The 63,755-nt window shown below is 39.8% G+C and overlaps 5 protein-coding genes across 12 annotated transcripts in view; 2 read left to right on the forward strand and 3 right to left on the reverse strand.

The window, feature by feature from the left end:
* Nucleotides 1-6,785, reverse strand: part of znf292a (zinc finger protein 292a) — a 13,745-nt gene extending 6,960 nt beyond the window's left edge. The window contains exons 1-6 of the mRNA XM_040042051.1: nucleotides 6,596-6,785; nucleotides 4,706-4,860; nucleotides 1,448-1,526; nucleotides 983-1,118; nucleotides 619-821; nucleotides 166-302 (exon numbers count right to left, since the gene is read on the reverse strand). Coding sequence (XP_039897985.1) covers nucleotides 166-302; nucleotides 619-821; nucleotides 983-1,118; nucleotides 1,448-1,526; nucleotides 4,706-4,860; nucleotides 6,596-6,745 — 860 coding nt within the window. The 5' untranslated portion in view covers nucleotides 6,746-6,785. The remainder of the gene's footprint in view (nucleotides 1-165; nucleotides 303-618; nucleotides 822-982; nucleotides 1,119-1,447; nucleotides 1,527-4,705; nucleotides 4,861-6,595) is intronic.
* Nucleotides 6,786-8,272: 1,487 nt separating this feature from the next.
* Nucleotides 8,273-9,657, reverse strand: cga (glycoprotein hormones, alpha polypeptide). The gene is made up of 4 exons (XM_040042518.1): nucleotides 9,637-9,657; nucleotides 9,436-9,547; nucleotides 9,017-9,201; nucleotides 8,273-8,592 (listed from the first exon to the last, which is right to left on the reverse strand). Exons 1-4 carry the CDS (start codon nucleotides 9,637-9,639, stop codon nucleotides 8,518-8,520), a joined length of 375 nt encoding a protein of 124 aa, XP_039898452.1. The 5' UTR covers nucleotides 9,640-9,657; the 3' UTR covers nucleotides 8,273-8,517.
* A 10,266-nt stretch (nucleotides 9,658-19,923) lies between these two features.
* LOC120739727 (heterogeneous nuclear ribonucleoprotein Q) lies at nucleotides 19,924-28,694 on the forward strand. Of its 3 annotated transcripts, none has more exons than XM_040041601.1 (12): nucleotides 19,924-20,061; nucleotides 21,838-21,994; nucleotides 22,955-23,073; nucleotides 23,341-23,448; nucleotides 23,609-23,722; nucleotides 24,004-24,180; nucleotides 24,432-24,567; nucleotides 24,950-25,155; nucleotides 25,295-25,444; nucleotides 25,547-25,668; nucleotides 25,810-26,132; nucleotides 26,594-28,694. In XM_040041601.1, exons 2-12 carry the CDS (start codon nucleotides 21,850-21,852, stop codon nucleotides 26,620-26,622), a joined length of 1,629 nt encoding a protein of 542 aa, XP_039897535.1. In that variant the 5' UTR covers nucleotides 19,924-20,061; nucleotides 21,838-21,849; the 3' UTR covers nucleotides 26,623-28,694. The 3 variants fall into 3 exon arrangements, with proteins under 3 accessions (XP_039897535.1, XP_039897536.1, XP_039897537.1); XM_040041602.1 differs by having other exon boundaries at nucleotides 26,597-28,694; XM_040041603.1 differs by lacking the exon at nucleotides 21,838-21,994 and having other exon boundaries at nucleotides 19,925-20,061.
* Nucleotides 28,695-29,065: 371 nt separating this feature from the next.
* LOC120739725 (sorting nexin-14-like) lies at nucleotides 29,066-46,536 on the forward strand. Of its 6 annotated transcripts, none has more exons than XM_040041594.1 (31): nucleotides 29,067-29,867; nucleotides 30,062-30,232; nucleotides 30,338-30,458; nucleotides 30,654-30,727; nucleotides 31,099-31,177; nucleotides 31,276-31,319; nucleotides 31,405-31,492; nucleotides 31,580-31,664; nucleotides 31,744-31,900; nucleotides 32,085-32,160; nucleotides 32,379-32,423; nucleotides 32,987-33,067; nucleotides 33,293-33,407; nucleotides 33,599-33,754; nucleotides 33,874-33,998; nucleotides 34,609-34,667; nucleotides 35,094-35,120; nucleotides 35,886-36,032; nucleotides 36,700-36,832; nucleotides 37,753-37,939; nucleotides 38,073-38,156; nucleotides 38,438-38,538; nucleotides 40,172-40,283; nucleotides 40,497-40,537; nucleotides 40,688-40,807; nucleotides 42,849-42,972; nucleotides 43,757-43,921; nucleotides 44,632-44,727; nucleotides 44,856-44,947; nucleotides 45,273-45,329; nucleotides 46,279-46,536. In XM_040041594.1, exons 2-31 carry the CDS (start codon nucleotides 30,096-30,098, stop codon nucleotides 46,315-46,317), a joined length of 2,967 nt encoding a protein of 988 aa, XP_039897528.1. In that variant the 5' UTR covers nucleotides 29,067-29,867; nucleotides 30,062-30,095; the 3' UTR covers nucleotides 46,318-46,536. The 6 variants fall into 6 exon arrangements, with proteins under 6 accessions (XP_039897533.1, XP_039897528.1, XP_039897527.1 ...); XM_040041593.1 differs by having other exon boundaries at nucleotides 29,068-29,867; nucleotides 46,276-46,536; XM_040041595.1 differs by lacking the exon at nucleotides 35,094-35,120 and having other exon boundaries at nucleotides 29,069-29,867; nucleotides 46,276-46,536.
* A 120-nt stretch (nucleotides 46,537-46,656) lies between these two features.
* Nucleotides 46,657-56,227, reverse strand: LOC120739726 (snake venom 5'-nucleotidase-like). Its single transcript, XM_040041600.1, has 9 exons — nucleotides 55,781-56,227; nucleotides 55,377-55,596; nucleotides 54,907-55,095; nucleotides 54,529-54,726; nucleotides 52,749-52,903; nucleotides 52,449-52,557; nucleotides 52,196-52,345; nucleotides 51,318-51,518; nucleotides 46,657-48,086 (listed from the first exon to the last, which is right to left on the reverse strand). The coding sequence occupies exons 1-9, from the start codon at nucleotides 56,156-56,158 to the stop codon at nucleotides 47,929-47,931; spliced, it is 1,758 nt and encodes a 585-aa protein (XP_039897534.1). The 5' UTR covers nucleotides 56,159-56,227; the 3' UTR covers nucleotides 46,657-47,928.
* Between the last annotated feature and the right edge of the window lie 7,528 nt (nucleotides 56,228-63,755).

Consider the following 63,755-nt stretch of genomic DNA (forward strand, 5'->3'; position numbering starts at 1 on the left):
TTTATTCACATTTGGCCAATCTATAAGCTGCATCTATAATAATGATTAACGATAAAAAAGAATTGCACTTACGATATAAAGCATGCATGTTTAGCCTACTGCTGTTCCATGACTGTGCAACTCTTTTGTTCTTTGCAAATGTCTGAAACATATAGCAACTCTTACCAGGCACAGTAAACATCTCCTTGGAGAAGCTGTCTTTTGAGAAAGGAAGTACACATGCAGAGAGCTCCTTTCTCATCTCCCTCAGACTCCAGGTTGCAGATCATTTCAAGGGCATCCTTACAGTCTATTGATGCAATCTATTAGAGAAAACAGATCAAATAAAAAATCAGTTCAAATGAAATCCAGTTGCAGTATCAGTCAATTTCAGATATCAGGAAACTTCTAAACAAACAAAGGGTCAATTTGATTGATTCAACTTCAGTACAGTTTAAGAAAGGCACAGTCCGTTTGTCCGTTTCAAAAAAGCATCTAACAACAAATGTGGTTTTAATAACAATACCATATTACGAGGGCTCTAAAACATTTAAGTGGCCACAAATCCTGCTGAAATATTATTTTTAATCAAGTAAAATAGTTTATTTTAAAATAATGTTTAAAATAATGTTTTCATACCTCTTCCATTAGCTGTTCCTGACTTTTTGTCATACAAATGCAAAGCAAATAGGTCTGTTTGAAGTTCCCTTTTCCTTCATATCCCGGATACTCTGAGCACATCTTTGCAAGGACAGCTGCTTTATTAATACTGTCCACTTTGATAAGATGTTTTATCCGCATGTTGAGAAGCATGGGACCTTCGAGCTCAAGAAATTCATGGACTGAGGAGGAGAAAGAAGAAAGTTGAGAAACTGGTCATGAGAGAGAATTCAGTCAGAAAGTTTACTATTATACACAGCGAGAGTTATTTCCTAGAATTACAGCTGTAAAAGTCAGTGCGGTGCGTTGGCAAGCCTAGACGTAAAAAAAAAAGAAGACTAACCTTGCTCAGTTTGAGGAATTTGATTGGACAGGATGCTGCTTAATGTGGTGTTGGCCCAGACGCCGTCCTGCTGTGCCAGTACTGAGAGCAGGCAGAGCTGTGTGCTCCCACTTTCTTGCAAAAGGCCGTGTGCCAACTGTAACAGAAGACGCACAACTATGTAATGATTACATTGCTAAAACTTCAGTCAGTCAGTCGTGCTTTAAAATTTCATTTTTCATTTCACTCATGCCTGAAATATTTGCAATGGCGATGTTACGATAGTCAATTATTGAAGTGATATATGTATTCTTTACACAGAATAAATCCTCAGTGCAGTATTTTACCACATATCATTTTAAATATCCTATATGTAAGCTAAACCAAATGTTTTCTAATAACTAAGTAACTTCTCATTGCTTATCACTGAAACGATAAGAAAAAATGATAAGAAAAGTATCTACAAGTAGCTCTGCAGATACTGACCTTCATGGAGGACTGGAACTCCTCCCATAAGGCACCAGGGACATGCTGGGGCAATAAGAGCAGCAGCTCTGCACAGCTCCTGTGAATCCAACACAGCAATTTGTTAAAGCCAGATTTAGGTCAAGGATGTGCACACAATCCGTAAAATGGGGATAACCATACAAGAATAGCTTTTTGCAGGGTGTGAGTGTAAAGTCAGTTTGGCATTTTGCAAATATAAAGCTGAGGAACATTTTTAATTTTACTGCGCAGTTGCTTGTCCAAAGAAACATATTAATACCATTCATACACTCATGTTGTTCATATTAACAAAATGTTGCAACTAAAGGAACAAAGGAGTTCCTGTGGTAGTTGTATTTAAACCTTGGAGTGCAAAGACGGTGACCAGATGAGAAGTAGCTCTGGAAAGAGCATATAAGATGGGTAGAGAGTGCATTGCTCTGCTTAACATCTAGAATATATATATCTGTGTGTGCACGCGTGGTGTTATTTTTGTTATTTTACTTCCCTACTGCATCATGCATGATACAAAATCAGCGACAGAATGCAAATTAATCTGGCTGATTTCTCCTCTCTCTTAACCTTTTAAAACTGGTCGGAGCAGGTACGCTCCGTTTTGCGTAACTATTTTTAAATCCCTGTAGAACCGGAACCACGTAAGCTAGCACAATAATTTTTTTTGCATATCAAACCGGAGGCGTTGTACTTACATCTTATGCCACCAGCTTGCCCTAGGTCATGGTTTCCTTCCACATATAGCTTTGCAAAAATTGCATAAAAAGCACTTGCAGCATCAAAAACATAATATTCCAGAAACACGCTTTGCCGATCCGATTACCTGTTCAAAACACTTCCTACATTGGAATAGACTCTCAGCACGAACTATCGCATGTCCACCATTACTTGCCCGAAACTGTAAGTGACGTCATTTTCATGGAAAATGTAGGGGTTTTTTTGTTTTTTGTTTTTTTTTACCTTCGGGGCCATATAAGCCTATACTGGTGTTTTTAAAAGTCATGTTTGACTTTATGCTTTTCTGAATAGTTTCTGAGATGCTTAGAACTCAAATTGCACTGCTGGAAATAGTTTTTTTTGATGCACATGCTGGTTTGTTTTTGCAAATTTGGATTATAATATTTATTTTTGCTGCAGTATATAGAAATTGGTGTATCTCAAAAATAAAACTATGAAGACACTCAAAATAAATTTCCTGTTGTTGGAAACTATTTTCTGGAACTTTTTTGTATTTACAGTTTTGAGGGATAAACCTCTGAAATTTCTCTAACTACAAATATATGTAAAAAAAACAAAAAACATTTTTGTTGTAGTTTATTGCACTTTTTTGAAATTTATGTAGTTACTATGCACTTAATGCATACATATTATTACAATTTGGGCTATAATGGTTGTATTGATGTATAGCAACTTGAAATGCTCCCAAAAATGGCACTACAACATGTAAACGTGTAAAGATAAGCTCTGGCGGACTTGGTTCTATGGTAGGTCTTAAAGAGTTAAATTGCGGTACAATTTATATAAACTCATCTGACTCACGGGTGTGTATATTGAGTTTTAAAACATTTGCTGCAGTTCATTTTTTTGTTTAGCTCCATATCATCAACTCAAACTATTTTTTTCATTATTAGAGACAATAGTGAATTGCATTTTTGTAATGTCCTTTATGGGCATAATATATGGTCCAATTTTGATATATTTCCATTCTGATACCAGTGTTTGTTTTTATTTGCTAACATTTCAGTTATCTAGATGTTTCCTGCTGTCATACAGTATTATCCCATCTTATTTGAGATGCCACTTGTAAACACTGGTGTCTAGTCACTTTTGGGTTTGTTGGAAGGGTAATTGTGAAATCATTGTTGTTTAGAGAAACCAAAATGTATTATCTCTTATTGTGAGAGTAGTTGGAGATCACTTTAGGGTGAATTATATACTAATTCACCTAAAATAAGGTAGGACCAAGACAGATTCAGTGAATGCATGATAAAACATCAGTATATCCAACCATCCTGTGAATGGAATACTTTTTCTGCACCTTTCCACACAGGTAAAATGCATATCCCACAACTGCCTATTACCAATAATTAGGCACTGATCATTACTTGAGAAACATGACTAATCGGGTCACTGTCAAGTGAGTTAGTGGCCGCCCACTTTGTGGTCAAAAAGCATTTACAATTACAATAAAGGTGGTAATAGGCCTTTATAGTATACTGCTGAATGTCCTGATCCCTGTGCAAATTCATCAGTGCAGTTGAGTTTAGCTGTGAGCAAAATCGAGGTCTAAGTCACGATATGTCCTAACCTCAACCCTTTGCTGCTTGCCTGCAACAGCCATTGCAGGCCTATATCCCAAATAGCTATTGAGATGATGAAAATATAACACTAAATGTGATTCAGAATATCTTTTCTTTTATATTTATTATTTTACGTACTTTAATGGTATCATTACCACATCATAGAATATCTAAAAAGCTTCTGTGTTATTCATAGTAAGATGTGTTCACAACATAGACGACATAGGCATGGTTATTTTGCTGGCTTCAATCTATTTTTATGGTGTGGGACTTATATGCATCAGACTGTCAATAAAATCCTGTAAAGCTGTACTGTTAGGATTAAAAACTGGTGTATAGTTTGAAATCCAAACTTTAGACACAAGTTGAAACGGGGGCTTTGTCTTGCTGCTTGATCATCGTAAATCGGTAGCGTGATTTCGACACATCGGTACGTCTGTTCACTCCAGAGGCATAATGATGTGTTCTGGATTATTCAAACACATCTTATGAGTAAGAACTAATGTAACGTCTTGGTGTTGATAACTATTGTCTCTGACTTCATTTTGCGTACATGTTGCATCCTCCTCTGTAAATCATCCCAAATCTGTGGCTCCCTGAGAGATCCTCTCCACTTCCACTCTGCATTACAGCCTCAAGGACTTTGTTTTCATAAGAGCACACCCTGCAAATAGCTAAGTGGCTCCTGTAGACTGTTTATAGAGTATTTGAAAACTTTTCATGCAAGTTTCCTCTGAGATTTGGGTGTGTTTTGTTTATTTTTACTGTCACATATTATTCCTCTTTCCAAATGCCCAAAGGGATTAAATTCTCTCTTAAAACAAACCAGTAGAACTAGAACTACTCATCACCACTTTAATCTTTGGACTTAATGCACTCTTGTGTTTATGTTATTAATATCTATCACACATTTGCACTGACACTAAATTCATTTTCTACTCACAGTGACAACTTTTCAAGTAGGAGTGGCACGTTTTCACATTCGGAGGAGAGACAGGAGGCAGCCTTAGCAAAGCAGAGGATGGCCACGGTGTAAACCTCCAGCAAGGGCAGTGGATCTTCATCCGTTTTCCAACGACTGGCATGTTCCACCAAGACCTTAGAAAAGAAAACAAAGACTTCAGTTAAAATAGGGCACTGAATGACAACTTACAAGTGTTACATTTTAGCTTCTGTGCACAAACAGTCAAAAAGTTATGCGGAATATTATCTGTTTTAGGCTTCTCGACTTTAAAGATTTGCTGCTTTTCTACATTTTTATGTCAATCTGAAACTCTCGGGGTGATGGATATAATAACCACAGTATAAATTTTTAACTTCCTGCTTTTGTGTCTCCTCTTCACTGAAAGACTATCTAATAAAGATGAAAAAGCCAGAGAAATGTGGCTTTACTGGTAAAGAAATATGTTGGGAACCCAGTAAGAACGTTGAGACAAAATGTGCTCATTCCTCTTTACGGGAACCGCTTTCAATGATGTAAAACTTGCTGCTATCAGTGTAAATTAAGCTTCAGATTTGTGATTATCGCTTACATTTAAGAGACAGCTACCTTTAATAAGACAAAAAGCCATGCCATCACGACAATCAATATTAAATGTTATGTTTAATGCCATGACATACTTATTACACATTTAAGTTAAGGAGTAGTATCCTAAGCCATTAAAAATAATCTAGTGTGTGCAAAAAAAAAGTATTTTTTTTATCCTTTTTTATACAACTCAGCAAATCTAAAACCTAAATTTAATCCATAAAACTTTATTTCTTTAACACACCGCTCGCATAAAAACGCTTATCATGCTCAGTGAGTGTATTATCCCCGCAGCTACACGCTTTTAAATACATTCCTGTCCCGACTAAAAGTGCATTCAGTCCCAGACTCTCCCTTTTTTCCCTCTCACATAACTTTTAAGTTGAATGAATTCTTCAGAGCCGGTTAGAGATGCACTGGGGCAAATTTAAAATCTCACACCAATTTGGTGCCATGAAAATAATCTACGTTGTGTCGCAGGGAAATGGAGAAATCGCATAACGTGCATCTATGTGGTCATGGCTAATTAATGAGACGGATACTGGAGTCGGTGACCACTAGAACACTTTCTCCTTCAAATCACTGCTCAGCCAGCTGCAGGCTAATCGGTTGCTTTTACAATGACATCAGTTGAACGTCTCGTGTTGGCACAGGTAACAGCGTTGTAATAAACATATGCGCTGATGTGGTTAGCTGGATTAATTAGTGCAAAAGGCCCGGGCTAGCACACTGGGGGGAAAAATCACTGCCCTTTCCGTACAAAAAAAAAAAAAAACAGCTTCACAAAAAGTAACCTAAATACACACCAAGCTAAAATCCCCACAAGCATGGGTGCAGTCTTGCAGCGCTTACACTGTTTTTTATTACCTTTAACAAGTATAAATAGCGGTGCACATGAATGCAACCGCTCAGGAAAATCTCGCTAACACAGCTATCCGTTTTTGCACAGCATGACCACTGCACAGACAGGGGGACCCTGCATACCAGCTAGCAACATTCATTTGCTATTAGCTATCTGGCCTGGAAAATACGTGTAATTAATGCAGCGCGGGCACGCGATGGCGTGGCTTCTCGCCGCGTGGATGGTCAGACTTTGCAAATAAGTGCATGCCGCATACGAACATCACTGGTAAAACTGGGGGAAAACACTGAGGAGTTTTTTTCCCCATCTTGAAATGCCAGGGAGCTAGCTAGGCTGCTAACCCCTTAGCTACATTGTTATAGCAAACGTAGACGCGCATCCTCGGCCAGGAAACCAGAGGGGCTGCAGGCAGCCCGGGATGAGCAGCAGGATAACGAGCTAACCTGGCAAAACTCCTGGCAGAAATGCAAGGAGGCTTCCAACGGGGGCTGAGAACTTTCTTTCAAAGCTGTGGTCAACGCTTGGAACCGCTCTCGGAGCTCCTCGATAGCTTTCCGTGTATCATATTCCTTCTCTGTCTCCCCCTCCGCCATCTTCACAACAATCACGACCGCGTACGCACAGATGTTACGCTGACAGACTTGCACACGCACGCGCACGCAGGGGGAGGGGAGCGTGTACTGTTATAAGCTCAACATAACCCCGATGTCAACAAAGCATCCACAACCTTACGCATAAAATCACACTGTGCACACGAGCTGTGGGTCACATATATGCTGACGCGGTAACCACAGAGTGATTGATGTGGGTTACCATCAACACTGCATAGTAGGGTACAAGACATAAAAAGATACCGCAGGCAGGCTGTGACATCGAGGCGTGAACCAGCCATCTCCTAAAATAACACAAATCTGTGTGCAAAATGATTTTAGTCTACTCCCAGTGTCCCCACGCAAACCTTATGTATCTTCCAGGTATGAATCCTGAGAATGTGCCCCTGGGTCTGCTGCAGAAAAAGGCCTGATTCAGTGTCGCATGCTCAGAGTCACTCCAGCAGGCCAGATGTTAGAGGTAAATCAGATTAATACTCGGGGTACATCTGTGCAGCCCGAGGGAAAAAAGGATACCAGGGTATATTTCATAAATCTACAATTCATGTTACACCAAATGAGCATTTGAATTCAAATTGAACTCTTCTACCTGCACCCATGCTCAGAGCAGCACATCAGAATAAACCTTTCTAACATTAACGAACAGACTCGGTGCTCTAGTTTGTTACCTGGACCAGCAGGAAACATGTTACTCAGTGGTTATCAAGCTGGAGCCAGTTCAGCCAACTAGGAGACCAAGATGAAGAGAAGCTAAAGTGGATGCGTATGTTTTTTTTCTTTTATAATAAATAAAGAAGAAAGAGATTTCTGATGCTACTGAGCAGATGATACACACCTTTATTTCTGGGAAATTCAGCATGAATTCTTTTTTTATTGGTGAAAAAGTGTTGGGTGTGGGATGAGGGGCTTTGAATGAGGGGCAAGCCAGAAAAGAAAAATACAAAAACCACTGATGTAACTGTAACATGTTAACCTAAGCAAAGAATGAAGTGTTTTCATTATGTTTGTGTTTTATCATAATGCCATAAAACATTTGAAAAAATATATCAGATAGGTGATATGTTAGAAAACCCTTCACATTAAAGGTTTTTCATTTCTCTCAACAAACGTTAAAGATGAAGTTACGCTACATCACCACCCATCCTAATAGCTCTCTTTAAATGAACGTTTAGTATTAAAAATGACATCTTTATTAGGTGTCTGAGCTCATCCAAGTGTCATCAAACTGAAGTGGTTAAATCATCACTCTAATGACTTCTATCTTTCCTACGCTAACTTAAAATTCAGCTATATTTCTATAATTTATTTGCCATTAAAGCACATTTTGGCTGTTAGTTCCTGAAAATGTTCTATTCTGTCGGCTTACTGACATTAGAGTGTCTCAGCCAGAAAGTCAGTTCTCACTTTTTAGTGAGGTGCAGTTTGTGTAAGAATGCACCTTTCTCCAAAGAAACACTCGTGAAAACCTCCTTGTAACAAATCATTCTGCATGGATTTAAAAATAAGACTCATTCCTTAATCCAAGCTCTTGTTGCACATTTTAATCGTTTTTCAAATCCACAATTTTTCAAATACAAATAAGGCAAAAAAAAAAAAGTAGGTTAAAGAAACATCACAGCCACAGACTTACTGTGAAATATATTCTGGAAACACAAACACATGCATTTTAAAACAGAGTAAAGCGTGTGCGTATTAAAAGAAACACAACATGTTGCCAAGCCGAAGGATGCAGAGTGGTCCCCAGTCCCCATCTGTCATATCTTATGAAAGTAACAGGTGCTGCAATGGCAGTCTGTGTGGTTTCTCACCGAAATGCCAGCTATCGGGATCTGCAAAAGGAACAGATGATTAAGGAGGGGGGAAAAGGGTGAATATTAACACAAAAATGGCATAACACTAAACCGTTCTGTCATGCTATTTTGCTCTATAGTCTGTAGTAGTGTTTTAAACTGAAATAAAAACCATATGAGAAGCTTATGTGCATTTTTTTTCCAATAATAATAATAATAATAATAATAATAACCCTTTAAAAGTTATATAAGATCCCCTAAAATAAAAAGAAATGAATAACACAATCATTCACTCAGAAAAAGTGCTTACATGTAATACACATCCTAACTATTCGATAGCATCCAACTCCAAGATCTGTTTTGCTAAAATCTTACTGACACCAACATAAATTAGGCTAAAAAGTCACAAATTCATAGAAAAGTTAAATATCTGCCTGACATTGTCATGTGTTTGTGCCTCTACCTCGTGGCTGTGCCTTGCGACGCAGCACGTCGCCTCTGAGGTGATGTTTTTTGGGATATTCATTGTCTTCATGGCTCTGAGAGGTGTCGGGTACGCTCTGGAGAAGCAGCAGCCCATGCACTGGTAAACCGGACGTTCCCTTGAGAAAAGATTGTTCTTTCTCAACGTGCATTCTTCACAGCCCACTAGAGAGGGTGGTTTAGAAAAGGGAACCATTGCTAAAAAACCCAAACTGCACGGTTTGCAATACTGTGCCAGCATTTGAACACTGAGATTAAAAACACAATCTCTGTGATAAGAAATTTAGAACAGAACATTGTGACTTTCATAAGACTCAGATCATTTACATTTAATTTCAAGTCCAATTATAAAACACTGGATGAACTTAAAATAGTATTTACATCATAAACAATTCTTACTGTTTGATAAGTCAATGTTGGGATAGGAATCAGCTATGTAAAGAAGAAAAGACAACAGCAGAAGGGACAGTCCAGGTGACTTCAGTGAGCCCATGGCGGTTGTAGCAATTATCTAAAAATATAGAAACAAATACAGAGAAAGTGGTAAATGCAAATAAAGAACTATAAAGTTAAAGCATAAGTATAGAGACAGAGTATTACCATGTTGAGAGAAAGTGTCCCCTTCACTGTGCCTCTGTACAGAACTTACTTGCAGTGAGAACTTCTAGTCTAATCCATCCCATTATATAGCCCACACATTTTCCTAGCAATTTCCTGGATTAAGTGAAGCTTACCAACCTTATCAATGATCTCTGTGACCCAGTGGAAACTCAAAACATACTTCATTATCATCCTTCCATTCTGACGATGGTGGTTACATTTAATCCCCGGATTTTTGTTACTAGGTAACTGAGGGGTGAGCAAAAAGGGGGAAATTAATTAGAGATTTATCTTAGGCATTTCGGTTTAGTGGACAAAGGTCATTTTTAAGGCTAATGTGCATAAAACTGTTTTCGTGACTTTTCAGAATTCTGAGGTGTGTAAAAAGGGCCGATGCTGAAATACACAATTTGTTAAAGTGATGTCATCAAACTAAATGTTGCTGCCTTTTCTTAACCGCTCTCGGTTCCACGGGGACTAACACAAATAGATGCAAACGTCTAAGAACAGCAGCTGAGAACAACAAAAGACCTGCTCCGGTGGTCTCTGATTTACCTTTCTTTGAGTCACGATTTTGCTTTTACATTGAACGAGTCAATGGTTTTGTTTGCGGTGATAAAAAAAAATCCACATGTGTGGATGTTTAACTGTAAAACAGGATGTTTTTCATTTTGCATCAAGTGCTCTCATTATGGGTACTTGTTTACTGCTAGAGTTTAAAGTCATTTGACTCACTAAATGTAACTCCAAAATACTAAGTCAAAAATGGTTGCACAAACAGTCATCACTAAGACCCGCGTCAGATGTTATCAGTCCATGCAGTGGGTGTTATTAGCAGAAATCAGTCCTATTTGATGCCATTAATTTAATACTTTGGCACTAGTTAGAACTTATTCCATCTCTTCAAGTATGATCTCACATGAAAAATTCATACTGGATTCTGTATTACTGACAAGAAAGCATCTGGTTAGCTTATAACATTACATCAATACTGTATGTACCTTTTTTAGAGCATATATAGAGCTGTTAAAAACTCGTTGTCCCCTCACACTCACAAGATCATCAAAGAAATGTTGACATTAGACAAAGACCATTCATTTACCCTAATACACGATATTATGTTTTAAAGACTGCATTTTGTATTTAGGTTATCTTTGACTAATATTCAGATTTGTAAAAATGTATCCGATGTTCAGAAACATGTTAGCGTGAGAAATATACAAAGAAAAAAGAAAGAAAGCAGGAAATACTTTTTTCACAGCACTTTGACTCATTTTAACACTGTGGCTTTCTGTAAAAACTGAGATGTAAGATGTGAAATAGTTCAGTCGAGCATTTTTGTCTTCCTCTTTTCACCTTATGCTGTGTTAAACTAACTCCAATACATCTTATTTCACGGGCAGACATCAATTTTCATGTACATTTTCAGCAGTTCTAAGAATAATGCACGTCTTCCTCTGTAAAACTCACTCACTTCCTATTGTGAACTTTTAAACAGGCAATACAGAAATAAACCTAAAAAGATTTCATCTGTTTCTCAGTAGAGAAACATTTTTTTTTTTAAAGAAAGGATTAGAATTAATTTAGATAAAAGAAGCTATGAATTAATGAGCTGGTGTTTGATGGTTGTTAGGGGGGATCCATGTGTCCACCTCTAACATCTAAAATGTCAAGGATGAATATGAATGTATTTTGGATTTTGGTTGTGTGTTTACATAAGAACCCATCCCTCGTGTCCTTGGTTGTGCTGGTGATAAATCCTTGGCTTAAGTGTAGAAGACAAGATGTTCAGTGGCCCGAAATGTTAAGAGGTTATTTTTTTTGCCATATGCCAGATCAGTCGTTGTAGCATGAAATGTAACTGCGTTATAAATCTAACATTCATAATAAAGTAATTATGCTAAAAAGTATTTGACTGTGTGCTGTTGCTTTGCGTAGCTGGAAGGCAAATCCAATTTCAATCAAATCAAAATATAATGGCCACATTCGCGCTGCTATCTCAGAAGGCCTTTCATTGAAATTGTTAATTTTAACCATAAAAAAAGAATAATACTACATCTCTTTGACTGCTTTTATTCATTTATTTATTTATTTTTTACCCTTTCATGCTTTTTTCTGGGTTTCTTACGTAACACCATATTTGGGCTATTTGCAGCAGTGTCTAAAATAACTGCTTCAAATCATCACTGATGAGTGAGTTCGTGTAATGAAGCCGAGCTGAATAAGTATGTCAAAGGAAGTGGAGATGTTATGAGATGTTTACAGTAACTGACAGTTCAGAGGAAGGGTGCTGCATATTAAAGGGATTTAACTGAAAGTTCACTGAAAACAACAGTCAGTGATAGAAACACTCATCTTTCTCACTAATCTGTTTCACAGTCTTCTGCTTTTTATACTCAAGTATTATGTTACATTTCTGCAGATTCACTTGAAAGCCTCAAACTACTACCTTGTCCACAATCATCTCATTCCACTGTCAAAATGAGGACAAGGATCAAAAGTTGTAGTATACATAGTTACTAGGGGTGCAACGATACACAAAATTCACGGTTCGGTTCGGTTCGATACTTTGGTGTCACGGTTCGATATTTTTTCGATACAAAAAAAAATGTTCATGCCTTTTTAATTTGTCATTTATTAAAATTATAAATATATATTTTAACTCAAAAGTACAGTTTTTAAATTTAATGTTGCTGAAACAAAAGTAATTAAAAAAAATAAATATATCTCAGGGCTCTCAAAATTTCAAAATCCCTGGTAGCCCTTCGGGCAGGGACTCTTCAGTTTTTGGTAGCCCAAAATAAATGTAAGTAGCCCGAATAAAAAAGAGAGCAGTTTTTTGATTGATGTTTTGTTTCCTGTTTTGTTTCCTTTACAATATTATACATTAAAGTATAATATTGTAAAGGAAACAAAACATTAATCAAAAAATTGTTGAAAAACAAATTACAACATTGTATAAAAATTACAATCATCAACTCAAATACTTGGTTCTAATTGAACAGAAATTTCTATGAACTTGTAAGAACTGTGTAGGACATGAATCAGTCTGTGTCAGATCCTGAATTTGAAATTTCCGCTGAAGTCACGGGTAAGAGACAAGTGGAACCAAGATCGAGGCCATTTGCTTTTTGAAGTTTGCAAAGACTGCTAAATTTTGCCAGTGGTAGTTCACTCTTTGCAACATAGTAGCTGTTCTAAACAGATTTTTCAGGTTTATTTTTAGTATGTTATTTGCAATTGGTGTTTGTTCTGGGAAAGATATTGCAGACTGAGCAATAATGCATTTCTTGCATTTCTCATGGCTTCTAATGGGGGCCTTTCTTAAAATGACTGGTCCCAGTAACAAAGGCGCTTGTCGACTCAGAAATCGAGAGAAAACCAACAACACACCCGGCAGAACATTATGTTATTTACACGGGTGCACATAAGTGGTCCGCATGTGCGCATTCGCTGTCAAAATAAAAGACGCGCACCAGATAAGAAGTTGCAACGCGCGTTTGCGTCCATATAAAAAGCACTGTTTTTGTCCGCTAGAGTGGGATTTTCACGGCACATTCTGCACCACATCTCTGTGCGTTCATCATTTGTTTGAAGCCAGCTCACCTCCTGCAACCACTTTTCCGAGAATACGTGCTTCTTTTGTGGTTCGGACTCCTTCTGACATTTCTTTGGAGGTAGAGGAACACCAAAGTAATTGCTTAAAGGAGCTTCTTCGACATCTTTAAGAGTTTTAAACAAATGTCTGTACTCCTCCAGAAAATCTTATTTATGCAAACAGGCGTTGCAACTTCATATCTTGTGCGTGTTTTTTTTTTTTTTTTGACAGCGAATGCGCACCTGCGGACCACTTATGTGCAGCCCCGGTTATATAGCTCGTCATATTGCAGCCACAGAAATTCTTTTGTCCATGAAACCATAAAGCTGCACTTTCTTTTTGCCTTATAGTCTGATTTGTCATAACTTTTCCGTTTTGTGGTAAGCTTTTCTTTGGCTGTGACTTCTTCACCCTGACCTGTCTTATTTGGCTCAGCAGAACTAAAATATATATCCTGCTGCTTTTACACACACACACATAATGGTCAGCGATTCTCTGCGCGATCAACCTCTCATATGTTTAAGCTTGCTGCGGGAGATTTCACTTGTCATGTTTGCATAGTAAGCTAACGATTGATAAGACGATGTCAGAGGAATTGGTGCACAAATTATCATCACTCACCAATCAGTGCTGTCGCTCTCTAGCGATTTTGCAAGCCCTGTATCTGATTGAGGAATCACTCATCTTTGGAAAAGAGAGTTTATTACAGAGAAATAGCTCTTTCCAAAATAAAAGCTATACTATACGCTTCTTCTGGGCTATATTCTCAGCAGCATATTGTAGCGGGTCAGGGCTGTTCGGGGTTCTGTTTGTACAGTTATGTTTTGTTTATGTTGCCATAGTGACGGGTGACGCCCTCTCGCTGTGACAGTGTGTCCTTCCGGGGTCAGAGGGCGCCTTGTGTGTTGTTGTTGTTGTTGCTGTGCGGTTGCCGCGCTGAGCAGTTAGCTAGCGGCAGTGTTCTTCTGCAGATGTCAATAAACAGCTGTGCTCCCTGGCTAGCTCACGGGAAGCAAGACCAAACGACACCTCCGTCTCCTCGTTGTCTGAGCTCGCCACATTGGTGTCAGAAGTGGGATGATGGTGGCACCCCATGTTCTGACCCGAGTGACTTTTCCCCCGCCGGTCGTGACCGGCCGGTGCGCCAAAAGAAGGCACCTGGACATTTGCAAAGTGGAAGCAAAAAACAAGCGCAAATTCAAACGTGATTTCAATATGTCACATATTGACAGTGGCTCACCGATGCCAATGACATAATTACCCAGCTACATTTCCGAAAGAATGCAAAAGCATTGACATATATTTTCCTTCCTACAATAGCCCGACGGGCAGGGCAGAAATAGATCTTGGTAGTACGACTGGAAAAATCGCTAGCCCCGGGACGTCGGGCTAGCGATTTTGCAAGCCCTGTGTTACAGGCATGGCCCTTTAAGGATGAAGCCTGATGGGAAATGTATTCGGGATGTGTGTAGCGCGACTGCCTGGTGTGTGTGTGAAGAGAGAGAGCGGAGAAGGGGAAAAAGTAACGGTTAGCTACAGAGGAGACGAAAAGAAAATAAATAAAAGGAATATAATAACTCCCTCGACAGCCAGAGTTGTGTCGGCGATGCTCGCTGTGAGTAAACAGTTTCAGCCCACTGTACGCGGTGTTCGTGCCTTAGAGAAGAAATAAAGTTCGGTGAAGCAGTTTCCTACGCCTCCTTCGATCTTTTTGCTAGCGGAGTTGACCTGTATAGTAAGCTGTTGCCGGCTACGAGTCAGTTACGGAACCTTCAAGTAACTGCCAGAGGTTTTCTTACTACGGTTCGGGGCCGCGGATCTGGCGCGGTAACACCTGTATCTGATTGAGGAATCGCTCATCTTTGGAAAAGAGAGTTTATTACAGAGAAATAGCTCTTTCCAAAATAAAAGCTATACTATACGCTTCTTCTGGGCTATATTCTCAGCAGCATATTGTAGCGGGTCAGGGCTGTTCGGGGTTCTGTTTGTATAGTTATGTTTTGTTTATGTTGCCATAGTGACGGGTGACGCCCTCTCGCTGCGACGGTGTGTCCTTCCGGGGTCAGAGGGCGCCTTGTGTGTTGTTGTTGTTGTTGTTGCTGTGCGGTTGCCGCGCTGAGCAGTTAGCTAGCGGCAGTGTTCTTCTGCAGATGTCAATAAACGGCTGTGCTCCCTGGCTAGCTCACGGGAAGCAAGACCAAACGACACCTCCGTCTCCTCGTTGTCTGAGCTCGCCACATTGGTGTCAGAAGTGGGATGATGGTGGCACCCCATGTTCTGACCCGAGTGACTTTTCCCCCGCCGGTCGTGACCGGCCGGTGCGCCAAAAGAAGGCACCTGGACATTTGCAGGACTTTGTGTGGGGTAATGGGGTCGTCGGGGGCGACTGACCCCTTAGGTGGGGGCTATGTAGCGGGTCAGGGCTGTTCAGGGTTCTGTTTGTACAGTTATGTTTTGTTTATGTTGCCATAGTGACGGGTGACCCTTCTCACTGCGACGGTGTGTCCTTCCGGGGTCAGAGGGCGCCCTGTGTGGTGGTGTTGTTGTTGTTGCTGTGCTGTTGCCGCGCTGAGCAGTTAGCTAGCGGCAGTGTTCTTCTGCAGATGTCAATAAACGGCTGTGCTCCCTGGCTAGCTCACGGGAAGCAAGACCAAACGATACCTCCGTCTCCTCGTTGTCTGAGCTCGCCACAATATTAAACATATCAGGTCCCCATAAGGAGAATCATGTGCTAACGGCTGTCTAAATGACTCGGGTAAAGTTTGTAGCATGCATGCTTTGTTGTTTTTGTCTGCTTCCACTTGTCTTTGCACTAGGATGATGTCAGTGTAAATGTGCAGTCATATTCGTTGTGTTCCCACTAGTGCTGTCAGCATTAATCTCGTTGAAATGACGTTAACACCACAACACGGCAAATCTCCGTTAACGAGCTACCCCTGCGTGGGGCTAGACGGCCAACACGTTAACTGCGCTAACACACTAGTTCCCACCCATGTAATTGAGCATTGCGTGGCACATCCAACATACTGTTTTACTTTAGTCCATGACACGCTTACCTTCAGGGTCATACTTCACATGAAAACCAAAATAATTCCAAACGCCAGATCTGAATGAGGGTGGGGGAGGTTCAATTTGCCATGTTGCAAGGAGAGCTTAACTTCTGTCTTGCTGGCTTGCCCTGCGCTCTTCCTTCTGACAATGCTGTCTGTGTTGAGCGCTCAGTGGATCTGCGCTAGACAGTGCAGCCTAGGCGGAGTAGTCGAACACAGATTCACTGAGCGCTCAACACAGACAGCATCGTCAGAAGGAAAGTTGATAAAATAAATTACAAATTTTGTATTGTTCGATACATATGCGTACCGAACCGAAAGCACTGTATCGAACGGTTCAATATCGATACGAGTATCGTTGCACCCCTAATAGTTACGTGCCATGAGAATACTCTTTAGTTGGTTAGATGTTGATGATGTAGAAGAAGCAGCTTTTCTCAACCATTGAAATAACTCTGTCATCATCACTTGTGTTTTTCAGGACATATGGTCTTTCAGGACTTTGTTGTTGTGAAACTGGCCAGTGCATTTCTTCTATGTAAATCATTTTTTTCTTCTTCTTTTTTTTATCTCACATGTAAGCTATAAAGTACAAATTCAACACTTTGAATAAACTCCAGTTATTATGTCTGCTTTGTTTGTCATGAAATAATAAGGGAATCGATTTGCCTATGAAACAACTTGTCAGTTAATTTTAAAAAAATTGAAGAAGATGGATAAAAATGGCTGCCATTTCTATATATTTAATGCTAAATTTAACAAACAAAAACCCCTTGTTCAGAAGTCTGCTATAACATTGTTGTTTGATTTAAAATCTGCTGTGGTAGTGAAGAGAGGCAAAAGAACAACTGTTGATAAGGATGTAGAAGAGATACGATGTATTCTTAGTTACCAAGGTAACTGCAATATTTAGTGATAACAAATTTCTATTAAATCTTGAACTAACCAAGCACAGACTGGAAAATGTGTTGTATAACATGAAGTAAAGCTGATTGGACACAGTGGTCGTAGCACAATCTTACATTTTCAATGCATTGGGTTAAGACTATTTACATCATTTAGCTTTTTCGAATGGGGATATTGACATCCTGGAAAAGATTACTCTGATTAGAATTGAAATGCTTCATAACAGGATAGAAGTGATCACTCAAATCAAGTTTAGAATCATTTCTAGGGAACCTTTCCACTGTGGGGACAAGTGGATACAAACCATTACAGCAAAAATGTTCACCACAGCATAACAGAGCCACTAGATCCACTCAATAGTTCAAGTTTTTCCTTTATTTTATATATGAGAACATGAAAATGAGCTCCAGCATGCAAGAAATATCAGATCAAATATTATTTCTCATTCCTCGGACTCCAGAATCAACTTTCTGGGATTTCCTTACCTGGATGATTGAGCATCCATCAATAGCATCCAACACAGAAATGTGTTTCTGATCCCCTGTGAGTGAGAATGATGGGGGGCAAAAAAATTACATTCCTCTTTCTGTGTGCTGTTAATTGATGTTCGTAGGGGACTTTCAGTTACACTTTTAGGTACAAAGATCCCTTTTGATGCTACTGTGCATCTACTCAAGTCAGTCGGTTAGGGATGTGTTAGAACAGGAGATTCACAAAACTGTAAGGAACAGAAATTTTGCTGAGTTCCTCAGAAGGGAGATTAAAAGAGACACATGGCAGCATGAGAAATATCCCTAGTGCCTGTGTCTATTTGAATATGCCTGAGCATGTGTATTACTAAAAAAATATTAACAAATATAAACCACAACAATAACATAAAAATTATCACTACATCAATTACATATTAATTACTACTGATCAGAGTGCTTGGAGTCATTAAGATATTTATCTTTATAGAGAAATGTTATGTTGCTGTTATAGTTCGGCCTGTGGATCTGTGACCTATTCTGGTTGTACTCCACCTTTAAACTTTTGTCATAGGCAATAGTCTCCAGTTCTCCCATGACTGGTTTTGGGGTGGATGTTACAGCTGGCTTTAGACATCTACACATTTTTTAATGCCAAAATAAAAAAAATGTATAGCTCAAGCAGAAATTCAAGAGAAAAAGTTTTGTTTGTCTGACTTATTGATGAGCTCTTTGTGTGTGTAGCTCTTGAAACAACAGTTTTTGAATTATGCTTTAAACTACATTTGTGACCTGTTTTGGGCATTAGTAGTGAGCTTTTTACTATTCCAAAAATTCAAAGTGGACATAAACCTAACCTGTTGACTTCTCTGGGGTACATCGATTGCAGTATGCGAAATAAAAACTGCGCATATTGAAAAAATGCTAAGGTAGCCTATCTATAGGTTTTTAGGACTGTATCCCCTCTCTCGTCCCTGCGGGCGGTCTTTATCCTTCAACCTCGGGTCCTCTACCGGAGGCCTGGGAGCTTGAGGGTCTTGCGCAGTATCTTTGCCGTTCCTGAGACTGCGCTTTTCTGAACAGAGATGTGCTTAGTAATTATCGGCGGTATGTTTTTGTTTGTGTCTTGCTTTGTCTTAATTGCCTACAACTGTGTCTGATTCCCTGAGCTGTTTCCCCAAGGTGTACTGAACAGATAGTCCAAGACTTTGTTATATTATCCGTGTAAGTTCTCATGGATTTTGAGTTCTGCGCTTTTTTCCACTGTGGACTTTGCCTTGACTTACAACCTAATGAACACATTTTTGGGCTTAATTTCTGTATTTGGGTCCTTCACTTCACAACCCATGACAGAAAATGCTTTTTTTTTTGTGCAGCCACAAACTTTTATTTCTTCAACCTTGAAGTGTTCCAGCCTCATAAACGCTCTGTGCGTCAGCAATTACTTAAGTTATATTAAAGCTCAACACTGAAATAAATGCCTTTCGGATCATAATGGTAAATTATGTGTTAGCAGAATCCCAAATTTATAAGTAAAACAGTGCCGAACTTGATTTTTCTGCAACACCAATGCACACAAGAGTAGTGCTTTATTAGTAAAGGCTTTAGTACGAGTTTATATAGGCTATCAACTTTGATCTGTGACTTTTCCTCTTTTTACATATGTCGTTTTGTCACTTTTATGCGCATTACTGCTCAGTAAATATTACGATGCAACTTTGCATGGATAAAGAAGAGTGCAGCCTCATAACTCACAGTTTTGTTTTGTTTTTTTGCAACATATAGTCATATTGTTTCGGTATGTATACGTTGGATTTCAACTAGCCTACACAGTCTCTTTATTGTGTTTACGAAATGGGCAAGTGCTATATCTACGAGAAGACTGACACAGTGTGGTGAAAAGTGGGACATACTTACCAGATTTCACCGTCATTTTACACTCATTATTAATGCTATTATCACTGGGTTGACAGTCCATTATTAGTTAAGTAGTCTAAAAACAACACATATGTTTAATTTGTGTAATTCCTTGTTTCGTGATTTACTTTCGTGTTTAAATTTGATGTCTGTTTGTGCCACCCTTTTGTTTTTTTGTTCACTTGCACCATCAATAAACGATTCCGACGCGGGGAAATGACTGCTCTTTTGGAGTTATGACGGATGCTGCAGATGACCTGCTGCTCTACTGTAAAATGCATACAAGGCAAGCCCGTGCAGGGATGTCCAAGAAACCCCATCGACGAGACAAAACTCGAGGCGTGAACGTGGCAGCCATTTTACATCATCAAGAGTGAATGACTGAAGCCGGACCAGTGCCGGGAGTTTTACACTTTTCTCTCTTTTTCAGTATCACATTTATCTTCCTAAATAATCAGCACCATACACGTTGGTGTGCCAGCGGCAGGTAGGGCGAATGCTTGTAATTGATAACGTTATTGTTGCTTAATTGAGTGCTAAAAAAGTGTGAATCGTGCGGTGCTGTTTCAAACAATGTGGAAACTGGTGGTGGTTGGGAACGAGTTCTCCAGACCGGCTTTTTGAAAATGGACTCTTCCTATGTGGCGGCACGTTGACAGACCACGCATTTAGCAGGCTAATCCTCTAGCTTCCAAGGCCACGTTGGATCTAATTGTATTTAAAAAGCTATGCTTTGTCAATTGGCTAAGTCCTCATCGACAAATGACGTTGTAACAATGGCCTCACTGAAATTCCGTTCGAATTAGCATGCTAGCATAGGCTAACCCATTTTGACAGATCACGAAAATGACATGCTCATTGTCATTGTATGCTAACAGCACTTAGCTGGCAAAGGCCGGTTATATTGGTAAGAAGTGGCGATCATCCCTTAGTACTTTACTAACACATGTGTGTATTGCATACTTAAAGAATAACTATAGCTGTGTTCATAGTAAATGCACACAAGCGCCTCATGTTATTGTCCCGATTAATGCCCCTAGCTTGATTGCTGAAACATTAGCCATGCAAACTAGCCCGCTCGCTAGTTAGCTTCAACGTGTGCGAGTCGGTCCCTCCCCGCTAAACCTAACCCAAACCTAACATTATGGTAGAAGTTTGAGGGGAGACTGCGGGGGTAATTAATTTCCATAAAACCGATAACGTGAATAGGTTAAAAATTTAAGATCTATTTGTAAATGGGTTTCACTCGTGCATTTAGCGTAGTAGAAAGGTTTTTGCCACGGAGAAAGCACGTGCCTACCGATACGAGATTGATTAGCAGTCAGTATAGCACATCGACTGGACAATACGAGCTTCTGTTAATGTTAGGCCAAAACATAAGATTGCCGTCCACGTTTTCGCTGAGTCTGCCGTTGCCGGATAGACATTGTGACCGGTGAGCAGGTAGATTGCTGCTGTTAGTACCCCAAAATCTATCCATACAAAGGAATGAGAGGCAGTGTTTGGGTTGGTCATTAACACGATTATTAGAGTGTTTGTGTTCAGTGTAACAATAGTTGAAGGTATAAACAAAATGCTAAAGTATGCATAGTTGTTCATTGGTCAGTCACCGGAAACCGGGGTTCACTCTCTCTGATGGAACACGTGTATCAGCTATCTGTCCTGTGCTGAAGTCAGTAGTGAGAAGGTAAGCTAACATGTAATTTAGAGACCGTAGCAGGCAGGAGAAGACTGAGATTCGGGCGTTAGCGCGTAAACTTGGCTCCGTTTGCTCAACTTTTTTTTAGCTCAGAACAAACCAGAATGAAAATACTGCCACATGGCCACGAACCTCGTAGTTAAACCTTTTCCCCCCTTCTTTTTTTTTATTATACATATGTAATATGCAGCTGAGGTGAATTCTTTGGTGAAGTCTTTGGTATGTGCTTGTCCTGAACCCAATGTATTGCACACAGTGTCACACTGCCTATATCAGGCTTTTGAGCTTCTAGTTCAAGCTGAGTGCTAAGTCAAGATAGTGAAAAGTCTCCAGACTGGGAAGGAGCACATGACCATGATAATTGGTTCGGCACATGTCAGCATCTCCTTTGTTAAAATTGGGTTTTATTAGTATGAAAGTTGCACTCCAGCAAACATTACAATTGGTGAAGTGATTTTTCCCCCAAATGATTTTCCTGACAAGTCTGAGACTTCACACTCTTTTGAGCACATCACAATTGTTGCCCTTGACCCAGGATTAATTTGGCTCATTGCATTTACACAGATTTCTGGAGACATGGCCACAGAACATATTAATGGAAATGGTCCAGAAGAACCAATGGACACCTCTGCAGTTACCCATTCTGAGCACTTCCAGACTTTATTAGAAGCTGGTTTACCACAGAAAGTTGCTGAAAAACTAGATGAAATTTACCTAGCAGGTAAGGCACTATGAATACTCTTGCATATTCAGTATGCAAATTTTTATGTTTAGCAATTTCTTGCATGTATTGTCATTTTATCACATTTTTGAATGGGGGAATTGGGATCCCGAAGCAACTTTTTGTGGTTTCCTACCAAAATGGGTACTGCAGTGCTACAGAATTTTAAATTACACATTACCAGAGTGTGTAAATGATTGCAGCATTTGCATTCCCAACATGGTTGCATGATCACTGGTGTCAGGGCGAATGAATTCTCTACCTCTCTCTCTCTGGGAGTCTTTTGATGAGCCTATTCAGTATTGCTATTAATTTCTGTGAGGTTTCTCTGCATCCCATAAAATTATAGCAGAGCAGTGACTAAATGGGACACTAGCTACAGCTTAAATAACTGTTGATTTTTAGTAGAAGATCAAATGGGGATGAACTGTAATGACAAATTTTGGGGGGGTCATTTTAGGACTTGTTTGGTTGGTCACATCTAGAAAAAGTACTGGTCTGGCCTTTTCAGCCAGATGGAACTGAGGCAGAAACAATGGCAGCAGCTGTCTGGTATATGGCTGCCTGGGACAGGTGACAGCCTCTCCATAAAGGAGAATGTAGACTGGCTCATTAGAAACTCCCAGCCACAGTATAGAGGGGCATGAGCATATCGAGTTGCACTGTCACATCTGTTGTGATTAGTTCTGCAAAAATTTGCTGGTTGAGGAGTAAAGTACAGCCCGACTACTGAATACGGCTCTATTAGATTATGCTCGTCCCACTCCTCACTCCTAATTGTACAAGTCATTATTCATTCATTATATTGGTTTCACAAAATAATCCCCGTTTAAATACTTCATTTAGGTCCTTGCACTTTTGTCAATTATGTATCATTTTTGTAATTTTTTTCCCCCTTATTAGTAGCTCACTATTTGTGTGTGTGTGTGTGTGTGTGTGTGTGTGTCGTTCAACCTGCAGGTTTGGTGTCACACAGTGATTTAGATGATCGAGCGATTGAGGCTCTGAAAGAATTCAACGAGGAAGGTGCTCTCCAAGTCCTTTTGCAATTCAAGGACAGCGACCTCTCACATGTTCAGGTATGCATGCGGTGCTGCTGCTGGTGCTATTTACATAATTTTGAATACCTCAATGCAAAGCCACAATCAGAGTGCTAGTGTAATGAAATAACAGTATTATGTTGAAATGTGCAACTACACTATAGGTCTTAATTGTCATTAAGCTTCCTGTTCCTTCTGCCTGCTCATATATATTGAAGGGTAAATTTCATATATTAATATTTGACAGTGAAATTGATAATTTTTTTTAGTTACTGTTTGATCCAATTTAAATTGTTTGTCTTTCAGAACAAAAGTGCCTTTCTTTGTGGCGTGATGAAGACGTACAGACAGAGAGAGAAACAAGGGACCAAAGTGTCAGACACCAACAAAGGACCAGATGAAGCCAAAATCAAAGTGAGAACTGATGGTTCATTTAAAAATCACTCTAAAACTGATTTCATGCTTCGTTCGACACTATTGAATAATGAATGTTTTTTTGGGCCCAAAAAATGCAATAATTCTGTCTCTGCTCCACCTCTTTTTCTTTTTTCCCTTATTTTTTTTTAATTGTTAGGCTTTGCTGGAGAGGACTGGCTACACACTTGATGTGACAACAGGACAGAGGAAGTACGGTGGTCCCCCACCAGAGTCTGCCCATTCAGGGGCACAACCCACCATTGGTACAGAGGTATGAAACAATCACTTATCCCTTTATTTAGCCATTTAATATGCTGCACCTTTATATATTAATGTGTTCTGAGATTAATTGTATGAGGTGCAGTAATTTATTTTATGGTGTCCAAATGATGAAAGTATTCACTGCTGTAGTAACTTTGGTTACACTGATAGTTTACCGCTAAGACCTGACTGGATACCATTTACCACAATGTTAGTACCCTTTGTACCACGCATCTTAAATGAGTACTTTGATCTCACGCGCTACACCTCCTTTTCCTGTCAACCTGGCAGATTTTTGTAGGAAAAATCCCCAGAGATCTCTTTGAGGATGAACTGGTTCCACTGTTTGAGAAAGCTGGGCCCATATGGGACTTGCGCCTGATGATGGATCCCCTAAGTGGCCTGAACAGAGGCTATGCCTTTGTCACTTTCTGCACTAAAGAAGCTGCACAGCAGGCTGTCAAATTGGTAGGTCTACTGTAATACTCTAATTATGACCAGAAAATGAATTAGTCTATGGCTTTGTTTTAACAAAGGGGACTTTTCAAATGAAGAATAAAGGAATATATTTATGCAGCATGCATGTGCCTCATGTTTGTCAATGGCGAATAATTATCTTAAAGCATCACCACCAGTTGCAATAAGCTCTCCTAACTAGACTTGACTGTCTCCTTTTATTTATATATTTTTTCCTCTTATACTCCTGCGTCTTTTTGCAGTGCAACAACAATGAAATTCGACCAGGAAAACACATTGGAGTGTGCATCTCTGTGGCCAATAATAGACTGTTTGTTGGCTCCATCCCCAAGAGTAAAACGAAAGAGCAGATTGTTGAAGAATTTGCGAAAGTAACAGGTGAGTCAAACTGTTTTTTAACCTTTTCCATCCATTAACCATCTTGGAATGGGTTTTGCTTTGCTTGTATATTTGATTGGATACACCTTGCACATTTGCAGGTGTAGCTTGTCCAGTAGGCATTTTTAAAACTTTTTTTTTGGTCCAAATGATGATCTTATGACTGTACTTGAGTGATTCACATTACTCTGATGGTTTACCGCTAAGATCTGACTGGACACAAACTGCAGAAAACGTCGTTTTTCAAATTTTATTTCTCTAATTTTGATCATTTCATGTTTTGAATCAAGCATTTATGGCTTTAGGTTTATGCTTTCCATAGAACATTTGACTTAACTGCTTCTTTGTCTACACTTCTCTCTCCTGTTTCTCTTCTCTACAGAGGGTCTAAATGATGTCATATTGTACCACCAGCCAGATGACAAGAAAAAGAATCGAGGTTTTTGCTTCCTTGAGTATGAAGATCACAAGACGGCAGCTCAGGCCCGGCGCCGACTAATGAGTGGCAAGGTCAAAGTTTGGGGAAATTTGGTCACAGTGGAGTGGGCTGATCCCATTGAGGACCCAGACCCAGAGGTCATGGCCAAGGTAAGGCACAGGACGAAAAGTCCTCAGCAATGTAACCTTGAGTGTATTTGCATGCACAACCTCTTTCGTCTTGTGCATTTGTTTGGATTTGCACTGCATTTCTGCATGGGGAATAAACAAAACATGCTTCTCTACCCAGGTCAAGGTGCTGTTTGTGAGAAACTTGGCGAGCACTGTTACAGAGGAGATACTTGAAAAGACCTTTAGCCAACACGGCAAGCTGGAGCGAGTGAAGAAGTTGAAAGACTACGCCTTCATACACTTTGAGGAACGAGAAAGTGCTGTGAAGGTATGAGGGGAAACTGTCTCAGAATCAGACTGTTTGTACTTAACCCGTTGGGATTTTTGTGTATGAATGGTATTTCACTATTGTCTCGATTTCACGTCACAGGCTTTGACTGATCTTAATGGCAAAGACCTCGAAGGAGAGCACATTGAAATTGTCTTTGCCAAGCCACCTGACCAGAAGAGGAAAGAGCGTAAAGCCCAGAGACAAGCCGCTAAAACACAAATGTAAGCAAGAACTTTGTAATTGCAACTAGGTTTGTGTTGTGTGTAATTAATCCAACAACCTTTTTAGCCAAAACTGTCAAATTTAAAATTATGTTATATGGCATGATGGCTTCCTGATGAGAACTCTGTATCCCCTCTCAGGTATGATGATTACTATTATTACGGTCCCCCCCACATGCCACCACCAACAAGAGGCAGAGGACGAGGCGGTAGAGGAGGTTATTCTTATCCGCCTGATTATTATGGATATGAAGACTATTACGATTACTATGGATATAATTACCACAACTACCGGGGCGGCTACGATGACCCGTACTATGGCTATGAGGACTTCCAAGCATCTGGGAGAGGAAGAGGAGCAAGAGGAGTCCGTGGTGGTGCCAATCAGACCAGGGGCCGTGGTGCTATCACCCCAAGGGGTCGAGTGGGCTTCTCCCAACGAGGAGGCCTCGGAACAATCAGAGGTTAATGACTTTTTCCTGTGTGACCACCCACCACACCTCCACATTTTTACTTTGTGCTTTTTATTTTCAAATTTAAAAATACATTTAAGCTCTGTTTGCTGTAAGCAAGTATTCTGACATTGGGTCAGAAATTAAAGCACAAAGTTAAGAGCAGTGGCGTGAATGAAACGACTGATGGATAGAAAATGAAAGCAGCTATAGTTGTGAAAAGTTAAGGGCGATTATCTTCAAATGAACTTGGCCATATTCTAAGGCTCCAGTTTTCTGGTGGGATCTTTGAGTCAGCTTGTTTGCCAGCAGAGAGGGTCATTCATAGCATTTTTAAGGCCAGCTGATGCCCACATAAGTGGCAAGACCGCTGGTGTGAATGTCTGATGTCTGGTCTAATTGTCTGATTTATGGCAACTGTGTGCAACATTGGTTTCCTGTGCTAATTTCATCTTTCTTTCTTATTGGTCCAGCAGGGAAACGGGGCCGAGGGCGGTCCTGACCTGTCACAGTGGATACTGACTTGATATGTGGGGTTACACCGTAAGCTGCAATGGATGTCGAAACAACAAGCATGAGAAAAAGGTCCAATGATATTCCAGCCTTACAGAAGAAGCATCTCCCCTCCTCTATATTTTAACTCACTTTAGCCCTTTTCAGACATGGGTTAATGCATAACTATAATCTCTTTAGTGGTGTCATTCTGCCAATCAGACATGGGTCACTTTTACATTAATATTCATCATGGCATCATTCAGATATGCCTACGATAATGCATGCAAAAGAATTGTTACTTTATGGCAACAAATTCTGTCCGCATCGACTCAAAATGTAACCACGTTTTTGAACGCTTGCGCTCTCTGCGCTGTTAAGGTTTTCCATGCAGAGTAGGAGATGCATCTCTTATGGATCGTGAAGAAATGTCTTAATATTTGGAAACCAAACAGAGATAAGAGGGCATAGGGCAAGTTTTGCTTTTGAACACTTTCTTTTGTGAGCCGAGCAGTTTAGAGCGTCAACATGAACTGTCTATCTTGGGTGTGCCCATCCGTTAATGTTACTGTGTACAGTTCAACCTTATGCTGTGTTTAAAGACTTGTTACTAGGTCCAACCTAGTAAGCTTACCAATGCAACTTTCATGGAAAAGTGACCTGGGTGCTCATGCAAATGAAGCCACCATGTTCAGATTATTGGAGAGAGTAGTGCATGTCTGAAAAGGGCTCATTTTTTGTTTTTGTTTTGAAGCTGCCACCTTATAAAATGACTGGAGGAGTCTGAATACTTGCCACAGCCTCTTTGCTGAGTCCCTGTTCCTAGACGGGGACCTATGAATTGCCCTTACAATCTACCCCTTCCCTGTCCCTGAACATGCCATTTTAATTTTTTTTTTTTTAATTAATGACGAAATTGCACTTTTTAAGTTCTTAGGTTTGAAGTGGCTCAAAGGAGCTTGATGCTATTGTATATTTTTGTGCTAATCGGAATTTTTATTGTCGGAATATCCATGTTAATCTTAATTGTTTGATCTGGATGTTTGAAAGAGAACATTTGCAGGGTTTTAGGGTGTACCCACCTGGCATGGATAAGTCAGGCATTCCAGGAAAGTGGTTCTTTTCAGAACTTGTCTTTAAAGGGTTGGTTGACTACCTCAGTACAGAGGACTAAACTACCCGGCCTGTACTGTAAATAGGGAAACTATATCGATGAAAGCAGGGCTTGTTTTCATACAAAATATGCACAAGAGCTGCAGCGCAAAAACGATGTACTTAATGTAATATAGTCATTTTAGCTGCAGCTCTGCAGACTGCAAACAGTCACACCGGGCATGCAAAACAATCTCATATGATGAGTCTGAACAAGCCCTGCTTTTATCTTATTTTGAACTGAATTAGCTGCCTTGCTTATTCAGAGTATGTAGTTACTGGTTGTATAGTTTTTCGGAAAATGTTACTTTTGTAAAGGCTTCAAGATCACGGGCATCCAACTGCCTTTGATTAAAAAAACAATAAAAAAAACAAACAAAAATAAAGCCCTGCAGTGTCCCTTTTGTGCCACTGTATTCTTCCAGTGGGTTTGTTTTTATATCAATACAACACATTTTCAGACAGCATCGGAATAATGTAAGAGCCTAATCCAATCCTTCCTCTTATAAGATCGTGTTAATCTCGAATGATCCCTCCCCAGTACAGCAACTATGTAGAAGATCTCTGGAGTTAATCTTATTGGATGACTGACTTGCCATATTGCCCAGCCAGTGAGCATGTGTGCCTAACATTAGCTGCTATGATTTGGTGAGGGATCATGGTCTCACAGTGGTAGAAGGGATACTGCAGTGAACGATTTCTACTTCCAGGTATAGCATAAAGGAAACTGCTCTTCAATCCCAGTTTTCTATACAGTTAACTCCCTCAGTAAAATCATAACAACCACCTTTTGAGAAAAAAAAAATGTTAGCAGTTTTAAACTATTGTTGGTGGCCAACAACGTTTTTTGCATTCCTGCAAATAAATTGTTTTATACTGTAAAATGGAGGTGAGTGTAACTTATTTTTGTAATAAAGTTTTTGATTTTTATCTGTGTCTTACTCTTTTGATTAAAACAAAAGCCTTCATGAGGTGCAAGGACTTTATTAACTGGAGGCAGTCGATCATTTTGGATTTTGGTATTTTAAATTTCATGTAAAAAGATTTGCATTAAAGTTTCATGTTAAAATGCAAGATTTCGAATAAATATTTTCCTAAACGGGTTGACGAGCGCAGTGGGGGGGTGTAATAGACAAGATCTAATATGCTACAGTTTATGTATTTTTTTTTTCATCTTTATATATGTATGTTTTGTGTGTATAATAGTGTATATGATTTATAAGGCTTATATTATTAGATTCATAGGACAGGCATACATGCACAGTATTGGTGCCTTTGAATAAATTAAACAGTATTTATTGCATTGAGTCGTCAAATGTAACAATACTGCGTTAGTATAGTTACTATTACAGTAATCTACAGCCTGATGTTAAAAGCTCTAAACGCCTTTGTGTCAGTTAACTGAAAGTAGGTCATCGCGAGTGATGGAGCTACTGTAGGAGGGCTATTTGCCGGTTAAACCAATTTAAGTCCACGTTAAAAAACGCAAATTTCCCATGTTCCCTTGTGCAGTTTCTTCGATCAAAGTACGACTGTAAGCTGTTTACCCCACACACAAATCAATGGTGCTTTGCTTCGAGTCCGTTAAATGTGACAATAATATAAATAATGGCCGCTCCAGTGAGCACTACTCCGCTCCGGGACTCGTCTCCTTGATCCGGGCACCTTGGCGTGGGTTTCATTTCAAGGGGAATATGTGGCGGACACGTCCGTTACCTCAGAGCTAAACTACAGGAGCCAGTAGCAGCTACTGCTGCTGGGAGCGCAGCGGAGGTGACATCACACGTCTCCAGCGCTGACAACCGAGGCACCAACCACCGCCGCTGCTGCTGCTCCTCAATGGACAGCTATGCCCGTGACAGGACCGCGGCCATTAACCAAAACGGCAACCTATCAGAGTTTTAGGACGGTCCACGCACGAATGATGCTGTGTAACTGCCACTAATCCTGCTGTGGCTCACAGCTGTGCGCGGCTCTGCTCTCTGCGCTCATCCTGCACACAGGCAACCTGCTTATGTATTTATTTTGTTTTTGCAAATTCATTATGGTGTCGCGCCTGAACTACAGTGAAAAATGGCCCATATCGTCCGCCGTACACTTACAGTAAGTGCTTGCGTCGATATGTTAAAATCAGTGCAACCTGATACGTATGTTAAGCGGAATAGATAGATTTAAAAAAAAAATAAAATAAAATAAAATACTGTGACTTTGAGTAAGGAGCTCTTGCTTCCTGCTACACGCCCTTATTTATTTGTAGCCTGCAGCCACTTCGTAATGCGACCTTTATTTATTTACAGTAATATGCAGTAGGCTGGATGTTGACAGACAAAGATGGGATGCATCCGGGCTTATCTGCAGAAATTAAGACGCAGGGTAAAGGTGGACCGGCTCAGAGAGCTTGGTCGACAATATCCAGTGTTCTGCTTCCTTCTGCTGGTCCTGCTTCTCTCCACTGTGCTTTTGAACAGGTAACTAGTTCACTCTACATAGGCAAACCTGCAGCCCACTCAATTTCACTTCATAGCTTACCATGTTTTTATTCATTTATACCTCACACCTCCTTTTTACTACAGATATATTCACATTATAATGGTGTTTTGGTCGTTCCTGGCTGGAGTCGTCACTTTCTACTGCTCCCTGGGGCCTGAGTCTCTGCTGCCTAACATCTTAGTCTCCATTAAACCAAGAATCAAGGTCTGTTAGAATTTAACTGAACAAATTAGGAGGATACAGCCTCCACACTCTGAGTGCCACAACTGATAGAAATATATGTAATGTCTATCACTTGTTGGAAGCATGCCATTGCTTACTTATACATTGATGATGATGAATAAAAAGGCACAAAAGCAGCAGCAGTTCATAATCTTTGCTGTTGACTTTATCTTGTAGTCGTACCAGCAGGAGCTGTTTCCGCTGGGCCACAGCTGTGCTGTTTGTGGAAAAATCAAGTGCAAAAGGCACAGGTGAGTGACGTGGTTATGCTGTTGTGCAACGGTCGTAGACTGGACAGAAGCTGACTTGTGTTTTATTGAAACCTTATAACTATTTCAGCAGCAGTTATATATTTAGCATAATAAATGCTTAATGCCTGATGTTGTTTACAGATTATCTGTGACCAAGTCCATATCACTGTGTTACTACGTATGCTATACATATATATATATATAACCTCATTACTGGGTTGACAACAATAAGTTACCTACTTATTAGGTCATGGGAGATTTAGCAATGCCATCTAGTGGCCAGACTGGATTCTTCTGTCTTCCTCTGCTGATGATACTGAATTTTTTCTATTTCATTCCTTTTTAAAAAAAAATTTCGTTCATATTTATAGACCGACTCTGTTACTGGAAAACTATCAGCCATGGCTTGACCTGAAAATTCCTTCTAAAGTGGATGCCTCACTCTCAGAGGTAATAGACATATTCGTTAAACACGTTATTATTCTTAAGTAAAGATTAAATTAATCTATCAAATTATGGCACAATAAAATCTATTGTTTTTATTTTAGATTCTAGAGCTTGTTCTGGAAAATTTTGTATATCCTTGGTATAGGTAAGAGTTTCTAGTATCCTTCCTCTGAAGTTCAAACTGTGTTGTGTCCTGTGAAGTGAGGGGACAGATTTCTTTTTCCTTTCAGAGACATCACAGACGACGAGGCGTTTGTCGACGAGCTGAGAGTGACCTTGCGTTTCTTTGCAGCCGTGCTGGTTCGTCGGACTCAGAAGGTGAAACTTAGACTCTATAAAGACAAAAACTTTGAATTTTTAAACTGGTCTTCATCATTTTTAAATAAACTTGTCTCTCTCTCTTAGGTGGATGTGGCATCTCTCATCACAAAAAAGCTCCTTAAAGTTTCCATGAAGCACATTGAAATTATTAGCAAAGCAAGGCAGAAGGGTATGGCAGATATAATCACACAGAGCAGTTTGTTTTTTATTTCTTTTATCATAAAAAATGTTTTTTGGTTTCTTTTCAGTAAAAAACATAGAGTATCTTCAACAAGCTGCCCTGGAGGAATATGGTCCTGATCTCCACGTGGCTCTTCGCAGTCGCAGAGATGAACTTCTCTACCTCAGGAAGCTGACTGAGATACTGTTCCCTTACATCCTGCCGCCCAAGGCCACAGACTGCAGGTAACTGACTGCTCTGGAAGTAAAGCCCATGCACTGCAACCATAAATTTACCCAATTAAGTCACAACATGAATGCACAGCATGATTCTACCATGAGAATAGTGTCATTTGTGACACTACGCAGCACTACGTCTTTATTGTTTCATTCTCTTATTTCCTGCCTCTGTATCTCGTCATTCTCTCAGATCTCTTACACTCCTGATAAGAGAGGTTTTGGCCGGTTCTGTCTTCCTTCCTTCGATGGACTACTTGGCTGATCCTGTGAGTGTAGAATAGAAATCCAAAGCTGTTTTTTCCCTTGAACGTGTCTTTGTCTTTGCCAGTCTAACAGGATATTTCTTTTATAGTCCTTTAACCAGTGCTAATGTGCAGTATTATGAGAATGCAAATAAAAGACAAATCAAAACATTACTTACAGCGCTACACTTGAGTTTGAAACTTACTGACTGCTTTTTTGTGTGGTTTTTTTTTTAATTCAGGACACAGCGAATCATTTAATTTTGATATTCATTGACAACTCACCTGTAAGTATATACTGGACTGTAACTGGCTGTCATTTACACTCACCAGTCACTCTGTTTGGTTCACCTTTCTAGTAACAAGTTAGGTCGATCTTTTGCTTTCTGAACTCAAATTTTTGTGGCATAAAGCAGATTTGTTGGCTGGGTTATTAAAGATGGACATGGTCAGCAGCAGTACTCAGTGTGTGTCAAGAAAATATCCCCACACCATTACACCAGCACCACCTGTCTGAGTTATTGGTATAAGGCAGGATGCATCCATGCTTTCATGCTCTTTACATTAAATTCTGACCCTTCCCTTTAAGTGTCTTTTCTCTTTTTCAGACCATTTTCTTGAGATGGATGTGTGGAGTAAATCCCAGTAGATCAGCAGTTTCTGAAATACTCAGCCCAGCCTGTATTAGCACTAGCAACCATGCCACATAGAAATCCACTTAAATCTCCTTTCTTCTCCGTTCTGATTCTTCTTCCGAACTTGCATAGGCATACCTAACAGAATGAAGGGTGAGTGTATCTTCTGTGAATTTTAAACGTGTATTTAATTTTTCCCGACTTGTTCACTCCAGCCTGAAGAAGCCACAGAGCCCACTTCAACACTGGTTCCTTTCCTACAAAAGTACTCTGATACTCGCAGCAAAAAGCCCTCAGTAAGTGTTTGCTTTCATCTAGGAGAGTGAAGTAATTCATTAAAAACCTACAAAAATTCAACTGCAAGCCGCCTTTGAAACAAAAGCCATCTGGCATTAAGCAAAAACCTAGTGACAATGTGTAGCTGGTATATGGGACAGCGTAAGCCTAATAGAAGCAGGAGGAATATAGCAGGCAATGCTTTATAGAGTATATTAATCCATTTTTTCCTGCCTTTGTATCAGGTGCTAAAGCTGGAGTTGAAGGAAATTCGAGAACAGCAAGACCTTCTCTTTCGCTTTATGAACTTCCTAAAGCAAGAAGGCGCTGTCCATGTCCTCCAATTCTGTCTCGCAGTTGGCAAGTATTCAGTTTTTTTCTCTAAATTGTTAGTAGTTGTTAATAGTTGTTGTTACCTTAATTACTCAGTTCTGTCAGTCAACAGCTTTTCATCACCCCATCTGAAATTATCAGGAAAAATTACCACTCATGGGTGGCAGAGTTAACCTATCACTGTGACGTATTGATGTCTGACTCTCTTAACTTCTCAGAGGAGTTCAACGACAGGATTCTGTGCCCTGAGCTGTTGGATTCAGAGAAGATGATGCTCCATAAGGAAGTGAAGAAGATCTACGAGACCTATTGCTTGGACGAGAGTGTTGACAAAATCCGCTTTGACCCCTTTATAGTGGAAGAAATACGCAACAGTATGTGACAGGAGTCATTATTGAAGTTAAAGTGTCTTAAACATCCTAGGTGTGCCTTAATGAGTATGCATGCTGTGTAGTATGCTAACTCGCTTGTGTGTTTTTGTTGAACGTCCTAGTTGCTGAGGGTCCTTATGGGGAGGTGGTGAAACTGCAGACCATGAGGTGCTTGTTTGAAGCCTACGAGCACGTCCTCTCTCTTCTGGAGAATGTTTTCACCCCCATGTTCTGCCACAGCGATGAGGTTAGCGCCCACACCTCAATAGAAACCACTAAGCCTATTGTCACCCAGCTTGAGTTCCAGATTTAAGCATTTTCCTGTCTAAATTATGGGTCTTTAAGTTGAGACTGAATGATCATTCCTTAAATTTAGTATTTTTATTGTCTCAGATGTACCAAAACTATATCTGTAAAATGCTTAAACTCAAACTCAACTGGAATTTGTTGACTCAGACCCATTTTTCCATCCCCCCAGCTACCAACCGCTATCGGCCCTGTCATCAATATCAGACGCGCAACCGGCCAATGAGCCGGCGCTGGCATTATGCCAAACTGCCAAGCTGAATTTCACCCCTCAGAAGCAATTTCATTGAATTCAGCTGGGTGGACCAGAGCTCAGCCATTGTTCAGAGCAGGCCATAGCCCTGTGTGAATAGTGTCTGGATAACAATGTGAGGTTATTTTCTACTTAGTTGCCACCCCTGTTCTTGCTCCCAAATAAACTGGGCATCAGTGGTTATTATTGTTTAGGCATTAAGAGGTCAATAGATATGGCATGTTCCTTGAGTTTAGCTTGCATACTGTACCAGATTTTCCATATGTGTTGTTTGATTCCCGTGACCTTTTTTCCACAGTACTTTCGGCAGCTTCTCAGAGGGGCCGAGTCCCCTGCCAGAAATTCCAAAATGAGCAGGTAGGTTTCACTTTATGTTTGTGTGTAACAGCATAAAAGTTTAGCATAATGATGCACAGGTGGACTTTCAGAAAATATAGAAACAGAAAACAGCGCAAACACAAATTCACTGTTAACTAAGATTTTAGACACACAGTAAATTTCTGTGTTTTCTTCCACGTCTAGTTTTCCTGGTTTCCCTATTAAACGTACATAAATCCCTGTCCCTGGATATGCTATGAGCCAGCTGCGTCACACATAAACATAACTGTAACTAAGCTGTATAGAAGCAACCCATTTTCTTGTAATGCAAGTTATATTAGACCACTGCAGTATAGCTGTAACTGAGCTGAAGCCATGGATCGACTGTCATGTTTTCTATCGCGGGGTGTGGTGTGTACGTGGCCACGCGGCCCAGCCACTAACTCCTTGTGCATATTGTTCCAGAAATAGCGTCAGTTTGGATGACATTCGGTGAGTACAAGTCGTCAGTGTGCTGATCAGAACAGTGGCTGGCTGAGTAGTGCTGCACGCAAGATTCCAAAAGACACTTCATACTTAAGATTAAAGATGTGCTGCCTTTTTTTTTTTAACAGAATCACTGTGCCCTGCCTGGGCCCGAGCCGTCAAGGAGGGCTTCAGTTTCATAAGCACTAGCTGATACTACGATAATGATATATAATCTTTTAGCACTCATCTCATTTCACCCCTAAATACATGTTTTATTTGGTGAGTGTGCTGTAGCTGCAAAAAGAGAGAACACTGAGTAAACTGACCTTTATGAGCTAATCATAGCATGTGTCACCAGTAAGCCTATGAGCAGATAAAGCTAATAAAAGCATTATATCCAAAATGAGAGAATTAAAATGAAGGAAAACTCATTTTCTGTTTCATTTCCAACACCTGAAAGCAAACTTGTTATAAAGGCAGTTTCCAAAGCAGCATAAATTACGCCACTCAAAATGATAGATGGGATAGCATATAATTGCTTTCGCAGCCCACAATCACATGTGACCAGTTTCGAGGCTAACCTCCCTCCATACCTGCGATTAAGAAACCTTCTCCACCTCTGCCCGTTTGTCTGCCCATTACGCCCATCTGTGTATTTCCACCATCGTGCCTGTGTCTGTGACCGTATGTCCACTCTGATTCTGTGACCACCATACTGCCTGCCCTGGTATGATCCACGATCCGCTCCCTCCTCTTGCCCGTGGGGATGTGACCCTGTTCTGCTTATAGCTCCTGGGACTGGAGCCCCGAGTCCCCGTCCTCACTGTTCACCGCCTCTGGCAGCTCTTCACCTGCATCTTGTAACTCCCTCCATGCCCAGTCCACGTTCACAAACTTCCCATATGGCTCGCTATCCCACCGCCACTCATCACCCAAGTAAGTCAGGGTCCATCTGTCTGTCACAGGTCGCTCAGTGTGATGTCATGCTATCCAATTTCACACCCATGTGACCCCAGTCCCAGCCGGACGCCTGCATGGTGGGGTCTATGCACGGGATCCTGTTTTAATTTGTCGTTTTGTTTCCTCCAGTCTCGTTTTTGACACCGCAGCCACTTTTTCTGTGCTCGGCTTCTTGTGTAGTAGGCGTATCTCTGTGCGTCATGTGGTGATTTTTATTTTACGTGAGCAAACCGGCACTCACACAGAGCAACTGTGATGTTGTGTGCTTTTTATCGGTTGTCAGGTAACTGATCATCATCAGCATTTTTTACACCCTGGAAATATCCCCTCCAAGCTACACATCTGTTCATCACTGCTCAGTGCTTTGTTGTGTGTGTGTGTGTGTGTGTTTTTTGTGGCTCTGCAGCGCTTTACCAATAACGCAGGCATTTTATTGTGTTGATTATTGTTGACTGTGAAGTTAAACGTTCTCATTGGTTTGGCTAGATTAGCTTTTACCTCCCATGATACAGATACAGTAAGCTGCTTCTTCTTCCCTACAGTCCCTGCTCTGTCACCTCTCTGAAGCTGCATGCGCTTTGCTGAAGCCAAGCGCATCTCCTCCTTTGCTCCGTGTTTAATAGCCTCCTTGTTTGAACTGCAGGAGTACGTCTAAGAGGGGCGAGTCCTTTGGGATTAGCCGCATTGGCAGTAAGATCAAAGGAGTGTTCAAGAGCACAACGATGGAAGGAGCCATGCTGCCATCCTATGGGCTGGTAGAGGGGGAGGATGATATGGTAAGGCACATCTAAAAATGTCCTAAACATTCATTATAAGATGATGATAGTGTATAAAATAATGCTCACGTGGTGATAGTTGCTTTTTAGGGTTAAACTGCATGTCAAATTTAAGGCAGCGTGTCAAATTTATTAGAAGTAACTGCAAACAGAGTCTTCAAGTCATATTGAGGGTCTCCTGAAGTGATTCCCACATGGGGGCGCTGGTGAGTAAAGAAAACAAAGCCACAGAGTCTATTAATTCTACCTTATGGGCAAATCTTCAAGGTTTTCAGTGCAATTTGCAGACTCTGCCGAGTTTGACAAAGCTTGTTTTTTGCTGATTTCTTCAGGCATAATAAAATATCTGTTTATTTTTCCAATATTTAAATCCAACGTTTGGGTTCTGGCGTTTTCTGAGGTGGAGTCCATGAATTTGCTTGTTTTACAGTAGATAGTGTTGATTTTAAAGAGCAAGAGTTTCCCTGTGAAACCACAAAGATGACCTGCGAAAATGACTAAATATCCACCTTAAATGAAAGAAATTTAAAAAAAAAAAGAGTGTCAGATGAATGAAAATCCGCTAGTTTAAGAGCTTTTGTAAATTTATATTGATGTGACTTCAAACGCATTTATTGTAAAGGGATATCCTGTGTATACGTTGCACTTCCCTTACTTGTGGTCAGGTCTCAGTCACCTTTTTTTTGTTTAGTTGTCCCTGATTTTCACATTTGCTGTTCAATTTAATAGTAATTTTGATAGGAGTAGATTATATGGTTAAGGTAAAAAGAACCCATGCACAAAGAACAAAAGAAGTCCAAGAAATTAAAGTCAGGCCTCTACCTTTGTGTGTTTTGCAGCATAAAAGTGGTCGTGTTGTTCATCTATCGTGTACTCTGCAAAGCCTTGACCTCAACCACTCTCACTTCCTTCTATTCAAGGTGGAGGAAGCCATGATGGTGCTGGAAGATGACCCCCCTATGGAGGCGGCCTCCACCCCGAGCACCCCGCGAAACCTCTCAGCCTGGAACATCACAATCCCGTACATTGATTTCTACGACGACGACGTAAAGAGGGAGCGCATTCCAGTGTTTTGTATTGATGTAGAGCGCAATGACCGGAAGGCAGGTGAGGCTGTGCGGACCTTCATTAAAACGTACTTGTAAATAATCTGTAATACTATTAGGTAACCATTAACTAGTGTGACGAGCTGTTTTGGTTTGGGGTCATTAATTAAACCTTGTTGTTTTACTCTCTGCAGTCGGACATGAGACTGAGCACTGGTCTGTGTACAGGAGATATTTGGAGTTCTATGTCCTAGAGTCAAAGCTCACCGAGTTTCATGGTAGGTTTTCTACATAATGCTAATTTAGAGCACCTGTGCACTGCTCTGTTTTTCATTCAAGGCCATCAGGAAGGAATTTTCCCATGAAAATGACGTCGTCGACTCCACAGAAAAATCCCAGATTATTACTTCCAAGTAAACTTACATTTTAGAAGCGAAGAACATTTAATGGCCCTGTTGCCTTATTTGGGGACTTGGAAACTACACGGCTGTTATGTTCCAGTTAAAGAGAGACACATATTTTTAACACTCGTCTTTGTGAAATCTTACACCATTTGCAGGCTCCTTTCCAGATGCGCAGCTGCCCTCAAAGAGAATAATTGGTCCCAAGAATTACGAATTTCTGACATCGAAGAGGGAGGAATTTCAGGAATATCTTCAGGTAGATATCTGCGCTTCTCTTGGCCTTTTCTTCTGAATTGCACTAGGCAGGATACTCAGTCATGTGACAAAGAAAGTTTTCAAAGGACTCCATGAAGTGCTGTGAAACATTGAGTACAGCCTTACTGCTTCCATAGAAATTATGATGCTAATAATAGTCCAATCAAATGCACTTGATGAAAGGATCATGCAAGTGTGACCATCTCTGATGTTGAAATGCAAATGCTTTTTTAATGAGGTAGCATTTAGATAGGTGTAATATATACTGTACCTAGGCAATATAACAGGTTTTGATCAGCTACAATAATCACTTTTAAAAGTTTCATGCTTTATGTAATTACTGTGTAGCTACACTTTTAACATTTTGCTATATAATTTCTTTATATAATCGTACTATGATGATTGTAGTGTATGTATATATTTATGTCTACATGTACCCAACCCTAATAATCATAAACATAATATACAAAAATGTGCATCCTATTGTTAATTTTAATAGCAAAACCTGACATTTAGCACTATACATTTAGTTTATGCATTTTCTGCAAAATATATATTGGAACCTGATGACTTTCTAGTATTAATTAAAAGAATATTCTCCTAATATAAGATGTTTGGAGTAAATATAGTAAAATTGATGAATATAACCTGGGGGCATCAAGTGTAATTTTAAAACGAACCTCAAATAAATTAAAAAAAAAATACAGAAAATGTTTACTTCAACTTATTTCTGCTAGAGGTGATTCTAAAAGTTGCTGAATCATGGTTTGTACTGTGAAAACGTCTTCAAATAACTAAATAATAAAAACTAAGAAAATGACTTTGAGGGGAGGCGGTTGGTGAGAAGGTTACGAACAAATTAGCTTGAAATACGTACACACACACACACACACACACACATTGTTGAAAGGTTTTTGGGTGTAGTTTTCTGTGCGTATGCGTTTATCAAGAATACTTCAAATTAGGTTTCAGAAAAAAAGAAACATTTAAAGTCATCTTAATCAGTCTTAGTCAGTGGTTGAGTCACTTCTTGTAAAGAGAGAAAAATATCTTTGTCGTTGCTTCATTTGGTGATTCTAAGAGCAGCTTTTCAAAAACACAGAGGAAAAAACTGAATAAAACACAATTCAGTCTCTGCAGTTGCTGCCAAGGTCCTTAAACACTTCAAGGAATAAAATTTGAGTCTTAACTGTTGAACATTTATAGAGAAAAATGACAAAACTCCCCATCCTGGATGGAACGGCAAGGAAAGATTTTTAAATGGTCCCCACCTGGAGGACCATCAGTACAGAATCATAAGAGACAACACAAAAAGCAGTAAAAGTTTTCACTGTGATGGATTACTTACCTTGAAATAAGTTTTTTCAAGGCACACCAAGAGGCTGCTTTGAAAGCTTGGGAATTAATTTAAAAAGTTGCAATGTTCTGTGGAAAGTAGTAAGCACTAATCAAAACTTGGTTGGGAGGCTTTATAAGCAGAAAAACCCACATAAAGCCCTTGTCTGCTTTATTCTAAAAACGAGTAAAGCACTTGTATCTGCATACATTTGATCATACACAATAAATCTGCAGTCCTGTGATTGATTTTCAGCTACAGAACAAATGTGTGTTTTCATTATCTGTTAACTTTGCAGAAACTCCTGCAGCACCCAGAGCTGAGCAACAGCCAGCTACTGGCCGACTTCCTGTCTCCTCATAGCATGGAGTCTCAGTTCCTGGACAAGATGTTACCTGACGTGAACCTCGGTACAGTATGAGGCACATTCTCTCTGACCTGGCTGCAGAGAATGTGACAGACGCTTTGTTTAAACAAATGTGCAAAATAGATGATGTTTAAACAGCCTGTGGAAATGTTTGATCAGGCTGACCTTGGGTTGGATGAGAAGAGATGTGTCTGGAAAAGAGGCACAACGTGACAGAAGCATACATCACTGAGATAAGGTTTTTTATTTTTCACAGGTAAAATCATTAAGTCGGTCCCCAGCAAACTGATAAAAGAGGTGAGAAATGCATTTATTCTGGGACACAATATGTAGGATGTGCTTTGTGTCTCATCTTTCACAATACAGATGTTTTTAAATGTCAGCTTTGTGTTTTTGAAACCATAACTACCCAATATACATTTTGCACGTGTGCTTTTTTTATGGCAGAAAGGGCAGCACCTGGAACCTTTCATCCAGTCCTTCTTCAATTCCTGTGAATCTCCCAAACCCAAACCCAGCCGACCTGAGCTCACTATCCTGAGTCCCACCTCAGAGAATGACAAAAAGGTTGGCAAGTGAGGCTTTATAGCTTTTTGACTGTCTGCATTGTTTAAAAGAGTAGCCTGAGGAGAATCCTGAGTACTGGTAGAGTCCTCCCTAAGGCTCAGTTGCAATTACTTGTTCCTGTTACAACTGTCTGGTCAAAAGTCCACAAGGCAGCTGAGCTTTACTGATATACAGTGGGGAAACAATTAGATTATTAGAGCCTCTGCTGAATTGGTGAGTTTGCTCACTTACAAAGAAACAAATCAGTCTCTAATTATTATGGTAATTTCTTTTTAATGGAGCGAGACAGAAAATCGATCAAAAATCCAGAAAAAAACATATTGCATAACAGTTATGAACTGATTTGCATGTCGTTGAGTGGAGAAAGTATTTGATCCCCTACAACCTAAACAGAATTTTGCCTCCCAGAGATTGGCTGCCTGCTCTTGTGGCACACAGATTAAAATCAATTGTCGAGACTTCTGATCTCAACTTATGTATATAAAGCACAAATGCCAACCGAATGGATTTCCATCACAATGGGCAAGACATAAAAAGGCTGTCAAAGGATGTCAAGGACAAGATTGTCAACTTGCGTAAGGCTGAAATGAGCTATAAGACCATCAGCAGGAAGCTTGGTGGAAGGAAGTGGCAACTGCCGGTGCGATTGTTCAGAAGAAAAATAAAAAGACCATCAATCACCCTCGGTCTGGAGCTCCATGAAAGATCTTGCCTCATGATGTGAGGATCATGAGAGTGGTGGTAGATCAGTCCCAACCTACATGGGAGGAGCTTGTTAATGAAGGCAGTAGGGACCACAGTCAACAAAAACAACATTGGTAGCACACTACGCCGTAATGGATTGAAATCTTGTAGTTCTTGCAAGGTCCCCCCACTCAAGAAGTTACAAGCCTGTCTTAAGTTTCCAGTGAACATTAAAATGATTCAGAAGAGTGTCGGGAGAAAGTGCTGTTGGAAGATGAAACCAAAATCAAGCTCTTTGGCATCAACTTAAACTGCTGTGTTTGGAGGAAGAGAAACGCTGAGTATGACCTAAAGCCTCCACCATATTCCCCACAGTCAAGCATGGAGTGTAAACATTATACTTTGGGGCTGTTTTCCTGCTAAGGGTACAGGATGTCTTCACCGCACTGAGAGTCCAATGAACGTGGCCACGCTTGGACAAGAACCTGCTTCCCGCAACCTGAACACTGAAGATGGGTCGTCGTCATCTTCTAGCAACACAGTGACTCGAGACATACCATCAAGGCGGCAAAAGAGCGGCTAAAGAAGAAGCACATTAGGGTCATGGAGTGGCTTAGCTGGTCTGTAGACTTTAGTCTTATAGAAAATCCATAGAGGGAGCTGGAGCTTTGAGTTGCCAAGCAGCAGCCAATAAAGGTGAAGGATTTAGAATTTCTGTAAAGATGAGTGGGCCAAAGTCCCTCCTGAGATGTGTGCAAACCTGGTGCCAACTACAAGCAACTTCTTACCCCTGTAGCAAACTTACAAATTGAGCAGGGGATTAAATAATCCCCTAAATAAAGTTTTTAAAGCAAAGACAGTGATTTGTATCGACTATTGATGGAACTGTTTATGCTGATATTTTGTTTCCTCTAGTGTTTATTAGATTCCTCTGTCTTGAATTAAAAGGAAGTTTAATGGGATTAAAATCAGCCAATGGTGATTCTAGTATTACAGACACAATAGAATAAAACATCAGCACATGCGCTATTTTTGCAACAAATTTTGTGAAGTGGCACTTCACAAAATTTAAATGAGGTCTGACATTGCCAAGAAAGGCCTCGGGCATTTAATCTGAGAACTTACCAGTGGCTGAACTGATGAGATCATAACAGCTTTTTGCAAGTGGTGCTTAAACAAACACGTCCACTTAACTTAACATAAAATCTGAATATATTCCTAAAAGAATAGGGACGTTACATATTTACTTTGCCAGAGTTTTGTGAGTCACTCATAACTGGAAATGCTCTCAGATAGAGACAGTGGGTGTTTGAAAGAGCTTCGGTCTTAAAATCTGACGCAAGTGTCTCACCCCCAGCTCTTCAATGACCTCTTCAAAAACAATGCCAACCGATCAGAGATGACAGAGAAGAGACACAATCAGAACTACTTCATGGAAATGATCACCATTGAAGGGGTCTATGACTACTTGATGTATGTTGGTAAGTAGAGGTTTGGGGGGTTTTTTTGCAGTCTGTTCTGCAGACACAATTTATGATGTTTCCTTTCCAGGCTTAAACATAGAATGTGGATAGATTTGTACCGGGTTGAAATGTTATTGGAAAGTGTTTCAGAAAGGACTTGTTTTGCAAGGTAAAATACTAAAGTGAAATACTCCACATGTGCCATTTGTGGATCTGCTGTGAAACCACTTCTGGGTTGTGCCACAGCAGAGATACCCTCTCTCGGCGTCTCCCTGAAGGCACAGGGACATTTCCAAACCAGCTGAGAGACACAATATCCACCTCAACTACTTCCATTTGATGCAGAGAAGCAGCGTCTCTACTCTGACTCCCTCTTGAATGACTGAGCTCCTCTTCTTATCTCTCCTCGCTTCCTTCAGAGGAAGCCCATTTCCACCGCTTGTCTTATTCTTTCATCCGTCTTTGTCTGTGTAGCTGACAGACGCTAGAACCATGAAACATATGGCTGAAAGTGCATGCTGCTAAAAAAGAAATATTAGGCCAAATAATTGAAAAATGTCCACAGTGTTAAGTTTACACCAAATGAGAAACCATAAGGTCGGCAAATAGGGGATGAGGAAAGAGAGATTGTAAAACACACAGTTTACACTGATAGGGCATAACGATGACCACTGACAGGTGACGTCAATTACAGTGAGTGAACATTTTGTCCTGGAAGTCGATGTGTTAGAAGCACTGGTGTATATTAAAAAGATAGGTCATGTAGGTGATCAGTGCTCTCTCTCTTCTTCTTGATTTTTAGGCAGAGTCGTCTTTCGTGTCCCTGATTGGTTGCACCACCTGCTAATGGGTGGCAGGATCCTGTTCAAGAACACACTGGAGGCCTACACAGATTATTATCTTCAGTACAAACTCAACCAAGTGGTCCAGGAGCACCGGCTAGTCTCGCTCATCACCCTGCTTAGAGGTACACGGCCAAGGAACCGAAGAGAGTCTGCGTGTTTGTGAGAATCTCGAACTTTAAACAAACAAACTAAGTGAGGTTGATAGGTTTGTAGCTTGAACCTATTCGCTGGAACGTTGAAGACAATGTAATTACACAGCAAAGCAAGACACGAGTAGGCAAAGTTCTTCATGTTTCTCGTGCACGGGAGAGAACCGGACAAACGCCGTTCCTTCGCTTGACCCCAGTTGCTCTCGTCCGCTCTCCCGTAACACTGCTCTTTTATTGAGGTTACATGAATATACATAGGTTCATTAACATATGACGTCTACATACAAACAAAGAGTACCTTGCCTGTGTGGTGTGTGTGTGTGTGTGGGGGGTCAGAGTGTGACCCCATAAATGACTTCCCTAAACCGGCTGGTCTGGAAGTCCAGCAGTTCATCTAAACAAAAGGCACGTAGACTAAAACTGATATAGATACGTTTATCCTGCCATAAAACAATAAGAGAAGGTATGCCCTCTCCCATGCTCCCAGAATGTGGGTGTGAATGCCAGAACACTCTGGAATGCACACAAAGCCTTTGCAGACTATTAAGGATCACACATCCTATCACTACACAATCGGTTATACACCTCTAAGCATATATGGTTAAATATTTCTAAGCATAAATGACAATAAACAATACAATCTAACAGAGGTGAAATCATGTAGTGAATCTTTGCCCTCATAGACTCAGTTTTCTGTGAAAGCAGCCCGCCTCGCCCCGCCCAAGACAAGCAGAGGAGAGCAAAGAAGACGTTCGAGGAGATGATGAGCTATATTCCAGGTATTTATTTAGTTCTTCCAAGTCGCCTTTTGTAATTTATGGACCACTTGTAGTCGGCATCTAAACCTACAAGACAAGTGGTGAGTTTTAAATTGCCGCCTGGGGGCTTGTCCTTGATTTATCTTCAGACTTTCTGGGGAAATGTATCGGAGAAGAGGCCAAGTATGAAGGAGTGCGTCTCCTCTTTGATGGACTACAGCAGCCAGTGCTCAACAAACAGGTACAAGGACAGACACGCGCAAACAGCGAGGACACACTCGGTGCTTTCTCAGAATGTTTGCACTTCGCTGATAGGAAACGTGATAGGACATGAAAAAAAAGCTGTGCTAGTATATGACAGATGGGTATATGAATGAAATTGACTTGGGGTACCTCTGAATGTAACATTCGCACCTTATAATAGGTACGCAATGTAACATGCAGTTTGCTGAAACACAGTTTCCTCTGCCGTTCTGCATATTGGTCGTGTTTCCATCTTTATTTAAACACGACTGACCTTAATGCTTCTCATCTTGTTCCTACCTTTTTTGCTTTGCCTTCCTCAGCTGACATATGTGCTGCTGGACATCGTCATTCAGGAACTTTTTCCAGAGCTAAACAAGGTAAACACATATTCATTTTTGTTCACCCACCCATCTATAGGCTCTTATCCTCCGCAGAATGGAGAGTGAATATATCCTGACACCCAAAAAACCCCAAATACCAAAAAATAAACAGAAAAATGAAAAAACATGCAGTCAATAACTATCAGCAATATCATTGTTAATCGTTGCATAAGTGAATCAATGAGACTGCATGATGATGTTCAATGTTAAATGAATATAAGATTATATAACTGCATTTTTAGTAGAGAAATACACACATATCGCTCGTTAATAAGTATGCCAAAGTCCTTTACCTGGATAGTCGTACAGTAATGCTTCTGCAATTGGAGTGAAGATTAGCTGTCGCACCAAAATCTCAAAAATTATGAGCATAATTCTGATGTTGAATTTGTTTTACTCCTATCCCCATATCTGGATTTATTTCTGTTCTTCTGCTTTTGAATATATATATCAAAAGGTTTAATTGGATGCATTTAGGTTAGAGCAGAGGTTACAGGGCAACAAAAGGCTTGAAACGTAAGAGGTACTAGAAAGGAACCGCTGGAGGAAAATTTAGCAACTAATGAGGTTATTTGGCAAGACCATTGGGCATAAAAAGAGCATTTAGAAGACGGAATTTCACCAGTCTGCAAAACACTGCCCCTACAAATTGTTGAATAATATCAGAATCATGTTCCTCAATATAAAACTTTGAAGGGTTTAAATATCTCATCATCTACAGTACATAATATCATCAACAGATCAGGGAATTGGGAAAAATCTCTATTTTTAATTAGGTGTGCTTTATGTGACTGCATTCCATTTTTATTCTTCCCAGCGTCCCAACTTTATGGAAATGTGATTGTAGACAATCAAAGCTTTTTCACATTGTCTTTAAATCAAACACCAAACCACAGCAACACACATCTGCTTCTGAGTTAACCCTGCATTCTTGTGTTCTCAGCAGGTGCAGAAGGAGACGTCTGTGATGGCTCCATGGATGTAAAATAAACATGAGCCAACATGCTTGGCATGCCCGAGCTCATCTGACACTAGACTAAATCCAACGCATAGACTTTCATAACTGACATGTACAGTAACTGTATCTGGATACCTGCTCCCACAACAGGAGGAAAGGCAGATGGTTTCTCCTGGTGCATCTGTCATTAATTTGTAAAATAAATACATACATGAAGTATATACTAAATAAAAAGTCAGAATTTAACTGACAATTTCTTCTTTGTTTTATTATTAGCAGTAGAAGCTAACAGTAAAAGACAGTGATTTAACAGTTTTGTCAGGTGTGGTGGAGGTGGAGAGGACACAAATGACCAAGGCAGGGAAATAAACAGCAAAAGGAAAGCCTTTATTGGGCTAAGGAAAAATCCATAGTACACAAAATCCAAAACCTACACTTGAGGGAAACCAGAAGTATGAATAATGAGCAGCAGACCAACAGATAGGGGATAAGCAGGCACCGGGGTGGGCAGATAATCACAAAGGACAGACAGGAGGAATAGGGAGACAAGACTTGTGGAAAGGAATAAGGAGGGAAGGCAAAGGCAACAGTGGATTTAAATTGGCACAGTTTTTAGATGGGATACCCATCCTGATGTAGCCCAGCTCATTTATCTGGGCTTAAGAAGAACACTAGGAATGCACTAACCTGAGGCTGGGTTTATGTCTAATCAGTCAGTTTGAAGATGGCATTTGATTGAGAGAAATGTAAAATATTACAAGCTTAATAGCTGACTGCTAATAAAGGAGTAATCATAGCAAGCAAATACATATCACTATACTAATATTTTATTAAAGAGCACAATCATTTGCCCACTAAAGTTAAGTTTATGTTGGAATGACTACAAGATGAACAGAATACACAATGAATAATAGATTTTCTTTTGGTATTTTCAATGTGTAAAAATAAAAGTAGGAAAAAAATCCTTAGAATTTTAAAAGCACTTTTGTAAATATGAATTTTAGATGTACTGACAAATTCATGAACTCAGTGCAGATGAATCTTTCAGCTTTGCATATATGCAGATCAAACAGGTCCTCATGACAACAAATCACTGGCTTGTTTACAAGTCCTCACAGTTTCTACACAGTAATGCATTCATGTTTGTAACCCGATGAAAACATCATTCTTTTTAAAGATGACGTGCATTCTGCCTGACCACAGTTTTTGAGGCATTTGAATAATGGTAATTAAAGAAAATCATTTGGAATAGTTGTTGCTTTGTGTGCTTTTTACTATCCACTGTTATTTTGTAAAATAATCTCATTCAGAAAATGGACCAAGCTTCATACACTCCCTCGTCTTTCAATCAGTAAGCTCTATCATTCAATATAACTTTGCTTTTTATATTTAGGTTGTTTCTTTTGGTACATTTGTGTGTCGGTTTTAGTAAACAAGACTGTCGCTCATGCTTTTTTGGGGGGTTGCTGAATCGTTGTGGGTTATAATAAGTTTCAACCTGGATGCTGGCTACCCCGAGGCTGAACCTGTAATCCTGTTGTCTTCTAGTTAGCTTTGAGGGCAGCGAGCTGAAAAGACAGTTAACCAAGTCCTGGAGCTTTTCAATTTATCACAGTTTACCAGAGTGTAAAAAGCCAATCAAAGTGTCACAGACAGACACAGACTCAGCAGCAACAAGCCAATACTGTATGAAGCAATGACAGCAGAGTTCCTGAAAGTGATGCGGCCTTCTACTGCAGGGAACACGCGCTTCATGTCGGAGATGTACTTGGAAAAAACCGTAATGTCCAAGTCACCTGCAAGAAAAGGCAAAATTAATTTTTTTAAAAATCTCAAAGTGGCATTAAATGAATCAATATTACATCATTAAAATATATAAATAACATCTTCATGATGCTCGATTCTCGATTTCAAGAGTGATTTTTGTAAAATTTAAAGAAAACTGCAGAAACATATTTAAACGATTTAAACATCCCTGCTGGAGAGAATCCCAAGAGTAAAGATCGAGAACTAAAGAGTTTACAGGTACAGCAGGCTTTGATTTATTGTTCATTTCTGTCTCTGAATAATGGGTGGGAAAAAAAGTTAAAAAACAAAACAAAAAAAAACAACCTCTGTGTGAAATTTTGCCACAGTTACAGTTTTTTACAGCCGCTAGGACACATTTCTCAATACTCAGGTCACTTTTGCAAAACTCTTCACACAATTCTCCTAACTGACCGTCAGCTTGGCAAAGCAGTTCATTTCACATTCAAAATGCACTACAACTACCAAAACACTTCATTCAGGCCTCAAATAAACTCATTCTTCCAGAACACTAGCAAAGGTTGACGGCCGACAAACACACTTTGTCACCCACAAAACAATGACCTAAAAAACACTAACAACATGTAGCATTACAGTGTTTTCTTGTGTAAAACAAGGACACATCTCTGTTTATAATTTCAATATATGTTACTGGAATGAATCACACATTATGCAGAATTCGTTAATATTTGTTTATGTGTTTTTATTTTTTTGCACTAAGTAATCCCAAAATACAAGAATTTGTATACACACCATCCACTGATACACATACAATAGTAATGCTAATCTACTCGGTCTTCTCCATTTGGCCACAGGTTCTCATCCACATCACATCTTATGTCATCTAGGGCAATACACCTAGGAAAGAATCTTCTGGCATGCCAGAATTGAAGGAGTTGAAAAATTGAAGGAGTAACACCTGTGTAGATGTTCATCTACAATGAGAATCAGCTGTGGCTGGTTAAACTGCATTTTTAGATTTAAAATATGTTTCAATAAAATATTGCTGTTGAATTTTGCTGTCTTTTTAAGTTTTGCATTGTGTTATTGTTTTGGCCATAAGTTTAACAGTTTTGAAAACAGTATGTAAGCACATGCAAAATGTCCTGTACGTACAAAGATTTTTGGCAGTTGTTGTGTCTGAGTGAGAAAATAATTCATGAAATTTGAGAGATGTAGTCATTGAATGCATTTTGTGCCAAAACAATGATAACTGGTCCTCAGTTTAGCCCACATAGACTTCTGTTGTGCTCACTGTGTGAGGAGTTTTGCAAAAGTGACCTAAGTATTGAGAAATGTGTCCTAGCGTCTGTAAAAAACTGTAATACAAAGCGCTACGGCAAAACTGTCCAATGGTTGTTTCAGCATTTTGATGTGCCAGAGTGCCAGAAACCCTTAACCCTCTCGAGGCAGGCGTTGCCGATTTGCAACAGTTAAAAACTAACAACCCTGATTACCCCACATACATATTTTATGAGGTTTTTTTTTTACTCAGAAGTACCACTGCAGGACTTGGTTGTGCATTAGCAACAAAAAGTTTAATTTGAGCCTGAGAGGGTTAAAGCAATGCTGGGAATGAAAATGTCACAAGCCACATCCTGCTATTCTTTTCTTCTTTAGTGTGGCCTTGAAGATAACAAAAACTTTTCCACTATACCACTACAGAGATATTTTACTGCAACGTGTGTTGTCAAGTTTAAAAACAAGTGCAGGACTTTGAGTCACAGAATAAACTCTTGAGAGCAGATGTTATATGGCTGCGTTTCCATGTGTGGTCCATATGTTGTTTTTCCCCATTTCCATGCGTTTCACAGACAAGTGCATCACAGTTAATTCTCAGTGTCCGCTCGTAAAATGTTTCTCACTTTAGGCATTATCAGATGAATTCATCCATTTTAACATGGACGGGATGTTAGAATTTCACTTTAGACAATCCAGTTAATTCATGAAAAGCACTGTCTAGCTCCTTCCTGTGATGTTTTATTTAAAAAAAACATTAATGGTCATGACTCAGGTTGCATTCCACCAGGGAGGAAAAAAGCAAGGGACAAATGACTATGAAACATTAAAGTTTGCAAACCTTTATAACAGTCTGCCAAGTCTTGGAGTGATTGCTAAATAAGCTCTTTGTTCAAGTAAAAGAGATTTCTTTTAAATATTTAGCCTTGTGGTTGTTGGCCCCCACCAACCAATCAAACTGCAGCATATGTTCTAAGACATGGTAGGAATTTAATTTAAGGTATTAATATATTATTGATATATACATATTTATTTATTTAGATTATATGTATTTATAAAGGGAGTGTGAGTATGGAGTGGACCACAGCAGCAGAAACACCTTCAAAGAAGAAGTCTAAACTTGGATGCTTCAAACACACAAGCATTCAGTCTGGCAGCGAAGAGGATATAAAAAATCAGTACCCAAATTTAGTATCACAAGTGGTAGTCTCACTATTTGATGCACAAATATGCACAAATAATCATTATTTGTGCATCAGTTTTAATCTCAATTGCAATCTTTGCTTCCCACAATTACACAAAAGTGATATTTAAAATGCACGCTCCTCCAATGCAATGCAAAGCAACAACAACTATGTTAAAATAAAGATATGCAGATATCCTTTGATTGTGTTTTATTTCAAAATACTTTGGCTTCACGATAAGAACAAAATGTATGCAAAGAGTGCTGTTATGTCAATTGCGTGGAAATACCATTATCTGCAGTTTGATGGATGCACAAAGGCGAGGGAAAAACAACAGAACAGTGTTGCTAACGTGACTTTTCCAACATCGAACATTAAAGCGAGCCCATAGGGCGTGTAAGCGTATCCATCCAGCTCACAAAGGTGCACTGAAACTAACACGTTTGCATTCGATTTGCCAAAGACGTGTATCCGGTAACCAAGATGAGTAACGAAGGTTTCGTGACAAAAAGATGTAATTCATTTTCCAAAATAGAAAAACTTGTGCTTCATGCAAAACAAGGAAAGGGGAACTGTAGAGGGATCTCACAGCTGCCAGGTACTTTGCTACGAGTTGATTATGATGTTAGGGATGTTAGTGTGAGGTTGACCTTTGACCTTTTGAATTGAAAATGTCATTTTTTAATGAGGTCAGTGTGATTTTTGACTAAGAGGGTGCTGGTGCTGGATGCAGTAAAGGTCCTTTTAAGTGCCTGAGGTAAACTGCTTATAAATTTAGAACAAGAGTCTGCCACCCACCTGAATTATGTTTCAGTAACTCCCTCTTAATCATTGTAAAGTTATCGCCTCCACCCACCATGTATGAAGGCATGACCACGGTGTATGTCTTCTGTGGGTCTAATGGTTCATACTTGGGCACGCGGCACTCTGTGCAGAGCAATGACAGCGATGCTACACGCTGGTTCACTGGCTTGGAGAGGTCGTACTCCACATGAATGCCTGGAAATTTAAGGGAAAAATGGCATAGTGTTTACATTTATATAAAGAGTCTAGTGTGTCCTTGTGGCATGCGATGCAATGACAAACTCGACCACATTCTTCACACGTTTCACTCTCTTTTTTACCACTTGTTGTTCTCTACAACTCTCGGCTGCAGCTTTCCAGCCACACATACACAACAACAACAACAACAACAACAACAACGTCAGGACCCAGTTCATTCTTCTTTCATGCAGGGGAGGCGTGATGAGCTGACTGAGCTCAGCCTCACCCCGCAGCCGCACCACGAACCACGCCCCGCCACAGTCCTGTTTACTTAGAATTAGTAAAACACAAATTAAAATACTTTTGGGAGAACATCAACAGCATTTTATGTTTAGTGTAAGGCTGGAGACAGCGGGTTGTCTACTAAGATGAGACAACAAACACTACCTCAACTACCTCATAAAGCCACTGATTATTGTTTTCACACTGCACTAAATACACATGTGCATTACGGTTACTTTAGGAACTGATTCATATAACATGCTATTTAATGTCCTGTTACAAAACTAGGCACACCTGCAGCTGAGCAATGCTTTCAGTGCAACTTTTGTAAGCACATGTTAGATATGTATTTCTAACCCTTTGTTATAAAAGATTATTAAACTATTCTGTGTTAGCAGAGGAGCACAGACCTGAGACCTGAAGAAATTCTCCAGTCTTTCTTCCATATCTGTGAACAGAGTGTTCAAATGCCTTTTTTATTGTTGAGCCTTTTATTTGGACCAAGTCACAGGTTCCTCCAAATGGTAACACGGTGAGGATCTCCTCCATTGTTATGGAGCCTAAAAGGACAACATATAAAGGTAAATAACAGCAGATTACAAAACACTTCAAGGTGAATTAAGAACTCGGCAATTCTGCACAAAGGAGAAAAAAAAAATCTACCATTTCTGTAGCGTTCGTCTATCGCTGTCCGTATGCCCCCACTATTCAGCATACACAAGCTTACATGATTCCACTGCTCCCCAGTTGAATGCCTCATATTGTGATACACCTGTAAATGCAAAAGAGACGTATTATATGACAGAGAAATTCTCTTTGCTTCTGGCTGTTTGTCGTCACCTTTTATCATCATAAATATCTGTTATGATCAATTGCCTTCCTTAAAACTCACGCAGTCCTTTTATAACCACTAATTCACACTTAACTCATGTTAACTAAGTGAAAAATGCCTGTAACTTTTACCATGGCATCACAGATTAGGTTTCCCAGGTTACACTCCCGAAATCGGCACTCTTCAAATGACCCGTTGAGGTAGACTAAGGTTTGGCCCACATACTTAGTCGAGTATTGAGCCAAGTCTGTTTTCCACTTATTAACATCAGCAAGGATCTCCGCATCTGAAACAAAACAAAACAAAGAAGAAGAAAAAAAACACAGATCGTGACTGTTGGAGAAAAAAAGTCTAGATTATTGGATTTTGAGTAAATCCCTGAGAGCAAATAGATAATCCTGGAGCTCTAATGAAGAATTTACACAAATATGGTAACATTGCATTTGTAAAGCAAGGAACAACTCCACTTTTTCAATATGAGATTGCAAATCATAGTTACAATGTCATATTGAATGACATATTGCTGCTGTAGCCATCTGCTTCAAGGTTCAACATGTCCTGCAGATCTTGGTTGTAACAAGTGGTGATTGTTACTGTTTCTGTCTCTGTAAGCCTGGCTGTACGGGAAAGGAAGCTTAGGTGGGAAAATCCCAATACATCAGCATTTTCTATAATAGTCAGCCGAGTCCATGTGCCAACCAACCCACATTCAACGTCACTTAAATCACATTTCTTTTTCACTCTGGTGCTCACTTAGAACTTCAGCAGGTCATCTTAACCATGTCTACATGTCAAAATGCACAGATTTGCATTTCTTTTTAAGTGACCTTTCTCACTGTCTCTCTTCCCCTGTTTTTCTTCTCCTTCATCTTTCTTTCTCTCTTTCCTATCCCCTAGGTATGTCTGTCCTGTTTGTAACAGCTGAAAATAAAATAAAATAAAATAAATAATAACAACAAAAGTCGATCAAATGGACCAATACGGCAAGTGGTGATCCACTTGGTAAAGTAAATCTATTGGGTATCTTTGTTGGCCTTCAGACATCAATTCTGACGGCTGAAGAACCAAACAGGACAGGCAAAAAAAACAAAACAAAAACAAAACAAGTCATTGGATGATTAGATATTTGTGTTAGTGCGCAGTTGTACCCAAGAAAGTGGCTGCAACATATATTCATAGATTATATAAGATATAAGGTGCTAACTAGTTTAATTTAATGAGTATAATACACTTCATTAAACAACAAGAAGTATCTTTCAAAAAGGTAAGTAATGTTAAAGTTCTTATTTGTGTGAGCACATGTAAACTTTTACTAGAAAATGGATGTGATGGGAGGGCCTGAGTCCTGTGTTGTGTTTTTGTTATTCTTTTCATACTGAGACAAATGAGCTAAAGCAGTTTTTACCTCTATGCACCACTGGATGTTCAACTGTCAGCAAAGGAATTTAACACTGAAGATTTGTTGATATTGTGATGAGTCTTGGACAATGCAATTTTGCCCCACTTTGCTGTAAGTATGTGCAAACATTTTCCACCACTCAAGGATGGGTGTGTGCATCAAAATCCAGTAATAACAAGTTACCTGGTAATGTAAACAAATATGAGATAAGAAATGATCACTAAAGTTCATGTTCTGCGTCAGGAGCAGGAATGCTTACTAAAGAGCTTACCCAGCTTTTAAAAAAGTTTTCTCTCTCTTTCAGAGTAATTTAGTCTCATTGCCGCTTCTGATTACATCCAATTTCTTTTGTGTTCACAGAGATAAAACTTTTGCCTCATTTCCCAAATCCTTAATACACTTACAGGAACACTGAGAAATTTTAACATGATAAAATCTTATTTGGTTCAGTGAATGGTTTCGACTTTTCAAACAGTAACATGTGTACAGTGTAATCTGATATTTTAGTCTACCTTGAGGTATGCTGCTGTCCATTAGGATGGGATTTCCAACGGCTTTGATGACATTGCCAGCATCATCAAAAGTCACTTTTAAGTGTCCAAGATATTTCCCAAAGGCGTAAGCCTGGACCACTGGCACGTCTCTTCCATGGTTGGATTTTACTATAAAAGGATATGGGCCAGCTGGCACTTCGGAAGATGGGGGCGTTCCTGCAGAGAAAGAAAATGTTGTGGTTTGTAGCCTAAGTGGTTCTTTCTTTCTGTTATAGTGAGATTAGAAGCATGCCATTCCTTTAAATTGGTTTGTTGCATGTGTGAAATGCAGTTTTTGTGTCCGGAGACAGCTGGATAAACACTATAATAAATAACAATAGAACAGGATAGAGATACCTGTGTAGAGGAACGTGTTGGTATGCCCTCCAACAACAACATCCACCCCTCTCACGCGTCTCGCTATGTCTTGATCCACAACAAAACCAGAGTGTCCCAGGGCAATGATTTTATTATAGCCCAGACTTTCCAGCTCATTTACTTGAGCTTGAAGTGACTCCACCTCATCTTTGAACTCGAGATGTTTGCCTAACACACACAGGAAATAGGGGACGGATGGGTGCAAGCAAGCAGTGCACATTTCAAAACACTGGTGAATAAAACGTCTAAATACTGGATAACAATTTGAAAGTTGTTATTACAAGGCAAGACATCTGGTAATGTAGCTGAAAACACCAACAATCAGCGACGCTTTATAAAGAAAGAGAGTTTTATTTGAGTGAAATTATCCTGATTGTGATCCAGCTTCATCAACGAACTGGAAAAACAAAGCATGGGCATTGGGCGGGACATCATTGGAACAGATTTACCTGGCCTGGATAAGAATGGCGTCTCTGCTGAGGTATAGCCAACCACAGCCACTTTCTCTGAGCCCACACTGATATCTTTGTAGGGACTGTAGTATTTATGAAGCTCTGCCAGGGTTTGGTCGGGTTTAATGTTTGCACTGACCACAGAGAAATTTCTATTCTTGAGAAAGGGTTGAATGAGACCCTCCACTCCATTGTCAAACTCGTGATTTCCAAAAGCCTATGTGACAAAAAAAAAGAACTTCAACTACTTTATTAACTCATTAAATATAATGATTTACTAAAATTTAAAAATGAACACATAATTGACTTTTTAAAGAAACTTATCTTCGAAAAATACAAACTCGAACCACTTTAACACACAAAAAGTTTCCAAACGACATAGAAATTAAAAGAATACTTGCCATAACATCATAACCAAGTTTGTTCATAAAGTGTGCGGCTTCAGCGCCTTTATAGTAGTTGAACCAGACAGTCCCTTGGAATTGGTCTCCAGCATCCAGAAACACCACGTTCGTCTCTTTTTTTCTGATCTCGGTCACTTTCGTGAACCTCCTGGCCACTCCAGCGAAGCAGGGACGCTCTGCTTGACACTTTCCCGAGTCCTTGCCGGTCTCCTCGATTCGTGCATGGTTGTCATTGGTGTGGAGTATTGTCAGCTCGAAGGTCGACGCTCCGCTCCAGCAGTTTAAAACGAGGCAGAGCGAGGTCAAGAGAGCGCGCAAACTCATGATGTCTCCGTGCGTAAAAACCGCATTTGTGACCAAGAATGTATAGCACATTGAAGGAGGCGTCGGCTTAGTACAGAGGGAGGAAAAAGTCCAGGAAATTCCGACATAGAAAATTAGTGAGAGAAAGCGTTCTGTAAGTTTTATAAACTGTAAATTTTATAAACTTTCGTTTTGTCTTTTGTCGTTTTATTAGACTTGAGTACTGATTAGCAGAACACAACAGCTTAGAAAGTTTGCAGTGTGTGTGTGTGTGTCTGTCCACGTGAAACAATGTCAAGTTATCAACTTTTAAATCTATATTATCTTGTTTTTTAACATTATCCTTGACTGGGTCAGGCTGTCACATACAGCATCTATGCAAAGACACAAGCTGCATGCTGTCATTCCAGTACACAGAAGAGTAATGTTGTACATGCACAAAACATTACTCTTGTGTTCTGTAGTACTGACTTCAGTATGTTTTTTATCCAGTACTTTTGTACATCACATAACACAACATGACATAACTAACCACACTCTATTGTTTAAAGTGTTTTCCAGCAGTGAATGACTTCTTACATTATGCAAACTGCAAACTGTATATTCTGACTATTGAATGTCGCTCAACATGTGTCCTATATTTAAGTTTCTCATTGTACTCCAGTCCAGCCTTCAGATCATACAAAGCAGTGAAAGAAATCAGATTTCTTACATGCCCTTCACCCACCAGCTCCCCTTAGTGGACAAATAAGGACAAAAACATTTAAAAGTAATGAGTTAGAACGAGCACCGTGACTCTATCTATCCATCTATCTATCTATCTATCTATCTATCTATCTATCTATCTATCTATCTATCTATCGCTGATAACATTTTTTTGTAATTATCGTTTATTTTTTAATGACGAGCAAACTTTCAGGATCTGGAGCTCAGAGTGGGCAAATACTCTTTGATGAAAGTGAGTCTTCACTGGAAATGAGCAGAGAAGTGTTTTGTTCATGCAGTCTCATGCACATTGTTCCTGAAATGTGTAGCTCCAGTTCACATATCCTGCATTTCTAGCACGTTTCTCCAAGCCTTGATTTTTAGATACTGCTGATAAGCTGATGCAATTTCAGCCATGCTTGTTCCAAGCATGAACCCTGTGTCTGTCCTGCTCAATAACCTCTCGTTTTAACACTCCCCGAGGCTTCACCCGCACCAGCACTGATGTGTGCTATTAGCACTTGTCTGCCCACAGAGGATTAGGCTGCTCACCTCTTCATGCTGTCACCCCACGTCTCTTTCACCGCACAAGCCTCACACATAGAGCGTGTAAGCAAACATACACACTCAAAATCAGACAGCCTATACCTCCAGGAGGCAGTAAATCCAGTAAATCTCACCTCACATACTTACATTATAAGGTCTTATTCTTCTCCACATATCTCTGAGCGGCATGCCCTTAAAAATGTTTGCAGTCTGTCTCCCAAGCTAGCCCTCCTTTCATTTTAAAATGAGGCCATCTGTGACACTGTAGTGGCATGAAAGAGAACGATGTGCATTGTGCATACTATTCTGCATCTTACTGCAGAATCTTTACCACTTCTAAATGCATCTTACCTTTCCTGCTAAAAGTGTGGACTGGTTCCAGCTTTTAAAAGGGCTGATAAAACCAGTTACTGGTCAAAGTGAATTCCCTATCTAGACATTCAGTTTTTAAATGGATTTGTCTGCTTCCACTTCAGCTAAAATGAGTCTGACCACAGTAACACCAGCCTTAGCAGTCAACAGTTATCATCACCACTTAGCTCTTTTCCTGTCATATTTTCCTCCAAGGGAATAAAAAAAGTGATTTACACAGTGTATTTAGAGCTGACGTTCTTTCCTCTTTTGCCTCAGTCGCATGCTGAAATGCTTCACTTCAGCGACCTACAGAATCTGCACAGCGAGGGTCTCCTAAAAAATGGGACACATCCCTCTAAAAAGTGGCACAATCCCCTACACGGTGGCGATCACGCCTTCATATGATCATCGGATTTGGAAAGTTTGAGCCTAGCGAGCCTCCAGTTGTAAATAGTACCTCTCCCAATACATTTTTAGATGGAGACCTTCGAGAGCCGATTGGCAGAGCAGAAGGCACCATATCCCATCAGACCCGACTGGAGCACGCTGCAGTGGGACGCACTCTGCCGCTCAACATGTGTCCTATATTTGAGTTTCTCATTGTACTCCAGTCCAGCCTTCAGATCATACAAAGCAGTGAAAGAAGTCATCAGATTTCACTCTTGCACACATCATTTTATTATATTATTATTTCTGCAATATTTAATTGTTTTTTCTGTAATTTATGATGCAGACTCAATCCATAAGATCATATTGTGCTGTATATATAGATGCTTTCTTTTTCCTTTGCCATGCTCTTTGGAGTAGTAGAAACTCTAATGTGATTCCAATATAACAAATAAATCTGTTACATAATCTCTAAGAATAAGAAAAATAAGTATTTTTTGTTTGTACAAATGTATAAAAATATGCATTTTATGATGAACTATCTTATGGAAATAGATTTCAGGTTACTTCAGTATTATTCATGTAGCACTTCGGTGCATATCAGGTCTTAATACAATAGCTCTTCTTTGTATGAGCTATGTATATTTACTTCAGCAGTTGGGGATTATTTAAGGCTCCAGTTTCCAAACGTGGCTGACCTAGCTGCTCAGCTTGGTCACTTCTCTTGTGTCTCATGTCATAAACACTTGGATAAGAAGGAGCAGTTCCCCGCAGCAGTAATTTCGGGTAGGTGGAGAGGGAGGGTTGACACTCACGACAACAAGGGATCTGCCCTGGTTCGGGTTTGCCCCATTTGGCCTCGGCTGCTACAGCTGTCATTAATCACGAATAAAAAGAATTGACCACAATAACTAAACGGTTGCCTCAAAAAGTGCTCTTGATGGACTTGATGGAGAAAGTGCAACTATGTAAGAGTGAAATTAAGTGTCTTTAGCAGGTCGACAGAACAGCCTGCTCTTAATTACTTTTGCAGCATTTCAATTAAAGCTGCACTAATCTGTGTTTTCCTCTCCAACCATTCAGAGCAGTTTAGTCTTTCACACCATTGTTTTGCATTTCTGGGTGTATGTGTTGGATCACTCATTTCTGAAAGGAAATGAGGAAGGAAGCTGTTTTCAGTGAGAACAAAACAAACCCAAAAAGTACCTACCAACCAGAAAATGTTAGTTTGATAAAGTTGGTGACTTGAGATGACTTTTTTTTTAAAATAGCTGATTCCATACTCCCATAATTTCATTGTACATGTACAATGACAATAAAAAGGCTATTCTCTCTTAAATGTACTAGTCAGCAGGAGGTTGATTTTTAAACTGGCTAGTCAGGATGTATCACCGTTCAATCAGTTAAACTGAGGTAAACCCATGAAAAAAAAAAACTTCTCTCATATATTGTTTCAAAAATTGATTATGTGAGGCCTTTAGAATACTTACGCAATGCTAAAGCAGAAAATCTGGCTTAAAAAATACCCATGTATGTGTGGATGGAGCCACAGTCACCAGCCGAAAGTCAAAAACTGTGTTGCTGGCTTTCTCTGTCTCTCTCTGTGCAAGGTCATCTTTCTGAGAGAAACATTCAGCTGTAAAGGTGTTTGTGTGACTGCAGTAATATTACAAGTTCATTGCAAGCAGCACTTTACTGAATGAACATAATAAACTTGGGTATGACACCAGGTTTGATGAATGTAGACGATGATACAATCTACCGAGTCCCTGCACAGCTTTAATTCTTTCATTATTTGTATCCATGTTGCATCTCATTGACACAGTCATGAAGGACATCACACAGACTACACTCCTGCTGCAATAACTCAACTAGATTGTCTTTTAAATCTCTGTTGGTATAGACATTTTGTGTCACACATTTAACCACCAGCTAATTTCATTTGGGTTTTTGTCTGTTAAGGATGGCTGAGGAATAAAAAGCTTTTAAACAGTTCAACAGTCAAACTCTCTTTTATTCCCCTTTTTCTTAACAGCTGGAGTTTTGTTCAGCATAGTTACAGTGAATATTAGTTGGTCAAACTAAAGGCAAACTGAGGTATCACAGCCTCAGTGGGCTTCACCACCATGACCTAAAGGATGTAGTCAGTATCCTGGCCCACTCCAGGAAATAACAATTAAGTAAATATTTGGCTATCTGTCCAGGGAGTGCTTCACCTTTTGCCCAACAACAGCTGGGATAAGCTCTAGCCCTCTGGATTGGATAAGTGGAAGAAAATGTTTCTCATTTAAAAGACAATTTCAGTCTTTTGTTGTGTCTCCCTCCCCTCTCCTGCAATTGGTTGTGGCAGATGGCCCCGCCCCTTCCTGAGTCTGGTTCTGCTGGAGGTTTCTTCCTGTTAAAAGGGAGTTTTTCCTTCCTGCTCTTGCCAAGTGCCTACTTTTAGGTGATAATTTGATTGTTAGGGTTTTTCTGCATTATTGTATGACGTTTACCTCACAATATAACACACCTTAAGGCAACTACGATCTATGATGGGATCTGTCACTATATAGATAAAACTGAAGTGAAATTGAATTAAATTGCAATAGGTTAACAGTGGGGAAACAAATGTTGGTATATTAAGAGAATGTACCCACTCTCTAACTGCTTAAAATCAACACATCCTTGAAAAATCTGATAAAACTCCCCCTCCTTCATACCACAATAGGCACGTCAGTCAATATAACAGAAACAGAGCTTCTGGATAAGAGGAGCCCTGAACCCGCATTCTATCTAAAGGCCATCAGATGGATAGCAATGATTACAAATTGGCAACATTTCAAGCTATATTCCTGTTATTGTTGGCTGTGGGACACACTGTGTGACACAGCAGCAGTTATTTCCTGAATTTCTGAAAAAGTTGGAAGTTTGTTCCAGGTTAAACTGGGTAACTTTAAGCCTATCCACAATTTTGGAGCCATTACCAAAGATATTGGCTTGGTTCTTTGATGTGTTTGTTCTCCACACTGGTCTGGACCAACCTACAATGGCACAGTGTGCACCCTGGTTTGGTTATACCTCTAAGCCTCCTAATGATTTTTGATTCTGCCCATTTCTCCTGGTTCCTGCTCATTCCATCAGGTTTGTTTCCCTGCTTTGATTGATTTCCTGCCCAGAAAACTCTACCTTTTTGAACTCTCACTCCTCTCAGTATCTCTGTCTATATATATATTTAAGAAAAGTAGAACTTACAGTATACCACATGCATGTTCTATAATGATCAGCTTTAACGCACAGTGGATACCTTATTAACTGACTAAAAATAGGACTTTCAGTTCCATTGTGAGCTTATAGGTGGCTTTCTGATGTGCTGTGCTACCATGCGTTTAGAGATGAGAGGAGATAACACAAACAGAGTCATAGAAATCCCCCCCATGCTGCTACTGCTGCTGCAGTCAAAGTGGGCCACAGGGAGGCTTTTAACACAGAAAAATCAACCAGGAAACAAACAATACACCGCTTTATGATTCTGGTAACATTGTTCAAATACACGTTTTGAGCGCACCTGTGTGTTTTCTGCTTATTTAATAGAGCATTTCCAAGTGTCCTTACATAAATCTCACAGTCAGAGCTTGCAGTCCCACCAGAGGGTTGATCCAACCTCACCTCAGCTGGTGGTAACATAGTTCTCCACATTTTTTGGGTAAAAGTGAGTATGTGAAAAACACAAAAAAGCAAAAACGAGACTGCATGTTTTGTGTAAACAGTGACAACACTGGCTGGGTTGTGTCCAGTTCCTGTGCATTAGCAGTGCCAGTCAGTCATGGTCAGTGAGGGGTACAATCATGAACTCACAGGAGGTTCTGTTTTGGACTGAGTGCTGCCTGAGATTACTCTTTACAGAGCTCAAACACAGAGGAATGCCTGCTGCTTGTCAGTGCTTGTATTGTAGGGGAATTCAAGTGTTAGACACCAGAAATCACAACGCTGTTGCAAATTAAATAAAGGCTTTCTCTAACAGATGCAGTCAGCTCTACCTGAATGAAAAAAAAAAGAACACTAAAAGCAATTATCAGGATCACAATAATGCAAATTGCGAATTTGGTTTGAAAAGGTGTCAGAGGTGTGTTTGCATGCCTTAGGAGTAAAAAAAACAAACAGCGATAGGTAATGTTCAGTCTCCCCAGAACTAAACTCACATTGCTACAAGCTCATTAAGATTTTATTACAACAACAAAAAAATAAAAATTATTTTTTTTCCCCGTCATACATCAGTTGTTAAAATTCCTGTAAATTCAGACAAATACACACTTTATCTCCACCTCAGTGAGACACCGTCACGGTATATGAAACTCTAAATGTAGCTCAGGTGTCTGACACAAATGCTTTTGCTCGTTCTTGACCCTTTTTTATGACATTGAAAAGATTATTTTTTATTTACATTTTTGCACACCTTCAAGGATGGTGAAAAACTTCTTGTTTTGGTATTTTTCAGGACACTCGATGTATTTGCATTGATTACTCAAGCTTAAAAAAATTTGTGTTTACCCCTGTAGAAATAGTTTATTCTGATGGGAGGTAAATCTGCATATTTAACAAGGTTAATGGCTAGTGATTTATTGCTCGCGCCGCATTAGCATTTGCATTTACTGCTTAATGCTGTAACTAGGTAACGCAGCCACTAAGTGGAGATGCTTTTTGTTTTGTTCTCTCAGCTTGCTACACGTGTGGTGCAGTGGAACAACCTACTGACCTATGAGCGCTGGTGCAAAAATACATTTTGTGAGTTTAAATACACACACAACGGCAAAACTAGAATGTTATACAGTCATCTCATATACATGATCTGTTGTGTCTCAGCAAGAACATCTTTGATTCAAACCCCAGGCAGAGCCAGGCTTGCACTACATGCATGTTATGACGTTGGCCAAAGACTTTAGACTAGTTTTTGCTCATGTCTTAAACGGTCAGCTCTTTCCTTCCTAACTGCTTTAATTCTTCATCAGATACATTCTTCAAGGTGTTGGAAACATTCCTAAGAGATTTTGCTCTTTTGGTTTTCTGCTGTTGTAATCCACCCACTTCAGGGACTGACATGACGAGTGTTCAGAGATGCCATTAAGCATACCTTATTGTATGGAGTGGGTATTTAAGTCACTGTTAACTTCCTGTCAGCTTGAAGCAGCCTGACCAGTCTCCTCTAACCTCAGGCATTAACAAACCATTTCCTCCAGAGAACTGCTGCCCACTAGACATTTTTCTTTTTTGGACCATTCTCTGTAAACCTTAGGGCAGACTGTGTGGGAAAATCCCAGTAGATCAGCTAGACTGGCACAAATAATCATGCCGCACCTAATCATTTAGTCGCTTAATCAGTTAACTCACTGCCCTTTCCTATTCTATTGCTCAGCTTGAACTTCAGCAGGTCGTCTCATTTCTCCATGCCTAAATGCACTGAGATGCTGCCACGTGATTGGTTAGATATTTGTGTTATCTTGCAGCTGAACTTTTTATTTTATAAAGTGACTGATGAGTCACTTTCTAGGCAATCATACAATCTTAGTAAGCAGAAATGGAAATTTTAGCACATGAAATACCTCCTTATTATATTAAATAAATAAGTACTTAAATATTGTTTAGAGGTTTAATTGCTAAACCTAATTCACATAAAAATGCCACTTTAATATCTGAGACA

This window comes from Simochromis diagramma, unplaced genomic scaffold (genome assembly GCF_900408965.1).
Source record: "Simochromis diagramma unplaced genomic scaffold, fSimDia1.1 OVJJ01000304.1, whole genome shotgun sequence".
NCBI lineage: Eukaryota > Metazoa > Chordata > Actinopteri > Cichliformes > Cichlidae > Simochromis > Simochromis diagramma.

Bases quoted from the DNA above. Each gene is read 5' to 3' on its own strand.
- cga (XM_040042518.1), bottom strand. The intron at 9,202-9,435 runs GTAAGAATTGTT...CACCCTCTCTAG, and splicing joins CAACATTGACTTATCAAACA to TGGGCTGTGAAGAATGCACG. The intron at 8,593-9,016 runs GTAGAGGCACAA...TTCCTTTTGCAG, and splicing joins TCGCAAGGCACAGCCACGAG to ATCCCGATAGCTGGCATTTC.
- LOC120739727 (XM_040041601.1), top strand. From the start codon at position 21,850: ATGGCCACAGAACATATTAATGGAAATGGTCCAGAAGAACCAATGGAC. The intron at 21,995-22,954 runs GTAAGGCACTAT...TTCAACCTGCAG, and splicing joins AGATGAAATTTACCTAGCAG to GTTTGGTGTCACACAGTGAT. The intron at 25,669-25,809 runs GTAAGCAAGAAC...ATCCCCTCTCAG, and splicing joins CAAGCCGCTAAAACACAAAT to GTATGATGATTACTATTATT.
- LOC120739725 (XM_040041593.1), top strand. From the start codon at position 30,096: ATGGGATGCATCCGGGCTTATCTGCAGAAATTAAGACGCAGGGTAAAG. The intron at 37,940-38,072 runs GTGAGGCTGTGC...TACTCTCTGCAG, and splicing joins GCGCAATGACCGGAAGGCAG to TCGGACATGAGACTGAGCAC. The intron at 40,538-40,687 runs GTGAGAAATGCA...TTTTTATGGCAG, and splicing joins CCAGCAAACTGATAAAAGAG to AAAGGGCAGCACCTGGAACC.
- LOC120739726 (XM_040041600.1), bottom strand. From the start codon at position 56,158: ATGTGCTATACATTCTTGGTCACAAATGCGGTTTTTACGCACGGAGAC. The intron at 52,346-52,448 runs GTAGATTTTTTT...TTGTCCTTTTAG, and splicing joins AGACGAACGCTACAGAAATG to GCTCCATAACAATGGAGGAG. The intron at 48,087-51,317 runs GTGGGTGGCAGA...CTTTTCTTGCAG, and splicing joins GTTACTGAAACATAATTCAG to GTGACTTGGACATTACGGTT.